The sequence below is a fragment of the Anomaloglossus baeobatrachus genome, chromosome 11, assembly GCF_048569485.1.
Source record: "Anomaloglossus baeobatrachus isolate aAnoBae1 chromosome 11, aAnoBae1.hap1, whole genome shotgun sequence".
Taxonomy (NCBI): domain Eukaryota; kingdom Metazoa; phylum Chordata; class Amphibia; order Anura; family Aromobatidae; genus Anomaloglossus; species Anomaloglossus baeobatrachus.
The window spans coordinates 32,570,857-32,626,561 of NC_134363.1; the positions used below are offsets into that span (position 1 = coordinate 32,570,857).

The 55,705-nt window shown below is 46.5% G+C and overlaps 1 protein-coding gene across 1 annotated transcript; it reads left to right on the top strand.

Moving 5' to 3' along the window:
* Window positions 1-28,426: 28,426 nt before the first annotated feature.
* LOC142257036 (guanylate-binding protein 1-like) lies at window positions 28,427-48,660 on the top strand. The gene is made up of 11 exons (XM_075329091.1): window positions 28,427-28,452; window positions 30,768-31,000; window positions 33,222-33,349; window positions 33,461-33,570; window positions 36,428-36,615; window positions 39,205-39,447; window positions 40,633-40,916; window positions 43,055-43,267; window positions 43,884-43,986; window positions 44,841-45,034; window positions 47,328-48,660. The coding sequence occupies exons 2-11, from the start codon at window positions 30,808-30,810 to the stop codon at window positions 47,442-47,444; spliced, it is 1,773 nt and encodes a 590-aa protein (XP_075185206.1). The 5' UTR covers window positions 28,427-28,452; window positions 30,768-30,807; the 3' UTR covers window positions 47,445-48,660.
* The last annotated feature ends 7,045 nt before the right edge of the window (window positions 48,661-55,705 follow it).

A 55,705-nucleotide genomic window follows, 5' to 3' on the forward strand; every position in this document is an offset into this window, starting at 1 on the left:
GCACCGGACACGTGGGGCCCTGGTGAGAGGTGGGCTGACCGAACCATGTCCCAAAAGGGTAAAGGCCGGATGGCCTGGATGGTGGCTGCCCCCTGGCATATACCCAATGAACCCCCTCTCCAGGCTGAAGGTCAGTGGGCTCCGCAGGAGGCGTAGGTCCTGACAAACCGGGACAGAAGAGTGCCGTCCCAAGGGAGCCCCGTCATAACTATTAGTTATCCCTGTGGGTAGGAGATGGACCCCCGGGTGGACTATATGAATCTGCCCGAAAGTATGAAGATGGGGGAGGGGATGAGGGGCTCTAGGAACAGAGTATCAGTGAAGTGGCCAGCCGGTAAATTGAGAGTAAAGGGGGCTTTACACACAGCGACATCGTTAGCGTTGTCGTTGGTGAAAGCACCCGCCCCCGTGGGTTGTGCGTCACGGGCAAATCGCTGCCTGTGGTGCACAACATCGTTAGGTCCCATCACACTACTTACCTGCCTAGTGACGTTGCTGTGGCCGGCAAACCGCTTCCTTTCTAAGGGGGGCAGTTTGTGCGGCGTCACAGCGACGTCACACGGTAGGTGGCCAATAGAATCGGAGGGGCGGAGAACAGCCACATTAACGGCACTCCCACCTCGTTGCCGGAGGACGCAGGTAAGCTGTTGTCCGTCGTTCACAGGGTGTCACACGTAGCGATGTGAGCTGTCTCGACGAACAACCTACGTCCATAACGACAAATGAGATTTTGAAAATTAACGACATGTCAACGATCAACGATAAGGTGAGTATTTTTGATTGTTCACAGTCGCTCATAGCTGTTACACGCAACGACGTCGCTAACGACGCCGGATGTACGTCACGAATTCCGTGACCCCGACGATATATCGTTAGATATGTCGTTGCGTGTAACGGGGCTTTAACTCCGGTTGCTAATGGTGACCACAGTGAAGAACCGGAGTGGAAGTCCAGAGGACTGTGAAATTTGAAGTGTCTACCCGTTATAACAGAAACGAGATGTGACGATCGCTGGTGAGGTGTGAGACCGTTTATGACCATGTTCAGTAAAGAGAAAGTTTTGGTTCAGAAGAATCTCGTCACTGTGTGGTGTTTGGGAACACGGGGCCTGCTGCAGTCGGGAGCCATGAGACAGCCCTGAAGAAGCTAAAACCAGACTCGTGAGGACGCCCACCTCTTCCTTTTAAGTCTGGTGATTTCCAAGAAACGAAAGTGTCCAGACATCTTTTAAGTTTCATCATACCAAGGATTCTTAACTTTCTGGTTTATGTTCCTGAAAAGCCTGAGAGCAGAGAACAATTTCTTGTTTTCACCCTTGTGTAGATTTATTATTAATATTATTGGTCCAACCCTACACCCAGCACTGACTGACAGCTTTCTGCCTATGCAGCCAATCAGTGATGTGGACGGGTTTATACAGTGTGTCCACCCATATCCTGTCCAACGCCATTAACTTGAGAACGGCGGCAGCTATAGGCATAGAAGTGGTGTCTAGGTATAGTAAAGTAGCCATGCGCTACGCAATGAAACCACCTATAGCACCACCTGGTGGAAAACAATAGAGTTAGCATTTTTATCTCGAAAACGGAACAGGATAGAGAAAAAAAGTGAATTACAAAGTTGTAGGGCATCATCAATTCAATACGAATCCACACCTTGCCTACAGAAATGCTATGATATGAAACCCATGACCCCCCCCCCCAAAACATTGAATGCTGGTCATGCATATGGTGCTCATTTAACTTTGATGCTCAAAGTGGCCCCCGTCAGCTGCAATGCACATCTAGACTCTGGACAACATACTGTATCTTGCTGCACGTTGTGCAATATGGTAGGTGACACGTTTGCACAAGCATCTGTGATACATGGTCGTAGGTCCTGCAATGTTGGTGGAGGGGTCGCATACACCTGCTGTTTGATGTGACCTCACAGAAAGAAGTCCAATGGGGTCAGGTCAGGTATGCGTGGTGGCCACTCCACACAGCCACCATACCCAATGCCTTGTAGGAAGGTCTCCATGAGGTATCGCTTCACGTCCGCAGCCTTGTGAGTTTTACACGTTCTAATCATAGCATTTCTGTATGCAAGGTGTCGATTCGTATTGAATTGATGATGTCCTACAACTTTGTAGTTCACTTTTTTTCTCTATCTCGTTCCGTTTTTGAGATAAAAATGCTAACTCCGTTGTTTTCCACCAGGTGGCGCTATAGGTGGTTTCATTGCGTAGCGCATGGCTACTTTACTATACCTAGACACCACTTCTATGCCTATAGCTGCCGCCGTTCTCAAGTTAATGGCGGTGGACAGGATATGGGTGGACACACTGTATAGGTCTCAGCATTCAAGGAACTGTAAATATGCAGCAGATGAAACTGTGATTTCACCAAACTACAGCAAGCAGCCCAGTAAGTGTCATCACTTGAATCAGGATCACTGTCCCTACATTATGCTGCTCTCAGATGGCGTGACACAAGCTACATGTAAATGTGGCTCTATGGGTTTTTTTTGTAAGCCCAGGCCCCCAGCGCTGCAAGGCTACGAAGCCAACCACTAAAGGTAATGTGTTCAAGCAACTTGCAAACGAAAGTAAACACTTTTCATGAATTCTGAGAAAAATGCTGCAGGTCTTCGTTCTTAGCCCTTGGCCCATATGTCCTAAATATGAGATAAAATAGACTGAATTATTCAGCAGTGTACGTACGTGTAAGACAGGGCACCAGGAGTACGGCGGGCTGCAACTTCTTGAGACATGCAGGATAGGGCTGAGTAGTGGCCAACGCCAAGTCAATAAGATGGTTCTTCAGTTCTGAACATTGCAGTCTTTAATGTTTTGCATGGTCCCTCTCAGATTAAATTTTGGATTCTCGCACTATCACATCAGTTCCTCCAGACCTCTCTTTGGTCTCTTTGTCAGACTTCGAGGGTGTAACGCTCGCCGCCGGAGATGGTACTTCGGCGAGCAAAAGTGTACCGACTGGACCATAGGGAGACCCCAAGCCTACCCTTTTGTGGGGTAAAGACCAAGACTGTGGCAGCTGACCCCCAGGGCAGGGGCGTACATAGGAATAGACAGGGCTGAGTCTCAAGTGTAGACAGGGACCACCAGAGTGGCAGAGTGGCAGAGGCAGATAGCACGGTTGGGACGGACAGGTAGAGTCACTAGCAAGGCTGGGACCAATGGTATGGCTGAGGCGGAAGGCACAGCCAGGGTGGATAGGCACAGTGTCTGCTGTAGCAAGGACCACTAGGGTAACTGAGACTGGAGGCACGGCCTGCGTGGACAGGCACAGTCTCTGGAATAGCAAGGGCCACCTGGATAACTAAGGCTGGAGGCATGGCCGGAGTGGACAGGCACAGTCTCTGGTATAGCAAGGACTACCATGGTAGCTGAGGCTGGAGGCATGGCTTGGTTGGACAGGTACAGTCTCTGGTAAAGCAAAGACTACTGGGGTAGTGGAGGCTGGAGGCATGGCGGCATTGGACAGACACAGTCTGGTGTAGCAAGGACCACCGGGGTAGCTGAGGATGGAGGCACAGCCAGGGTGGACTGGCACAGTCTCTGGTATGGCAAGTGCCACCAAAGTAACTGAGGCTGGTGGCACGGCTAAAGCAGATGGCATAGCCAGGATGGACAGGCAGGGTCACGGGCAAGACTGGGACCACCAGAGTGGCCGAGTCAAATGGCATGGTCAGAATGGGCACAGTCGCTATAACCAACAGAGCAGGACCAACAGATAAGAGGTACCAACAGGACTGGACGAACAAGACAGACAAGGGGACCTGACAACTAGCCGGCAGGACACTAAACTACTGTAGAACATTGAACAGGCACCTACCCAAGTGGGAGCATGCTTTAAATAACCAGTGCCTCTCAGCGATAGGCTGAGAGGTGCTTCTTAGGAATAGTGCGCTGGCCTTTTAAGAGGGGCAGCAGTGCATGCGCACTCCCTAGGAGCGCTCCCGGGGGTCCTGTGATGCGTGCACTGACTTTTGGAGGGGGTAAAGGAAGAGGGACCCACGGGGAGGAGCGCAGAAACGTCGGGCAACATAGAGGGAGCCGACCGCAGCAGTGAGTGACAGCGCCTCCCTGCAGGAGGGGAGAGCAAGGAGTGAAGGACGCAGCATTACAGAAGGGTTGTCTGATAAAAACAAGAGACAAGGTGCCTACTTATTTGTAGACCGCTCTCCGATTGATGGGACCCACATCGATCAGCAGAACAGAAACCTTTTTTTTTCTATGTTGCAGCCCGAATTGCTAAAGTTGGAGGGGCTGCAACATGACATGTATCAGCAAGATGGTTAAGGCGGCATCACACGCTACGATATATTGGGCGATATGTCGTTGGAGTCACGGATTCCGTGATGCACATCCGGCACCGTTCGAGATATCGTAGCGTGTTACAGCTACGAGCGACTGTGAACGAGCAAAAATACTCACCTTATCGTTGCTCGTTGCTCGTTGACACGTCTCTCATTTTCATAAAGTCGGTCACATTCCTGGATGCCGGTTGTTCGACGTTCCTGAGGCAGCACACATCGCTCCGTATGACACCCCGGGAACGACGAACACAGCTTACCTGCGTCCCGCCGGCAATGAGGAAGGAAGGAGGTGGGCGGGATGTTACGTCCCGCTCATCTCCTTCCCTCCGCTTCGATTGGGCGGCCGCTATGTGACGTCGCTGTGACGCCAAACGTCCCTCCCCCTTCAGGAAGAGGTTGTTCGCCGCCCACAGCGAGGTCGTTCGGGAGGTAAGTACGTGTGACGGGGGGTAAACGACTTTGTGCGCCACGGGCAACAAATTGCCCGTGACGCACAAACGACGGGGGCGGGTGCGATCGCTTATGCGATCGCACGATATATCGTCCCGTGTGAAAGGGCCTTTAACAGGAGCAGTCATTAACCCTCTTAAGTAGTTGCCGTGAATTTTTTGGAGACAGTGATTGGTCCTATTTTGTTTGCGAGAGGTGATGGTAATTGGCCAAGGAGTCAGTAGACCAAGTCAACAGTAGATGATTCTTAGGGCGGCTTTGCACGTTGCAACATCGCACGTGCGATGTCGGTGGGGTCAAATCGAAAGTGACGGCGTCACTTTCGACATCGTAGTGTGTAAAGCCTAGATGATACGATTAACGAGCGCAAAAGCGTCGTTATCGTATCATCGGTGCAGGCTCCGACTTTTTCATAATTACGCTGCCGCGACAGGTACGATGTTGTTCCTCGTTCCTGCGGCAGCACACATCGCCGTGTGTGAAGCCACAGGAGCAAGGAACATCACCTTACCTGCCTCCCGGCTGCAATGAGAAGGACGGAGGTGGGCGGGATGTTTACATCCTGCTCATCTCCGCCCCTCCGCTCCTATTGGCCGCCTGCCATGTGACGTCGCTATGACGCCGCACGACCCGCTCCCTTAGTAAGGAGGCGGCTCGCCGGCCAGAGCGACGGTCGCAGGGCAGGTGAGTGCATGTGAAGCTGGCGTAGCGATAATGTTTGCTACGCCAGCTATCACAAGATATCGTACCTGCGACGGGGGCGGGGACTATCGCGTGCGACATCGCAGCATCGGCTTGCGGTGTCGCAACGTGCAAAGCCCGCCTTAATATTTATTATGTATAACACTAAAGAGCTATGTAAGTAACTTATACAATGGGCACAACCTTCAACATGACTTTATATACAATGGATGCCCATTGATTTTGGGTGTACTGGGTTTCCCCAACAAAATAAACCTGGTTATAGACCGGAATGAGGATCTGATTATCTTTTATTGGAAGGATTGAAGTCAATGTGATAAAGCTGTGATATTATACATCTTGTGGATGAACCTTGTGATTCCGAGAAATAACTTGAGGTAGTGGACAACATCCTACAAGGCGCCAAACTACGGACCTGAGGGCTACACTAAAGTCTTTTTTTCTCATAGCGTAGACCAATGGATTTGCAAAGGAATTCATGTGTGAGAAGAGCACAGCCAGGCGGATTAAAGAAATTGGGATTGTGCAAGATTGACACAAGAGTCTTAAACTGTTAATTGTGTTGAGCGGAATCCAACATAAGCAGAAAATTCCTACGAGGAGCAGTAGAGTCCAAGCTGTGTGGGCTTCCCGCTTCTTAGAAGATTTTAGGTGCTCTCGAACCACCCTAAAAATGTCACCGTAAATGGTCAACATGATGAGCAACGGCAGCAGAATACAACCAAAAAACACAAAGTACACCAGGTACTCCGGACTAAACACGGCGGTGAGGGAACAGCAGCCAAGATGGTCACCACGGATGGTATTATTAGTAGTGATCTCTTTGTGGCTGAAATACGCCTTGGAAAGGTCTCTTGGTCGGAAAGATGCCTGATAAATGACGATGGAGCGCTCAAAAGCCATGACAGATTTTTCTGAAGCAGTTTGAGTTTTATTGCTGCCCACATATTGCTGGAACTGGTTCCATCCCATCATCGGAGCGAAGCCAATGAGACAGGAAAGGAATAGGCAAACGAAAACCGCCAGAAGTAATCGCCGATTTGTCACAGTGACCATGTAGCTGTAAGAGAAAAGTCAAGTGTTACTTCAAGAACCTAAATGATGGAGGTCAAGATTATCCCCACCAATTGCTAGAACAACGTAGTGGTAGGAACCCGCTAAGCCACTTTGTTTCTTATCTGCTTTGGTCAGGTTTATCAGAGGGCTACATGGTCTGCAATTGACTATAATAGATCAAGAGGGCAACCTTTAGAAGAAAAGATGGGCTAACACGATAATAGAGGACTTTCTGCCTTACTACCGAAAAAATCTGTCGAACCTGGTGGGTTGACCGCTTGGCCTCCACCAACCTCAAAGGTTGCAATGTCCCCAGCTGGAATGGTTTGGTATTTCATGTGAGTCAAATGCTCCATTGCCTTCCATGAGATTATCAGAGAAAACAAAATCATCAGTCCCTTAGAAGTCAATGGAGTAGTTGGCATGCATTCATATCATAATTCGATTCACACAGGTGAATCGGAAGTTGCCCAGCTGCTAGACCCCAGAGACCATGCATTTATCACCTACCTTGTAGACCACCCCTGTCAGCCAATGTGATCATTTGTTATTGACAGGTAGTAAGTGTAATTGATATTAAAGAGAACCTTTCTGGTCCTCTATGCCTCCTAAACCAACCCCATAACATTACATCAGCCTTTTCCTACACAGACGTTTCCATCTTCTAAAAATCTGCGTTTAATATTTTGCTTGTAATGCTATGGTTAGCCAGGACTAATCTGGCCTCAGATCATGCAGTCAAGCCCACAGGGACATTATGGACATCCCCCCTCAAGCACTGTCAAAACTCTATTGCGCCCTCCTGCCTGGTCATGTGTGTAATGCTGCCTCCCTGGACTCCTTGCTCTTCCCTCCTGCAGGACGCGCTGCTACCTCCATGGCCAGCTCCTCCTCCTTCTTGTTCTCCTCCATGTGGGTTCCTCCTCTCACCTCCCAGAGTCTGTATGCGCATCATAGGAGCTCCGGGACCCCTCCAAGGGAGTGCGCACTCGCGGCTGCCCCTCTCTTAAAGGGCCAGCGTGCCATTTTTAAGAAGTACCTCTCAGCCTATCTCTTAGAGGCACTGGGTATATAACGCATGTCCCGGCTAGGGGAGTTGCCTGCTCAACACCATCAGTTTAGTCAGTTGAGTTCTGTCTAGTTAGTTGTCAGGTCACCCTGTTTGGTCCCGTCCTGTCCCGTTTGTACCTGTTCCTGACTGTACCTGGCTACCAGCCCATCCTGCCTGTTGGCACCTGGTTCCCGTTATGTCCGTGCTCGTACCTGGCTACCAGCCCGTCCTGCCTGTTGGCACCTGGTTCCAGTCCTGTCCTACCCCGTACCTGCTGCTTGTCCGTCCTGCCTTGTTGGTACTAGTGACTGTGCCTGTCCTTCCTGCCATGTTGGTACTAGAGACTCTGCCTGTCCATCCTGCCTTGTTGGTAGTGACTGCGCCTGTGCATCCTGCCCTGTTGGTGCTAGAGACTCTGTCCATCCTGTCTGTGCTGTCTGCCTTGAGCCACCCTGCCTTGAGTCCCTGTCTGCACTTGAGACTTTGTCTGTCTGCTCCTGTGTCCACTCTTGTCCTAGGGGTCAGCTGCCACAGTCCCATTCCTCTACCCCATATTAGGGTAGGCCTAGGGTCTGCCTGTGGTCTAGTAGGTCCACTTCCAGCTTGCTGCAGTACCATCTCTGGCCGGGAGCATTACAATGTGCAATGAAGCCAAGTGCACTTCACCCTGCTTCATAGGCACTGCACATGCGCAGACAGGAAGGGTGTGATTATAGGATCTAGGGGAAGCCCCATCCCACTGGACTAGTCCTGGCTAATTATATTATGTGTAAGAGAATTAAAAGGTTTTTAGAAGATGGAAACATTAGAATGGTGTGTGATGAAAAGGAAGTGACTAAAAGGTGATTTCCGCATTACTGACATTCTCCATACCTGTTTGGAAGCCTGATCTTTAGATGGGCATTAATGGCGATGAGCAGGAGGAGCAGAATAGAGAACTGTGTGGTGACCAGCGGGAAGCAGGTGATGAACATACAAGTGTAGAAACAGAGCATGTACTCCATGCTCAGTACGATGGAGAACGGGATGGCCAGAGCTCCAACGCCGATGTCTGCAGCCGCCAAGCTGACGATCAGAAAGTTGGTCGCCGTCCTAAGCTCCTTATGCAGGTAGACCGTGGCACAAACCAATAGGTTCAAAGTGACAATGCTCAAGGCCAAGGCAATCTCCACAAAGATGAAAGGGAAGTTATCATCCATGGTCTGAAAAATACAAAGTCATAGTCAAAAGGAGCTGATGTCTATTTCACGGTTTACATTTCAGTGGATTTTAAGACCGAAGACCAAGTCCATTGCCCATCACAAGACTCTATTTGCTGCAGTATTCAGTTGTGTCTCTGAGTCCTATGAAAATAGCCTTGTCATCCAGCCCCAAGACTCAAACAAGCGGCTTAAAGGGATTGTCCAGTGAAAAGAAGTAATCACTTACCAACAAGATAGGTGATATCTTTTCGTGAAGATGACCGCTAGGACCCTCACTGATTCCCTACTGAGTGGATCGGCAGGGCATATGCATGGCCACAGCTCCAGTCTCCATTGGACTACCATGGTACAGTACATGCCAGTAGTCCCCATAGAGGCTTAATGGAGCGGCTGACAAGTGTGCACACTGCCGCTCTCTTCTAATGGGCATAAAAGTGACCTTTTCTGATAATCAGTGCCAGAATTTTATTGTAGTAGTTGTGATCGTCGATTGAACTTGATGATATGACTTTTTTCAACAGTATTAACTATGTACCTATGTGATTGCATGAGTGATAGCCCCATGAAACAAGAGCAAATGAATACAATAATATACATACACTAATCTGCATGCAATAAGTATACAACAACACATAAATGTACAAATTTAATGGAAAAAAAGTACAAATATAACAAACACATAAACGCATAAAAGTACAAATATAATAAAAAGGAAAACACAAATGTACAAACATAATAAAAAACACCTAAATGAGAAATATAATAAAAACAATAAATATAATAAATACATAAACAAATAAATATATTAATAAAAAAACCATAAATGTACAAATTTAATTAAAAAAAATAAAAATATAACAAACTAAGATAAGAGTAAAAATTAATAAAAACAAAAAGACATAAATGTACAAATAATAAATAAAAAACAGCTAAATGTAGAAACATAATAAAAACAATAAATACATAAACAAATGCATCTACAGTATAAATACAATAAATGAAAAAAACATAAATGTACAAATGTCGTAAATAATAAAAAAAAACCTTAAAAATGCACAAATCTAATAAATACACAAACTGTAAAAATAAATATGTATGCAGAGTAAAAACTATAAGTAGAAAAACACAAATGTGTGTAAAAACAATCAAAAAATATAATAAAATATAAATACACAAACCCATAAAAATACAATAGAATGAAAAACAAATGTGCAAATATCATAAATAAAAAAAAAAATACAGAAATCTAATAAATACACAAAGTGTAAAAATACATATATGTATAGAATAAAAATTACAAATACATAAATGTATAAATATAAAAACATTAATCCACAAATATAATAAAAGCAATACATATAGTAAATACATCCATAAATACAGTAAATGAAAAAAGCAAATGTACAAATATTGTAAATAAAAACACAAATAATAACAATAAAATCAATACATTTAATAAATATCTATAAATACAATAAATGAGAAAAAAATGTACCAAATATTGTAAATTAAAAAAACCCTCATAAATGCACAAATCCAAAAAACACACAGTGTAAAAATACATCTACCGAATAAGAATTATAAAAAGAAAACCATAAATGAAAATATAAAAACATTAATCCACAAATATAATAAAATCAATAAATATAATAAATATCTATAAATGCAATAAAAAAAGTACAAATATCGTAAATTAAGAAAAAACTTAAACTTAGTGAAAAAATAGATATGTGTACAGAGTAAGAATTATAAATAGAAAAACACATAAATGAAAATATAAAAACATTAATCCACAAATATAATAAAATCAATAAATATAATAAATACATGAACAAATACATCTATAAATACAGTAAATTAAAAAAGTGAATGTATAAATATCACAAATAATAAAACAATACCTCATAAATGCACAAATCTAATAAATACACAAAGTGTAAAAGTACATACATGTACAGAGTACAAATTATAAATAGAAAAACATATATATGTATAAATATAAAAACATGAATCCACAAACTTAATAAAATGTAAATATAATAAATGCATAAACACATGAAAGTACAATAAATCATTACAAAAATCTACAAATATTGTAATAAAAAAACACATATATATATAAATACAAAAAAATACACAAATGTACAGATAAAAGTATACAGGCTCAAAAATGCACAAAGAAATATATAAATACAATAAGAGTGAAAAATACAAACATGTACAGAGTAAAAAAATAAAAACACTTGAATGTAAAAATGTAATAAAATGTAAAACATCTATGTCAAATACAATAAATACACAAATATATAAATGACTGAATACAGGTAAAATGTGTGACCATAAATGTAGAATAGAAACCAGAACAACATTTGTGTAGGGCTCGAATGGTGGAGAAGGCATGACCTGTTGATGATACAACAGGAAAAATACTCAATTTTTGGTATCATATGAAAGTTAAGAGTGTGTTGGATGGCCAGTGGTGGGGAAATCTAGAAAAGTGGAGCAGCACTAGGGAAGTCTTGTAGTGTTACCATCTATATACACTATCTCTCTCTCTCTCTATAATATATATATGCAAATAAGAAAGCCGCGGAGACACCATCACGTTTTTCTCAACGCTGGCAGGAAACTAGCCAGGTCTTTCACCGGGAAGGAACAACCACGGGAAGGGCAGTCTCCAGTCAAGGAGACCACCTATGCCAAACATGGTATCCATCCACAGACAGCCGTTTTGGGGTATTTGCCCCTCATCAGTGTGGAGTAGGAATCTGGCTAGTGGGACATTGCCTAGTAAAAGACTATGTGAGCAAGGATGGTTGACCTTAGGGAGATCAACATCCACCACTGCGGAGACACCATCACATATATATATATATATACACATACAAGTCATTCAGGTCTGCACACACGATAATGGTTTCATCTAACCCAGGGCATGATGGATCTGCTATGGTGACTTTCTCGCTCTCTCGCACTTGCTCTTACCGTTCCTCTCTCGAGCTCTTCTCCGTGTGACTCTACAGAGGAGCTGCCATAAAACACTTATCTGTCCAACCTTTCAGAAACCAATATCTTCTGTACAAACAGATAACCAAGCGTCCAATGCACAGATATTATATCACAATCAATAAATATATATTGACATAGCCTGTGTGTGATATACACTCGATTCCGCCTTTTACTTGTCCTTCATCCCTCTATGAGCCAAAAGCCGAGCTGCAATGGTGGCTGTACACCTTAGATTAATGCTATTGGAGTTTTTTTTAGGGACTGGTTGACCATTTAATGTATATGGGGTCGGGGAACGATTCTTCCCCGATGGCAGAAACAGAGGAATTGGGATTACTAGAGTGCAGCACACAGCCGGTGATGGTTATTGCAATCACAGGAAAATACTAGATGGGAACAATCTTCCCCGATGCATAAACTTGGAGGATTATTATTATTATTATTTATTATTATAGCGCCATTTATTCCATGGCGCTTTACAAGTGAAAGAGGGTATACATACAACAATCATCAACAGTACAAAACAGACCGGTATAGGAGGAGAGAGGACCCTGCCCGCGAGGGCTCACAGTCTACAGGAGGAGAGAGGACCCTGCCCGCGAGGGCTCACAGTCTACAGGAGGAGAGAGGACCCTGCCCGCGAGGGCTCACAGTCTACAGGAGGAGAGAGGACCCTGCCCGCGAGGGCTCACAGTCTGCAGGGAATGGGTGATGGTACAATAGGTGAGGAGGATGAAGGATAGTCATAGAAATTGGCGCCAAAATGTGACAGCATCGAAAATGTATAATCTCTGTTATCAGAACCGTCACATTGTAATCCATATTTTTTGGGTATCCCCAGATGTCCCATACACAACAAGCTGTGGAACGCAGAAACGGCCATCGCTCCATTCAAAAAGGCCACTACAGAGCCCCATTCTTGGGACCAAACCTCCAGTGATCAGCAAGTTATCACCTATCTATAAGTTATTATATATCTAATATAGAATACTATATAAGTTATAGGACTGAATGAGAATCCGGAATTCAATGACTAGTGCCAGTGGTGTAACTTGAAGCTTGTGGGCCCCAAGGCAAAATCTTCAACCGGGCCCGCAACTATCACAGATCATTAAGAGTCGTGAAGGTTCGGTTCTCCGGCTTCAACCGGACTTTTCTAAAGTTCAGTTTAAGACTCGGACTTTTGGACTTGACCTGAACCCCAATGGAATTCATGAGTTGGGCAGTTCGGATCTCCACCCACATACAGCCAGCCATAAACAGATCACTTCCGGGAGCAGGTGAGTGGAGTTTTTCCATTTTTTTTTGCTTGGTGGACACCTCTTCCGATCTTGCTGTTCTTACCCCCTGATGTGAGCCGATCAAACACTCCAAGCGGCTCGCCGAGCTTACCAGAGCGCAGCCATGCTCATGTGAGTGGTTTGCATACTTAAAGCACCCAGTGACTTTAGAGCGCTAGGATATCAAGTCTGGCTGGGTGGTGCGGAGTGGCTCAGGACTATGGGGAAGGATAAAAACATTCAAGATGGAACATGCTGCAAGACTATGTCTGAAGTTACTCCTTAATGAGATTGAAACGTCCGAAAAGCAATGTGCCCAATTCCGGAGTATTGCGTTATCAGTCAAGACTTTATGTTTATAAAGAAGTTGTGGTTTACTCTCTGGAGCGAAGTACCATCTGATCCTGGCCGGCCAAAACCATCGGCAATATGCGGCCTGCGAGGGCGTATCGCTACTGTAGTGCACCACACACCCAGCCAGGACCCCCATTTTCATGCAGCATGCCAGGGTGCGGCAGACAACTACCTTGACCACGACTATCACCCCGAGCCAAGTTATATGGGTTTCCAACCTCCAGGGAACTTAGAATTTATTTTGTAAGTCCCATGAGCTATATTTGCTTTGGGTATATTGTTAAAAAAAACCATACTGTCCTATATCCCATCACTGAGAAAATAAACGTTATATAAATGAGGCTGCAAGTTCCTCATGGGCGGGGCCACTTCCTGGAAGTACATTGATCTTTTACTTTATTCCCTGCCTATTTCCTCCCACCAGGGCGGCCTTCAGCTCTTCTGCTAAGTTCAGCTTATATTAGTGAGTAGTAGGGGGCTGAACAAGTATCAGTCAATCTCTTGAGGGGGCTTGAAGCAGAGAATGAGTCAGGATTAGAGTTGAGCGGATCGCTCATAATCCAGGTCCGGCGGATCAGTGGCGGGTTGACAAAAAAGTCCGGATCCGATCCGGAATCCGGGCACATATAGAGAGAGAGAGAGAGAGAGAAGAAAAAAACAAACAAACCCGGATCGTGCAGCCGGATTCCCGCGTCCGGGTCGGACCCGGATCGGATGCTGAAACCGCGCGGACCGGGATTTTTACAGTTCGGGTCCGCTCAACACTAGTCAGGATGTGTTTAGGATACCCAAGGAGAATGGTAGCTCCCTGTTGTCAATTCATTAATTTTAAAGGAGAAATATCAGAGGAATGGCCATATGCAGCAAAGACACTTGCCATCACTGGGGGCAAGTCAAGTATTGCACCCCCTAGCCCCTTCCACTTAAAACCTGCTCCCTTCAGAAAGTATTATTAAAACCTTAAAAAGCAAAGATGCACCCTCCAAAAGGAATAATGTCTCTACTGCCAACCTGCCGAAAACAAAAAGCTTATAGCCAAATAATCCAAGTAACCAACTTTTGCCACTTCAGATCTTTGAGTCATGGGCACTGGCCCACATTAATTTATCGATCACTGAAAATCCTCTTTGAAAACATGCGATCACACCCAAACATCCATTGTATCAGGCGTCCTTTCCCCTCATCCCCTCTAGCAATGTGATTATTGCATGTTGGTACTGCTGTGATGTCCGGGCCTGTATCTGTGCTTTCTTGAAGACCATGATTAGGTCTTTACAGTAAATTGAACAACAGTTCCTTCTTGAGACTCAAAAACTGAAAATTACAAAAAACAGAATTAAAAAAATAAAAAATTGGGACCACTCCAATTCCCCCCAGTGAAAAATAAAGATATTTAAAAAAAAAATAATAAAATATATATATATATATATATATATATATATACACGCACACACGCACACACACACACACACACACACACACACCACACACACACACACACACACACACACACACACACACACACACACACACATTCAGTATTTTCGTGTTTGTAAAAGTCCAATCTCTCAATATATAAAATTTTTAAAAAAACAAGACAAAAAAAATGCCAAAATTCCCATTCACAAAAAATGCAATAAAAGGTAATCAAAATGTAATACAGTTAGGTCCAGAAATCTTTGGACAGTGACACAATTTTGGCGAGTTGGGCTCTGCATGCCACCACATTGGATTTGAAATGAAACCTCTACAACAGAATTCAAGTGCAGATTTGAAGGTTTGAACAGAAATATCTGATAGAAATTGTAGGAATTGTCACATTTCTTTACAAACACTCCACATTTTAGGAGGTCAAAAGTAATTGGACAAATAAACCAAACCCAAACAAAATATTTTTATTTTCAATATTTTGTTGCGAATCCTTTGGAGGCAATCACTGCCTTAAGTCTGGAACCCATGGACATCACCAAACGCTGGGTTTCCTCCTTCTTAATGCTTTGCCAGGCATTTACAGCCGCAGCCTTCAGGTCTTGCTTGTTTGTGGGTTTTTCCGTCTTAAGTCTGGATTTGAGCAAGTGAAATGCATGCTCAATTGGGTTAAGATCTGGTGATTGACTTGGCCATTGCAGAATGTTCCACTTTTTTGCACTCATGAACTCCTGGGTAGCTTTGGCTGTATGCTTGGGGTCATTGTCCATCTGTACTATGAAGCGCCGTCCGATCAACTTTGCGGCATTTGGCTGAATCTGGGTTGAAAGTATATCCCGGTACACTTCAGAATTCATCCGGCTACTCTTGTCTGCTGTTATGTCATCAATAAACACAAGTGGCCCAGTGCCATTGAAAGCCATGCATGCCCATGCCATCACGTTGCCTCCACCATGTTTTACAGAGGATGTGGTGTGCCTTGGATCATGTGCCGTTCCCTTTCTTCTCCAAACTTTTTTCTTCCCATCATTCTGGTACAGGTTGATCTTTGTCTCATCTGTCCATAGAATACTTTTCCAGAACTGAGCTGGCGTCATGAGGTGTTTTTCAGCAAATGTAACTCTGGCCTGTCTATTTTTGGAATTGATGAATGGTTTGCATCTAGATGTGAATCCTTTGTATTTACTTTCATGGAGTCTTCTCTTTACTGGTGACTTAGAGACAGATACACCTACTTCACTGAGAGTGTTCTGGACTTCAGTTGATGTTGTGAACGGGTTCTTCTTCACCAAAGAAAGTATGCGGCGATCATCCACCACTGTTGTCATCCGTGGACGCCCAGGCCTTTTTGAGTTCCCAAGCTCACCAGTCAATTCCTTTTTTCTCAGAATGTACCCGACTGTTGATTTTGCTACTCCAAGCATGTCTGCTATCTCTCTGATGGATTTTTTCTTTTTTTTCAGCCTCATGATGTTCTGCTTCACCTCAATTGAGAGTTCCTTAGACCGCATGTTGTCTGGTCACAGCAACAGCTTCCAAATGCAAAACCACACACCTGTAATCAACCCCAGACCTTTTAACTACTTCATTGATTACAGGTTAACGAGGGAGACGCCTTCAGAGTTAATTGCAGACCTTAGAGTCCCTTGTCCAATTACTTTTGGTCCCTTGAAAAAGAGGAGGCTATGCATTACAGAGCTATGATTCCTAAACCCTTTCTCCGATTTGGATGTGAAAACTCTCATATTGCAGCTGGGAGTGTGCACTTTCAGCCCATATTATATATAGAATTGTATTTCTGAACATGTTTTTGTAAACAGCTAAAATAACAAAACTTGTGTCACTGTCCAAATATTTCTGGACCTAACTGTATGTACCCAAAAATGGAATCTTGGAAAATGGTATCGCAAATTATTCTTATTTTTTTTTTTGCAAGGTTCAAAATATTGTTTAGGCCACTAAAATAATAAATCGTAATTCTAGTGAATGATGTTTTTTAAAACTGCAATTTGTCCCGCAAAAAAAAATAACAAAACCCCCCGCACGGCTGTGTTGAGAAAGAAGAAAGACAAAAACGATAATAAAAAAAAAAACATGAAAATTGTAGCTGGAAGGGGTTAAAATCTTTCTCTTATCAGTTTTAGAGGAGGCGTTACACTCTTGAGCAGCAGATGGCAGCATCCGATAATAATGATACCTGCGCCTGCTGCAAGGACAGGAGCACCGGGAGATCTGGGGGAAAGTACAGCGCATATTCTTAGCCCCTGTATACAGACCTCACACCAGACCCCCTGTATACAGACCTCACACCAGACCTCCTGTATACAGACCTCACACCAGACCTCCTGTATACAGACCTCACACCAGACCTCCTGTATACAGACCTCACACCAGACCTCCTGTATACAGACCTCACACCAGACCTCCTGTATACAGACCTCACACCAGAACCCCTGTATACAGACCTCACACCAGACCCCCTGTATACAGACCTCACACCAGACCTCCTGTATACAGACCTCACACCAGACCCAATGTATACAGACCTCACACCAGACCTCCTGTATACAGACCTTACACCAGACCCCCTGTATACAGACCTCACACCAGACCCCCTGTATACAGACCTCACACCAGACCTCCTGTATACAGACCTCACACCAGACCTCCTGTATACAGACCTCACACCAGACCCCCTGTATACAGGCCTCACACCAGACCCCCTGTATACAGACCTCACACCAGACCCCCTGTATACAGACCTCACACCAGACCTCCTGTATACAGACCTCACACCAGACCTCCTGTATACAGACCTCACACCAGACCTCCTGTATACAGACCTCACACCAGACCTTCTGTATACAGACCTCACACCAGACCTCCTGTATACAGACCTCACACCAGACCTCCTGTATACAGACCTCACACCAGACCTCCTGTATACAGCCCTCACACCAGACCCCCTGTATACAGACCTCACACCAGACCCCCTGTATACAGACCTCACACCAGACCTCCTGTATACAGACCTCACACCAGACCTCCTGTATACAGACCTCACACCAGACCTCCTGTATACAGACCTCACACCAGACCTCCTGTATACAGACCTCACACCAGACCTCCTGTATACAGATCTCACACCAGACCCCCTGTATACAGACCTCACACCAGACCCCCCTGTATACAGACCTCACACCAGACCTCCTGTATACAGACCTCACACCAGACCTCCTGTATACAGAACTCACACCAGACCTCCTGTATACAGACCTCACACCAGACCTCCTGTATACAGACCTCACACCAGACCTCCTGTATACAGACCTCACACCAGACCCCCTGTATACAGACCTCACACCAGACCTCCTGTATACAGACCTCACACCAGACCCCCTGTATACAGACCTCACACCAGACCCCCTGTATACAGACCTCACACCAGACCCCCTGTATACAGACCTCACACCAGACCTCCTGTATACAGACCTCACACCAGACCCAATGTATACAGACCTCACACCAGACCTCCTGTATACAGACCTTACACCAGACCCCCTGTATACAGACCTCACACCAGACCCCCTGTATACAGACCTCACACCAGACCTCCTGTATACAGACCTCACACCAGACCTCCTGTATACAGACCTCACACCAGACCCCCTGTATACAGGCCTCACACCAGACCCCCTGTATACAGACCTCACACCAGACCTCCTGTATACAGACATCACACCAGACCTCCTGTATACAGACCTCACACCAGACCTCCTGTATACAGACCTCACACCAGACCCCCGGTATACAGACCTCACACCAGAACCCCTGTATACAGACCTCACACCAGACCCCCTGTATACAGACCTCACACCACACCTCCTGTATACAGACCTCACACCAGACCCCCCTGTATACAGACCTCACACCAGACCTCCTGTATACAGACCTCACACCAGACCTCCTGTATACAGACCTCACACCAGACCTCCTGTATACAGACCTCACACCAGACCCCCCTGTATACAGACCTCACACCAGACCTCCTGTATACAGGCCTCACACCAGACCTCCTGTATACAGACCTCACACCACACCTCCTGTATACAGACCTCACACCAGACCTCCTGTATACAGGCCTCACACCAGACCCCCTGTATACAGACCTCACACCAGACCTCCTGTATACAGACCTCACACCAGACCCCCTGTATACAGACCTCACACCAGACCCCCTGTATACAGACCTCACACCAGACCTCCTGTATACAGACCTCACACGAGACCTCCTGTATACAGACCTCACACCAGACCCCCTGTATACAGACCTCACACCAGACCCCCTGTATACAGACCCCACACCAGACCTCCTGTATACAGACCTCACACCAGACCCCCTGTATACAGACCTCACACCAGACCCCCTGTATACAGCCCTCACACCAGACCCCCTGTATACAGACCTCACACCAGACCTCCTGTATACAGACTCCACACCAGACCCCCTGTATACAGACCTCACACCAGACCTCCTGTATACAGACCTCACACCAGACCCCCTGTATACAGACCTCACACCAGACCCCCTGTATACAGACCTCACACCAGACCCCCTGTATACAGCCCTCACACCAGACCCCCTGTATACAGACCTCACACCAGACCTTCTGTATACAGACCTCACACCAGACCCCCCTGTATACAGACCTCACACCAGACCTCCTGTATACAGACCTCACACCAGACCCCACAGACCTCACACCAGACCTTCTGTATACAGACCTCACACCAGACCCCCCTGTATACAGACCTCACACCAGACCTCCTGTATACAGACCTCACACCAGACCTCCTGTATACAGACCTCACACCAGACCTTCTGTATACAGACCTCACACCAGACCCCCCTGTATACAGACCTCACACCAGACCCCCTGTATACAGACCTCACACCAGACCTTCTGTATACAGACCTCACACCAGACCCCCTGTATACAGACCTCACACCAGACCCCCTGTATACAGACCTCACACCAGACCCCCTGTATACAAACCTCACACCAGACCTCCTGTATACAGACCTCACACCAGACCCCCTGTATACAGACCTCACACCAGACCCCCTGTATACAGCCCTCACACCAGACCCCCTGTATACAGACCTCACACCAGACCCCCTGTATACAGACCTCACACTAGACCTCCTGTATACAGACCTCACACCAGACCTCCTGTATACAGACCCCACACCAGACCTTCTGTATACAGCCCTCACACCAGACCTCCTGTATACAGACCTCACACCAGACCTTCTGTATACAGACCTCACACCAGACCCCCTGTATACAGACCTCACACCAGACCCCCTGTATACAGACCTCACACCAGACCTCCTGTATACAGACCTCACACCAGACCTTCTGTATACAGACCTCACACCAGACCCCCTGTATACAGACCTCACACCAGACCCCCTGTATACAGACCTCACACTAGACCTCCTGTATACAGACCTCACACCAGACCTCCTGTATACAGACCTCACACCAGACCTCCTGTATACAGCCCTCACACCAGACCTCCTGTATACAGACCTCACACCAGACCTTCTGTATACAGACCTCACACCAGACCCCCTGTATACAGACCTCACACCAGACCCCCTGTATACAGACCTCACACCAGACCCCCTGTATACAGACCTCACACCAGACCCCCTGTATACAGACCTCACACCAGACCCCCTGTATACAGCCCTCACACCAGACCCCCTGTATACAGACCTCACACCAGACCCCCTGTATACAGACCTCACACCAGACCCCCTGTATACAGACCTCACACCAGACCCCCCTGTATACAGACCTCACACCAGACCCCCTGTATACAGACCTCTCACCAGACCTCCTGTATACAGACCTCACACCAGACCTCCTGTATACAGACCTCACACCAGACCTCCTGTATACAGACCTCACACCAGACCCCCTGTATACAGACCTCACACCAGACCCCCTGTATACAGACCTCACACCAGACCCCCTGTATACAGACCTCACACCAGACCCCCTGTATACAGACCTCACACCAGACCCCCTGTATACAGACCTCACACCAGACCCCCTGTATACAGCCCTCACACCAGACCCCCTGTATACAGACCTCACACCAGACCCCCTGTATACAGACCTCACACCAGACCCCCTGTATACAGACCTCACACCAGACCCCCTGTATACAGACCTCACACCAGACCCCCTGTATACAGACCTCACACCAGACCCCCTGTATACAGACCTCACACCAGACCCCCTGTATACAAACCTCACACCAGACCTCCTGTATACAGACCTCACACCAGACCTCCTGTATACAGACCTCACACCAGACCCCCTGTATACAGACCTCACACCAGACCCCCTGTATACAGCCCTCACACCAGACCCCCTGTATACAGACCTCACACCAGACCCCCTGTATACAGACCTCACACCAGACCCCCTGTATACAGACCTCACACCAGACCCCCTGTATACAGACCTCACACCAGACCCCCTGTATACAGACCTCACACCAGACCCCCTGTATACAAACCTCACACCAGACCTCCTGTATACAGACCTCACACCAGACCTCCTGTATACAGACCTCACACCAGACCCCCTGTATACAGACCTCACACCAGACCCCCTGTATACAGACCTCACACCAGACCCCTGTATACAGACCTCACACCAGACCCCCTGTATACAGACCTCACACCAGACCCCCTGTATACAGACCTCACACCAGACCCCCTGTATACAGACCTCACACCAGACCCCCTGTATACAGACCTCACACCAGACCCCCTGTATACAAACCTCACACCAGACCTCCTGTATACAGACCTCACACCAGACCTCCTGTATACAGACCTCACACCAGACCCCCTGTATACAGACCTCACACCAGACCCCCTGTATACAGACCTCACACCAGACCCCTGTATACAGACCTCACACCAGACCTCCTGTATACAGACCTCACACCAGACCCCCTGTATACAGACCTCACACCAGACCCCCTGTATACAGACCTCACACCAGACCCCCTGTATACAGCCCTCACACCAGACCCCCTGTATACAGACCTCACACCAGACCCGCTGTATACAGACCTCACACCAGACCCGCTGTATACAGACCTCACACCAGACCCGCTGTATACAGCCCTCACACCAGACCCTCCTGTATACAGACCTCACACCAGACCTCCTGTATACAGCCCTCACACCAGACCTCCTGTATACAGACCTCACACCAGACCCCCTGTATACAGACCTCACACCAGACCCGCTGTATACAGACCTCACACCAGACCCCCTGTATACAGACCTCACACCAGACCTCCTGTATACAGACCTCACACCAGACCCCCTGTATACAGACCTCACACCAGACCCCCTGTATACAAACCTCACACCAGACCCCCTGTATACAGACCTCACACCAGACCCCCTGTATACAGCCCTCACACCAGACCCCCTGTATACAGACCTCACACCAGACCCCCTGTATACAAACCTCACACCAGACCTCCTGTATACAGCCCTCACACCAGACCTCCTGTATACAGCCCTCACACCAGACCCCCTGTATACAGACCTCACACCAGACCCCCTGTATACAGACCTCACACCAGACCCCTGTATACAGACCTCACACCAGACCCCCTGTATACAGACCTCACACCAGACCCCCTGTATACAGCCCTCACACCAGACCTCCTGTATACAGACCTCACACCAGACCTCCTGTATACAGACCTCACACCACACCTCCTGTATACAGACCTCACACCAGACCTCCTGTATACAGACCTCACACCACACCTCCTGTATACAGCCCTCACACCAGACCTCCTGTATACAGCCCTCACACCAGACCCCCTGTATACAGACCTCACACCAGACCCCCTGTATACAGACCTCACACCAGACCTCCTGTATACAGACCTCACACCAGACCTCCTGTATACAGACCTCACACCAGACCCCCTGTATACAGACCTCACACCAGACCCCCTGTATACAAACCTCACACCAGACCCCCTGTATACAGACCTCACACCAGACCCCCTGTATACAGCCCTCACACCAGACCCCCTGTATACAGACCTCACACCAGACCCCCTGTATACAAACCTCACACCAGACCTCCTGTATACAGCCCTCACACCAGACCCCCTGTATACAGACCTCACACCAGACCCCCTGTATACAGACCTCACACCAGACCTCCTGTATACAGACCTCACACCAGACCTCCTGTATACAGACCTCACACCACACCTCCTGTATACAGCCCTCACACCAGACCCCCTGTATACAGACCTCTCACCAGACCTCCTGTATACAGACCTCACACCAGACCCCCTGTATACAAACCTCACACCAGACCCCCTGTATACAGACCTCACACCAGACCCCCTGTATACAGACCTCACACCAGACCCCCTGTATACAAACCTCACACCAGACCTCCTGTATACAGCCCTCACACCAGACCCCCTGTATACAGACCTCACACCAGACCCCCTGTATACAGACCTCACACCAGACCCCCTGTATACAAACCTCACACCAGACCTCCTGTATACAGACCTCACACCAGACCCCCTGTATACAGACCTCACACCAGACCCCCTGTATACAGCCCTCACACCAGACCCCCTGTATACAGACCTCACACCAGACCCCCTGTATACAGACCTCACACCAGACCCCCTGTATACAGACCTCACACCAGACCCCCTGTATACAGACCTCACACCAGACCTCCTGTATACAGCCCTCACACTAGACCTCCTGTATACAGACCTCACACCAGACCCCCTGTATACAGACCTCACACCAGACCCCCTGTATACAGACCTCACACCAGACCTCCTGTATACAGACCTCACACCAGACCCGCTGTATACAGACCTCACACCAGACCCCCTGTATACAGACCTCACACCAGACCCCCTGTATACAGCCCTCACACCAGACCCGCTGTATACAGACCTCACACCAGACCCCCTGTATACAGACCTCACACCAGACCCCCTGTATACAGACCTCACACCAGACCTCCTGTATACAGACCTCACACCAGACCCCCTGTATACAGACCTCACACCAGACCTCTTGTATACAGCCCTCACACCAGACCCCTGTATACAGTCTCACACCAGACCCCCTGTATACAGCCCTCACACCAGACCCCCTGTATACAGCCCTCACACCAGACCCCCTGTATACAGACCTCACACCAGACCCCCTGTATACAGACCTCACACCATACCCCCTGTATACAGACCTCACACCAGACCCCCTGTATACAGACCTCACACCAGACCCCCTGTATACAGACCTCACACCAGACCCCTGTATACAGTCTCACACCAGACCCCCTGTATACAGACCTCACACCAGACCCCCTGTATACAGCCCTCACACCAGACCCCTGTATACAGACCTCACACCAGACCCCCTGTATACAGACCTCACACCAGACCCCCTGTATACAGACCTCACACCAGACCCCCTGTATACAGACCTCACACCAGACCCCCTGTATACAGACCTCACACCAGACCCCCTGTATACAGACCTCACACCAGACCCCCTGTATACAGACCTCACACCAGACCCCTGTATACAGTCTCACACCAGACCCCCTGTATACAGACCTCACACCAGACCCCCTGTATACAGCCCTCACACCAGACCCCTGTATACAGACCTCACACCAGACCCCCTGTATACAGACCTCACACCAGACCCCCTGTATACAGACCTCACACCAGACCCCCTGTATACAGACCTCACACCAGACCCCCTGTATACAGACCTCACACCAGACCCCCTGTATACAGACCTCACACCAGACCCCCTGTATACAGACCTCACACCAGACCCCCTGTATACAGACCTCACACCAGACCCCCTGTATACAGACCTCACACCAGACCTCCTGTATACAGACCTCACACCAGACCTCCTGTATACAGACCTCTCACCAGACCCCCTGTATACAGACCTCACACCAGACCCCCTATATACAGACCTCACACCAGACCCCTGTATACAGACCTCACACCAGATCTCCTGTATACAGACCTCACACCAGACCCCCTGTATACAGACCCCAAACCAGACCTCCTGTATATGTGGCGCCCCTGTCCTGGTCAGGCACCACTGAGTACTGCACTCAGGCTGAGTGAGTACAAACAGATAATCCCAAAGGCTGACTAGGGTGTGTATGCACAGACACGTAGTACCCAGGACACACACAGCTTAGGGGGGACCCCTGGGTAGACTCAGGAGGGGGCGTAGCCCTCGCGTCTCAGCTAGTGGTGGATAGTGGGACTGGAAGCTAGAGAGTGTGCAGTGGCAGTCAAAGGAGTAGGAGTGGAGTCTGAAGTGCAGATGCAAGTGAGCGGACACCAGTCAGACCCTGCACCTGTAGTGGCTGCTGGCGGGGGAGTTCAGCCACAGACATTGGAAGGAAAGACGCTGGGGAAATCAGCTAAGTCTGGAGGACCCTGAGGGAACCAGCTGGTCGTGTACAGAGGCTTCTGGAGAGGCTAGGCATGCAGGGGAAACAGGTTCTCGAAGTAGGCTCGAGTTTAACTACCTACTAAACCTGCCGGTGGGGTGGGCAATAAGTCACCCACCAACCAACACAGAACCCGAGCATCAGCAGCAACGAGGGGGCCCATAAGGAGGATTGATCCTGGAGCCATCTTAACCTTGGTCCACGCTGCCAGCAAACGGGTCAGAAAGGGGAGGAAAGCAGCCGCGACTTCCCTGGACGTATCCCATGGTACTCTAAGGCTATGTGCGCACTGGAAAATGAAATTTCCGTGCATACATTCCGCAGGCTCTTAAAGATTACCACACCCGCGGTAAAAAACCGCGGCAAACCGCACCCGAAAACCGCATGCGGTTTGCCGCGGTTTGCTGCGGTTTCACCGCGGTATTGTTCGCGGTATTGCCGCGGTTTTGCCGCGTGCGGGTTGGGATGTGCTTTATTGCATTCAATGCAATAAAGCACATTGAAGAAAAAAAAAAAAAAGTCATTTAATGCTGAGATAGTAGATAGACAGAAGAATAGATAGAGGGATAGATAGATAGACAGATAGAGGGATAGATAGAGGACAGATAGCTGCATTTCCCACGGTCGGCAGTGAGTTCACATTACCGGCCGTGGGAAATGACCGGTAATTACCTCTGCTGTCTGCTGCATTCAATCAGCGCTGTGTCTGTGACACATCGCGGCTGGATGTAAGCAGCGCAGGACCTGTGGATTATGCTGGAGCTGTGGATTACGCCGGAGCTTTGGTGCGGGAGGGGTTAATAAAATGGTGAACGAGGCTTGTTTGTTTTATTTAAAATAAAGGATTTTTCGGTGTCTGTGTTTTATTCACTTTACTTACGGGTTGATCATGTCAGCTGTCACATAGACGCTGCCATGATCAAGCCTGGAGTTAATGGCGGTGATCCACCACCATTAACCCCTTGTATTACCTTGCTGCCACTGCTACACGGCGGCAAGAAGAGTCGAGGACACTCCCGGTGCTGCCGCATAATGTATGCGACAGTGCCGGGGCAGCTGCGGCTGATATTCTCGGCTGCCGGAGGGTGAGTGAGGCGGGGGACATTAACCCTGCCCCTCTCCCTCCCCAGCCTGAGAATACCGGGCCGCCGCTGTGTGCTTACCTCGGCTGGAAGGTAAATATGCAGCGGAGCCCACGTTCTTTTTTTTCTATATTTCCGTTTTCTTTCTATGTGTGTTCTATGTGTCTGTGTTCTATGTGATCTATGTCTGTGTGTCTGTGATGTGTCTGTGTGTGTGTGATCTGTGTGTGTTTACTCTCTGCACGGCTTCCTCTTCCTGTAATGACATCACTTCCCTGCAAAACCGCAGACAAGCGATGTACATTACCGGAGGTAAACCGCGAAATACCGCAGGGAATAACGCAGGAAAACGCAGTGAACCGCACAGAATTTGCTGCCTGCGTTATTCCCTGCGGGATTTCATGATTAACATTGAGTCAATGGAGTGAAATCCCGCAGCGATGTGCGGAAAAGAAGTGACATGCACTTGTTTTTGCTGCGGGATTCCCGCAGCAAAACATGCAGCTGTCAAATTCCGCCCAGTGCGCACAGGATTTTTTTTCTCCATCGGATTTGCTGGTGATTCACTGCAGAGATGTTATGAACATTTTCTGCAGCGAAACATGCAGCAAATCCGCGAAAAATCCGCGGCAAAATCCGGTAAGTGCGCACATAGCCTAAGTCAGGGATTGTCCGAAACAAAAGAAGGGCTAGGAAGGCGAGTCAGCAGTCACCCCTACGTTGGCCTGAAGGATACCTGGTTCCCCTCTTGGTTCATCATAGCATTGCCCGGGTTGCCTCACTCTACCACCAGAAAGTGAGTAAAAACCCTGAAAGACATTGCTGCCTGTGTGTGAGTTCTTCTGCGACCTTTGCGCTACACACTTACACCTGAGCCCTGGGGCCAGCCTCACTCTCAGGAGGCCATAACACCAGACTGCATTTACCATCAGCCCCAGTCGCTCCCCAAATTGCAGTGGCGGTCACCCACTGACCGCAAAACCGAGAGTGGCGTCACGAGTCCTCTTGAAGTTAACCTGACATACCTGTTGCAGGAAGATTTCCAGTCCGTGAAGACCCTGAGGCGACCTGAAGGTGAGGGGCTTCACATCTACAGACCTCAAACCAGACCCACCGTCCACCAATATATCAGGACAAATGCTGTGAAAAAACTGGGAAGTGTTTAAAGGGGTTGTCTAGGCTGGCAGTGTGAGGTCACGTGACCAAACGTATGTGATTTGCGTCATGTGCCAACTAGATAGGTGCAGTTTCAAGCGAATTGAGAGAGGCCGGGATATGTCTAGTTGGAATGTGGCCAGAAGTAAGCAAATCACATACTTGTGGTCACATTACCGCTGGCGCTGGAGATATCTGATAGCGTGCATTGTGCGCACTGTGAGGATTCACAAATCTGCAGTCCCATATAGTGACTGCAAACCTGAACTCCAAAGCCTTGACGATCCCTTTAATAGAAGCCTAGACCAGTGACACTAAAACCTTAAACGGTGTTAACCAGATTATATGACAACCCCCATAAGGCTATGTTCACATTATGTCTTTTTCAGGCGTCTTCATTCCACCTTGATCCGGCCTGAAAAAGCGCCAAAAAAATGAGCATAATTATGCGGAGCAATGTGAGCCGGACATTGTTCACACGTTCAGTCTTTTGTTACTTTTAGTCTCTGTAAAGGGGATATAATTTTGGTTAAAGCCGCGGTGGCCCACACTTTAAGATGATATTTACAGGATGTGTGTCTTTAAATAAATTCTGGAATTTTCCACAATGGTGAAACAATGGAGGATAGTTCAGGTTATTGTCCCGGTGACTTTCACTTTCACTGTGACTCACAGGATTATTTACTTTCAGTTTTGAGTCGTTGCTATAAAAGGAAAATGCAACCAGAGGAAAAGACAGACGAGCGGCGACCGGAGAGAGAGCAGTGCTGTACGGTGAGGACCGGTACTCCGCCATACTGGGCTTTGTCTTGGGCTCTGACCGGTCTGTGGGAAGGAGATGATCACACCCATCATCCTCACATTTACCCTGGAGAGGATGAATACTTCTATATAATCAGGGCAAGATTACAGCATGGGCAAATAAGAGCTTGTACTTCTGTGGGCACTGCTATATAGCTGCTATATGGCGCTGTTATTATGTGGGCAATGCTATATGGCTGCTATATGGCACTGTTATTATGTGGACACTGTTATATGGCTGCTATATGGCACTGTTATTATGTGGGCAATGCTATATAGCTGCTATATGGCGCTGTTATTATGTGGACACTGTTATATGGCTGCTATATGGCGCTGTTATTATGTGGGCAATGCTATATAGCTGCTATATGGCGCTGTTATTATGTGGGCAATGCTATATGGCTGCTATATGGCACTGTTATTATGTGGACACTGTTATATGGCTGCTATATGGCGCTGTTATTATGTGGGCAATGCTATATAGCTGCTATATGGCGCTGTTATTATGTGGACACTGTTATATGGCTGCTATATGGCACTGTTATTATGTGGGCACTGTTAGCTGGCTGCTATATAGCGCTGTTATTATGTGGGCACTGTTATATGGTTGCAAAATTGCACTGTTATGTGGGCACTGTTAGCTGGCTGCTATATGGCACTGTTATTATGTGGGCACTGTTATATGGTTGCTATATAGCGCTGTTATTATGTGGGCACTGTTATATGGTTGCAATATTGCACTGTTATGTGGGCACTGTTAGCTGGCTGCTATATGGCACTGTTATTAGCACTGTTATTATGTGGGCACTGTTATATGGCTGCTATATGGCACTGTTATTATGTGGGCACCATTATCTGGCTTCTATATGGCACTGTTATATGTCTGCTATACAACACCGTTATTATGTGGGCACTGTTATATGGCAGCTATATGGCACTGTTATTATGTGGGCACTGTTATATGGCTGCTATATGACACTGTTATTATGTGGGCACTGTTATATGGCAGCTATATGGCACTGTTATTGTGTGGGCACTATTTGGCTGCTATATGGCACTTTTATTATGTGGGCACTGTTATCTGGCTTCTGTATGGCACTGTTATTATGTGGGCACTGTTATCTCGCTTCTATATGGCACTGTTATTATATGGGCACTGTTATATGTCTGCTATACGACACCGTTATTATGTGGGCACTGTTATATGGCAGCTATATGATACTGTTATTATGTGGGCACTGCTATATGGCTGCTATACGACACTGTTATTATGTGGGCACTGTTATATGGCTTCTATATGGCACTTTTTATATGGGCACTGTTATATGTCTGCTATACAGCACCGTTATTATGTAGGCACTACTATATGTCTGATATATGGCACTGTTATTATGTGGGCACTGTTATATGTCTGCTATACGGCACTGTTATTATGTGGGCACTGTTATATGGCAGCTATATGACACTGTTATTATGTGGGCACTGTTATATGGCTTCTATATGGCACTTTTTTATATGGGCACTGTTATATGGCTGCTATATGGCACTGTTATTATGTGGGCACTGTTATATGGCAGTTATATGGCACTGTTATTATGTGGCCACTGTTATATGGCTGCTATTCGGCACTGTTATTATGTGGGCACTGTTATATAGTTGCTATATGGCAATATTATTATGTGGCCACTGTTATCTGGGTGCTATATGGCACTATTATTATGTGGGCACTGCACATAGCCAGCTTCTGCCCTGTATGGAGCACGCTGGTCCATACACTCGCATGCGCTCCATGATATGTACAGAAGTAACCTGGGTATGGAAGGGGCGAACACTAATTACCATACATTACAGATCCCTTCATTATATACCCCCTTAGATGCTTAGATCAAAAGCATCTGTAGCATGTAAAGCGTTTAAAAGTACTACAAAGTAATTGCCAGTGTCATGAGTATGTCACGGCCTGATGTGATCTCCGGGGGATCAGAAAGTCACAGTGCATTGTGGATTGCAGAGTTGGGGCGTATTTAATTCCATCTGGTACTGAAGGGGTTAAGGTTCATTTCTATCCTGCAGTGATCTAACAGGCAGTTGTAACATTAGCTGCAGTCACTCCCTTTTTCTACAAACATCCGCTCCTCACTCCTCCCTATGCCGGCTATAGCTCATACCTATGCTGTCCATGTTGAAACAGTTTGTCTGTGGTGTTGTTACTGTTGCACTGCAGCCGAGCCGGAGCCACTGATCATTCTAATGTCCTATAATGTCTTTATTCTGTCTTATATAAGAAGAAGAGGAAAAAGAAGAGGAAGAAGAAGGACGCTCCTGACGATGGCTCCGCTCGTCCCGATGCAGCAGCCCATCTGCCTGATAGAAAATGTCGAAGGGAGTAAATTGGTTTTCAATAAAGAAGCCGAGAAAATCCTTCTGGAAATCTCCCAGCCGGTGGTGGTGGTCGCCATCGTAGGAAAATACCGAACAGGAAAGTCTTATCTCATGAACAAACTGGCCGGGAGGAGAACGGGTGAGTTATAATGGTCAGCGCCAAACATGTGAAGAATGTGTGAGCGGCGGGGCACGGGTGCTCATTTTTAAGTGCAGACATTCTTTCTATGGGAGGATTCATAAACATTTACATTTCTGTTCCTTAACGGTGAAAAGAGGAAATGATGCGGCTACTTCCTCTACAGCAGAAGAGCGCTGATTCTCAGAAAGATTGCACAGCAGAATTGTGAGCGCAGCTCTGGGGTATAATACAGGATGTAACTCAGAGTCACTAATATAATGTATGTACACAGTGACTCCACCAGCAGAATAGAGAGCACAGCTCTGGAGTATAATAAGGAGGTAACTCAGGATCAGTACAGGATCAGTAATGTAATGTATATAGTGACTCCACCAGCAGAATAGTGAGTACAGCTCTGGAGGATAATACAAAAGGTAACTCCGGATCAGTAATGTAAACTCCCTGACAGATGTTCTGTCGCTTATCCTTATGTAAATAAAAGCTTATAACCTGGCTTTAATTTCATCCATTGGTTTTATAAATTACTCCCAAATCTGGTTTAGGTTATGAAAATAAAGTTGCTGCAAATCTGAAATATTGATCATTTAATGAACACAGAAAGGTCAGATTTTGGCAAGACAAAAGTTTTGTCGCATTGTCATATAATGCACCCAATCCTAGTTTACATCCTCACCTGTGCTCACTAAATGATCGGTTAATTACTGGGTGTGTATAAAAAGAAACCCAGCACCCCAGACCTTCACTTGAACTGTAACTTGACCTTATGCCAAAAATCCACCCTGCGACCAAAGCCTTGATTATCAAGAGGCTGAAGACCAGATCCACTGCAGAGGTGGCTGCACCTTTAATGTGTCTCAGCGTCAAATACAAAGAATTAAGAAAAGATTTGAAGAGACTGGAGATGTTTTTGACAAGCCCAGGTCCGGCAGACCCTGCAAGACAACTTCTCAGGAGGAACGTTTGTTGATTAGAAAATCCAAAGCCAGCCCCTCTTCCACTGCAGCAGAGCTCCAACAGGCCTGGTCATCTCAAGTCCCTGTGTCAACTAGATCAGTTTGTAGGATTCTGTTTTGAAATGGCCTCCATGGTCGAATCAGAGCCCAGAAGCCGGCACTAAACAAAAGGCAATTAAAAGTCCCACAGCCTGCTAAACAGATGGACGTTGGAAAAGTGGCAGAAGGTGGATTTCTCTGATGAATCTTCAGTTGAATTACACCACAGCCGCCGCAAATATGGCAGGAGACCTACTGGAGCCTGCATGGATCCAAAATACACCCAGAAAACAGTTGAGTTTGGTGGTGGAAAGATCATGGTCTGGGGTTACATTCAGTATGGGGGTGTGCAAAACATTTGCAAGGTGTAAGGCAATATCGATAGCCTAAAATATTAAGAGCTATTAGCTACCTCTTACATTCCCAATCATAAAAGGGGTCAAATTCTGCAGTAGGATGGTGCTCCATCCCATACATCCACCTCTACAACAAAGTTCCTCCTGGCAAAGAAGATCAAGGTGCTCAAGGACTGGCCATCCCAGTCACCAGACATCAGCATCATTGAGCATGTTTGGGGTAGGATGAAAGAGGAAGCTTGGAAGACAAAACCAAAGAATCTAGATGAACTCGGGGAGGCATGTAAGATGCATTATCTGCTATTCCTGATGACTTCATCAATAAATTGTATTAATCATTGTTGAACCGCATGGATGCAGTCCTTCAAGCTCATGGAAGTCACACAAAATATTAAATATGGCTCTAAAAGCACCACAACTTCATTCACCAATGTTATGCAACATATCTTTGTATTAGAAGTTAATTATTTGTTTGCATTTCACATTACTTTCTGTGGGTGACAAAACGTTTGTCTTGCCAAAATCTGACCTTTCTGTGTTCGTTAAATGATCAGTATTTCAGCTTTGCAGCAACTTTATTTTCATAACCTAAACCAAATTTGGGAGGGTTTCAGCTTTCAAAAGAGTAATTTATAAAACCAATGGATGAATTTAAAGTCAGGTTATAAGCTTTTATTTACATAACATGGATAAGCGACAGAACTTCTGTCAGGGAGTGTATGTACACAGTGACCGCACCAGCAGAATAGTGAGTGCATCTCTGGAGTATAATACAGGATGTAACTAATGGTAGGTATAATTGTTGAGATGAGTGATTCTTCTGCTCTTTTATTCTACAAAAATAAATTGTTTTGTTATAAATCTCTCCAGGTTTTGCTTTGGGATCCAGTATCCAGTCTAAGACTAAAGGGATCTGGATGTGGTGTGTTCCGCACCCTGAGAAATCCGGACATACACTTGTTCTTCTGGACACGGAGGGACTGGGAGATGTGGAGAAGGTGAGTTACAGGCACTTTCTTGTCTCCTATCGGTCAGACATGGATCCATCCCCTCCTCTGTCTTCCTCTTCCCTGACCACTGTTGACTTTTCCTTTTTTCTTGTTCTGTAGGGCGACTGTAAGAACGATGCCTGGATCTTCTCCTTGGCGGTCATGTTGAGCAGCTCCTTGGTGTTTAATAGTTTGGGGACCATTGATCAACAGTCTATGGAGCAGCTGCAGTATCCGAAATACACTTGTTTAGGAACATATTTTTATTTACTTTGAAAAATGATCTATCAATTACCAGAAATATGTAATATATGTTTACCTGGTGTAAATGCCGCTGTTCTCCTGAATCCGATGTTGTTTTTCTTTTGCTCCTGCGCCTCTCCATTCCTGAGATATGACCCCTTCTTTTTTTTGTATGTAATGTTAGTCTTTTTAGCCAACTGGGCATAGTTCTGAAGAACACGCCCACAAAGAATAGTGGAGGATCACGCCTACTTGGCTAGAAAAGATTAGATTCTTATAGAAGGAAGGAATGGACATATCTCAGGAACGGAAAGTCGTAGGAGCAAAAGAAAAACAACTCCGGATTCAGGAAAACAAGTAAAAAAAATATATATGGTAAGTGACAGCTTCTTTTTAAAGTGAGGGGAAGTATAAGACGTTGCCTGGGCTCTTACTCCAACACATGTAGGCATCTTGGAGGGTGGGAACAACCAATTGGTCGCCGTCCAATAGAGTCCATGGGCTCTGTCCGGGATTTGAAACCAGGACCTCTCGCATCCCAAGCGAGAAGCCTACTACTAGACCAATGAAGGAAGTGATGTCGCCTGGGGTCTTCCTCCAATGAACATATATAGGCATCTTGGAGGATGGGAATGACCAAATGGTTGCCATCCAACAGAGTCCATGGGCTCTATCCGGCATACGATCCAGGCACCTCTAACATCCCAAGTGAGAAGCCTACCACTATAGACCAATGAGAGGAAGTAAGACGTTGTCTGGGCTTTTCCTCCAATGAACACATGTAGGCATCTTGGAAGAAGGGAACGACCAATTCCCCGTCGTCCAACAGAGTCCATGGGCTCTGTCCAGGATTTGAACCCAGGACCACTTGCATCCCAATCGATAAGCCTACCACTAGATCAATGAGGGAAGTGACGTCGCCTGTGCTCTTCTTCCACCGAACACATGTAGGCATCTTGGAGGATGGGAATGACCAAATGGTTGCCATCCAACAGAGTCCATGGACTCTGTCCGGCATTCGAACCAGGGACCTCTCACCTCCCAAGTGAGAAGCCTACCACTATAGACCAATGAGGTGAAGTAAGACGTTGCCTGGGCTTTTGCTCCAATGGACACATGTAGGCATCTTGGAGGGTGGGAACAACCAATAGGTCGCCATCCAACAGAGTCCATGGGCTCTGTCCGGGATTCGAAACCAGGACCTCTCGCATCCCAAGTGAGAAGCCTACCACTAGACCAATGAGGAAATGACGTCGCCTGGGCTCTTCCACTGAACAAATGTAACAGAGAAAGGTAGAAACCGGGTTCTTCAAAGCCGCGCCAATGATCACCAGCCAAAGGATCAGATCAATGAAGCTTTATTGATTCATTCAAGCATACATCAAATCCTGATTTGATGTATGCTTGTATCTGATGGTCCTGAGGAAGGGAGCAGGGCTCCTGAAACGCGTAGACCGATGCAACAATAAAGCTTCATTGATCTGATTCTTTGGCTGGTGATCATTGGCGCGGCTTTGAAGAACCCGGTTTCTACCTCTCTCTGTTATCTGCCGCTTTGGGTTGCTGCTGCCGTGGTCAAATTTTACGTGCGATTACAGTGGTTGTGACTCTCACAACCACATTTGGTGAGTAGTATTGCTCCCCCATCCTATATCCCTACATACAAGGGTAAGACCCTATTGTGCTTTATTTTTCCACAGCTTCTTATATTACTGAACAAATGTAGGCATCTTGGAGGATGACAACAACCAATTGGTTGCCATCCAACAGAGTTAATGGGCTCTGTCCGGGATTCAAATCCAGGACCTCTCGCATCCCAAGCGAGAAGCCTACCACTAAACCAATGAGAGGAAGTGACGTCGCCTGGACTCTTCCTCCAATGAACACATGTAGGCATCTTGGAGGATGGCAGTGACCAATTGGTCACCGTCCAATAGTGTCCATGGGTTTGTCTGGGATTCGAACCAGTACCTCTCACATCCCAAGTGAGAGCCTACCACTAAACCAATGAGAGGAAGTGACGTCGCCTGGACTCTTCCTCCAATGAACACATGTAGGCATCTTGGAGGATGGCAGTTACCAATTGGTCACCGTCTAGTAGTGTCCATGGGTTTGTACAGGATTCGAACCCAGTACCTCTCACATCCCAAATGAGAAGCCTACCACTAGACCAATGAGGAAGTGACGTCGCCTGGGCTCTTCCTAAAATGAACAAATCCAGGCATCTTGGAGGATGGGAACGACCAATTGGTCGCCATCCAACAGAGTCCATGGGTTCTGTCTGGGATTCGAACCCAAGACCTCTCGCATCCCAAGCGAGAAGCCTACCACTAGACCAATGAGAGGAAGTTTGTTGTAAAGTGGGTTGACTTAAGGCCACGTCACACATAGATGTACATCTTTGGCAGATCTGTGGTTGCAGTGAAATCATGGACATATTGTTCCATTTGTACACAGCCACAAACCTAGCACAGATTGTCCACAATTTCACTGCAACCACAGATCTGCCGCAGATTTATCTGTGTGTGTAAGAGGGCCTTTAGATTTGTAATTATCAGTGTTGCTGTGAATATAGAAAAATTTTGCCTCCATCTTCTACCAGGTGAAAATCCCCTTCCCTTAAATGTTCATGATATCTTAGACACAAATCTAAAAAGACCATTCCATGTGTGTTACTGAGAACCATTCACACATGGCAGGTTTTCTATCATGTTGCAAAATTTGCAAAGGATTTTCATTGCACATGCAAAATCCATGGGAAACAAATTGAGACAAAATTTGCAACATTTCTTACTAAATCTGTTGCCCATCCACAACATTTTTCTTAACCGCACCGTCTCCCAGTTACGTGACTGAACTGACCAAACTGATCAAGCTGAAATCGACTACGACAAAAGAAGACACCGGGGAATATAAGAGATATTTCCCGTCATTTACCTGGTGCGTCCGAGACTTCACTCTGATACTGGAGAAGGATGGAAAAGCAATAACGGAGGATGAATATCTGATGTCTTCTCTGGAGCTCAAGAAAGGTAATGGAGAGAATTTGTAGAACTTGTGTTTTACTGTAGAAGAATAGTGCGTAGGGGAAAGAAAAATGATACTTACCTGTCGGATCAGCACTCCAAGTCACCAGTCAACACTGTGTCCTCCACTGGTCAACAACCGGAGGGGGTTTCACAAACGCTGATTGGCTGCAGCACTGGTTCAGGAGGTGATTATGAATTTGTTTTCCCCCCTTTGGATAAATTAATAAGGGATCATCAACCAGTAGTGATGGGAGAACTTGCAGATATCCGGTATTGGTGGGACTAACCGGACTTAAAAAAAATAAAACGGGTCCGGCCCGGAATTGATCGCGGATACCTGGCCAGACGCCGGTCCCCATATAAGTCTATTGTGACCAGAATCCGACTATTAAAAATTCTGGTAGAAGGGATACGGGGATTGGAGCAAGCGGCTGTAGTTACTGAGGCGACGGAGCGGCTGTACACTGCTCCCGCGGTGGCTCATTCATTTCCAGGGCCTCTCATTTACCTATATGCATATGCACTGCTTTCCCCGCCCACAGGAGTCTGTGATTGGGTGCAGTCAGACACGGCCTCACCCTAAGTGACAGCGTGTCAGCTGCCTGCTTCCAATCACAGTCCTGGTCTGCACGTCTATCATAGTATCAAAATAAATAAATTTAAAAAAGTAGCATAGGGTTCCCCCGTATTTTGATACCCAGCACAAATAAAGCATACCGCTACAGGATGCAGGCCCCAGCCATGCGCTTATCTTGCCTGTGTATCAGAATAATAGGAACTGCATGCTGCTTTTTTTCTAAATTATTTAAATAAATAATTAAAAAACAGTGTGCGGTCTCCCAAATTTGATACCCAGCCACGGTAAAGCCCGACAGCTGGGATCTGATATTCTCAGTTTGGGGAGACCAATGGTTATTGGGCCACCCACAGCCTAAAAATAGCAGCCTGCAGCTACCCAGAATTGTCCCAACCACTAGATGCGGCAGTCCCGGCACTTTAACCGGCTCTTCCTGATTTCCCCGGTGCGGTGGCAATCGGGGTAATAAGGGGTTAGTAACAGCCACAGCTGTCACTAAGCACTAGATTAGTAATGGCAGGCGCCTATGACACTCCCTTTTACTAATCTGTAAGTAAAAGTAAATAAACATAAACACCGAAAAAATTCTTTATTTGAAATAAAATACAAAAACCTACCCTCTTCCGCCCCTTTATAAACCCCAAAGCACCCAGGTCAAAGGTAATCCACAAGAGGACCCATGACGATTCCAGCTCTGCTACATCTGAAGTCACAGAGCGCGATCATAGAACATAGAACCGCCCGCTGTGAGGTTTAGGTAGAGAATGATTGAGCCGCGCAATCAGCGGGGACGTCAGTAAGGTAATTTGCGGACAAGGCAGAAGGTTCCCATGGTCCTTAGCCTGTGAGCGCAGGTAACTTGACCTCAGGTGACCTTAGTAAATTCAGTGACCTCACCTCAGGTGAGACCTGCATCTCCTGGCAGAAAATCACATTTTTTTGCCAAGAGATGCAGATTTGGTGCTGAACTTTTTACACCATATTCCTGCACCCAATCTACACCTCCTGGCAAAACAACCCACATCATTACTGCATCATACCTCATGCGGTTTTGATGTGTTTTTTTTTTTACAGGAGGTTTAGATTGGGTGTATGAATATGGTATAAACATTTCATTACCAAATTTGCATCTCTTTGCCCAAAAATGCAAAAAAAGGTTTTAACGCCGTTTCGATGGCATTTTTCTACCAGGAGGTGCAAATTTGGTGTTGAAATGTCTACACCAAATTTCATCACCAAATTTGCACCTCCTGTCAGAAAAAAACCCACGTTTTTCTGCAATTTTGGGCTAAGATATGGAAATTTGGTGAAATTTTTACATCATATTCAGGCACCCATGCACCCTCCTGGCAAAAAAACCCCAAACGCTTCAAAACCACATGCAGTATGATTTGGTAGTGATGCGTTTTTTTGGGGGCAGAAATATGGTGTGAACATTTCCGCACCAAATCTGCATCTCTTGGCAGAAAAAAGCAGTTTTCTGCTTTCTGTGAGTGTCATGGTGGTATTTGGCGCTGTTCACACCACAGACTCTGACACTCCACACTGTGGCTTCTTAGTGCACAGTCGGGCACGGACATCGACCAGCTGTGTGCTCATTAGTGATCGGGCTGGCAAGGGTTAATCTCTCCTAGCCTACTGGTTACTGCTATGACCACATGATATGAGAAACTGATAAAAGCTTCTCCCCTCCTTTCTAAGATGGTGGAAACTGACTTCCTGTGCCGACTATAGCTTTGTGCGATACCAGTCCATGTGCTATTGTGATCCATTTGCTGGTGAACTACAGAGTGCTGTTTGGTGTGTTGTGGAAATTCTCTTGTTGTCTGTTTATTTCCACCCTGCTCTTTATTTCCTCCTGATCACGTATTGTTTAATACCTCTGTGCATGATTGCTGTGAGATAGAGTTTTGGTTTCCCCGTTTGTCTATTTGTGTTGGTTTAACCGCTCCTGTCTCATCTTCCCTGCCTTCACTTACTCAACTATATCAACACTTGTTATTTATGTCTTTAAGGCTCTGACAAAAAAATCAAGGATTATAATTTACCCCGCGAGTGCATCCTGCACTTTTTCCACGGACACAAATGTTTTGTATTTGACCGTCCGGCCTCAAAGAAAAAACTGCAAATACTAGAAGAATTAGAAGAAAGCGAATTGGAAGAAGAGTTTGTGGAACAGGCAACGAGATTCTACAGTTACATGATACATCACAGCCGCGTGAAATCCCTCGCTGGAGGAGCAGAAGTAACGGGGAGAAGTAAGTAGCATAGTATGGCCTGGATAAGTATGGACACTCTGCTTCGAAAAATCCATCTAAAGTTTTGACAAAAGGTGTCTCTAACTTTGGCCCAAGTTATAGTTGTCATATGCAATCTGTCTGTGGTAGAAGAGATGCCGAGATGGATTGTGAGAAGTGGGGGGGGCTTTACTTTATCTCTCTACAGAAAGAGGGGGGGTCTTTGTCTCAGTACAGGAAGTGGGGGCAGTTATTTGTCTTTGTACAGGAAGTGGGGCAGTTCTTTGTCTTGCTACAGTAAGTGGGGGCAGTTCTTTGTCTCTCTAGAGGAAGTGGGGGCAGGTCTTTGTCTCTACAGGAAGTGGGGCAGTTCTTTGTCTCTACAGGAAGTGGGGGAAGTTCTTTATCTCTACAGGAAGTGGGGGCAGTTCTTTATCTCTACAGGAAGTGGGGGCAGGTCTTTGTCTCTACAGTAAGTGGGGGCAGGTCTTTGTCTCTCTACAGGAAGTGGGGGCAGTTCTTTGTCTCTCTACAGGAAGTGGGGTCAATTCTTTGTCTCTCTACAGGAAGTGGGGGTGGATCTTTGTCTCTGTACAGGAAGTGGGGGTGGTCTTTGTCTCTCTACAGGAAGTGAGGGCAGTTCTTTGTCTCTCTACAGGAAGTGGGGTCAATTCTTTGTCTCTCTACAGGAAGTGGGGGTGGATCTTTGTCTCTCTACAGGAAGTGGGGGCGAGTCTTTGTCTTTACAAGAAGTGAAGGCAGTTCTTTGTCTCTCTACTGGAAGTGGGGGCAATTCTCTGTCTCATTACAGGAAGAGGAGGTGGGTCTTTGTCTCTCTACAGAAAGTGGTGGCGAGTCTTTGTATCTACAGGAAGTGGAGGCAGTTCCTTGTCTTTCTACAGGAAGTGGGGACAGTTTTTTTGTCTTTTTACAGGAAGTGGGGGGGTCTTTGTCTCCCCAGGAAGTAGGGGCAATTCTATCTCTCTACAGGAAGTAGGGGCAGATATTTGTCTTTCTACAGAAAATGCAGGCAGTTCTTTGTGTCTTTACAGGAAGTGGGGGCAGTTCTTTGTCTTTCTACAGGAAGTGAGGGCAGGTCTTTGCCTCTCTACAGAAAGTGGGGCAGGTCTTTTGGTCTTTTGTTCTCTTGATTCTCATCCATGCTCGTATAATATTAAATATATGAATTTTGTTTGTCTGTCCCAGTGTTAGCCGTTCTTGGGTCCTCGTACGTGACGGCAATTCAGAGCGGGACAGTCCCCTGCATGGAGAACGCGGTCCTGGCTCTGGCGGAGATAGAAAACAACGGAGCTTTACAAGATGCAATGTCCAAATATCTATGTGACATGGACAAACAAGTCCAGAAGTTCCCAACCGAGACACAACAAGAGTTCCTGAACATGCACATGGAGTGTGAGAAAGTGGCCATCCAAGTCTTCATGGGACGTTCACTCAATGACAAGGATCAAAAATATCAAAGGAAGCTGAAGGTCAGTTACCAGAATCAGAAAAAAGCCCCCCTCCAATTTTTAGCCTCCATTGCACCGTTATAAATAAGTTCATCCTTGAAAACTGGTGGCTCCAATAAGCAAAAATTCTGTTTCCTCCTGATTTATGAATTTACAGATATCACTATTCTTAAGGGTACTTTACACGCTGCGATATCGGTAACGATATATCGTCGGGGTCACGTCGTTAGTGACACACATCCGGCGCCGTTACCGACATCGCAGCGTGTGACACCAATGAGCGACGATCAACGAGCACAAAATCGTTCAAAAACGGTGATCGTTGACACGTCGCTCATTTCCTTAATATCGTTGCAGCCACCGGTACGATGTTGTTCGTCGTCCCTGCAGCATCACACATCGCTATGTGTGACACCGCAGGAGCGACGAACCTCTCCTTACCTGTGTCCACCGGCAATGCGGAAGGAAGGAGGTGGGCGGGATGTTACGTCCCGCTCATCTCCGCCCCTCTGCTTCTATTGGCCGGCCGCTTAGTGACACTGCAGTGACGTCGCTATAACGCCAAACGCACCTCCCCCTTGAGGGAGGGATTGTTTGGCCGTCACAGCGACGTCGCTGACAAGGTACGTGCGTGTGACGCTGCCGTAGTGATAATGTTCGCTACGGCAGCGATCACCAAATGTCGCACGAGCGACGGGGTGGGTGCTATCGCGCTCGACATCGCTAGCTATAGCTAGCGATGTCGCAGAGTGTAAAATACCCTTTAATCTATTTATTTTAAACTTATTGATCTGTTTATTATAATTTTTGTCATTATCTTTATGTTTTGCTTCACCAATGAGAACAGTTGAATATCAGTATTCAGATGCTGTGTGTCCTTATGTATGGAGGAGGTGGGAGAGATCGCTATCGGCCAACATATATCTAATGTGTATGGGTGTAATGATCACTTTGGAATAGCGGGACTCCTAAGCTGTCCTTAATCTCAGGGATACTCCTGATGGTAGAGAGGTCTGAGTCTGCTTCCTGGCCCTGCTCTTGACCAGTCCTGATATGATTCCTCCACCCCCGAGAAAGGGATGGGACCGAAGTGTGTTGAAATCACAGATAAAGACAGACAAGGGAAAAACAAAACTCTGTCACACCACACGCACATACAAAGGTAAAGACAATAAGAGATTCAGGATTAAAAATGAGCAGGAAGGAAGTACAAAACAACAGGGGTAAACTCAACAACCGCACCAACTAAGCACAAAGTTCAGAGAGAGTTATGGACACCGCACCTCACAGAGCTATGTAGAATAAACTATAGCTGGCATGGGTAGAAGGATTCCACCCACATACATAGGAGGGGAGCAGATGTGATAGGTCTCTCCACAACATGTGATTAAAGGAGCAAGCAAACTGGCAGAGATTATCTCCCAGTAGCCTGCCTATGAATCAGCACATAACAGGTCGACGTCCGAGTCTACCTGTGTTGATCCCACACACCAGAGAAACCATTAGGCGGTGTGTCAGAATCTGAACAAAGTCCAATGCCGCCGTGACAGTCGGGGAAGTTTGTGCAAAATTCCATGTGACAACAGGGCTTTTAGTTTCAGAACACTTCTACAGTTCATCTTTACTCCCCTGGTCTTTGTCTAACTCACACTTTTATATCCCTGATGACACTATGGGATCTGTTCTTTCTCAGTTGTTAACCATTAGTCTGGTCTTCTCGGTCTGTAAAGCTCATGAGCCAAACCCTTATACATATGATTAAAAAGTTAAAACCAACAAACCTAACTCTTAAGCCCCCCCATGCACATTAGATGATTGTTGGCCAAACTCAACAATTTTCACGGGTTCGGCCATCCATCTGATGTGTTTGGGGCCAGGTCAACTCTTCTCTGACAGATTATCTTTTGTGGAGAGAAGGGTCCAGCATTTGGAATTTAAGATGGAGATAGTTTGATTCCAGAAGTATTCGGCAGCTGCTTTCTATTCGGTCGAATCGAGCAAACGTGTATGAGGTCCTCAGGAGAAAGCTGTCTACCAAATCATCAACCATCTTGTGTTTACGCCCTGCTTTACTTTACACCCATGATTTAAAACATTAATAGGGTTTCCTAGATAATTATGGAGAATTTCAATACATCATATCTCTTCTTTTTTAACAGGAGCTACTTGATAATAAAATGAATGACTATTCGACGAAGAATGAAAAGGCTTCAAGAGATTTTTGCAGGAAGCTTCTCCAGGAGCTCAGTGCCAATATGGAGAATGACATATTGGCCGGAAAATATTCCGTACCAGGAGGACACAAACATTATTTAATGCAGAAGCTTAATGTTATGGAAAGTTATAATTCAAGACCTGGAAAAGGTGTAAAGGTGAGTTTTACAAGAAGGAAAAAGGAAAAAAGAAAGTATAACAACTGTTGTATTGTAATTTAATGTGCTGTGTTCTTTGGACAACCCTATGCACATGACAATTCTTTTTTACATCGGCCTTCAGCTTGATCTCAAGCCATGAAGACTTGATGGATGAACGCTCTGTAGGAAGATTGGTCTTTTACATGCCTAGATAGGTTCACCAGGGTCTTCTCCTCCTAGATAGGTCCACCAGGGTCTTCTCCTCCTAGATAGGTCTACCAAGGTTTTCTCCTAGATAGGTCCACCAGGGTCTTCTCTACCTAGATAGGTCACCCGGAGTCTTGTCCGCCAAGGTAGGTCTACCGGGATCTTCAACACCTAGATAGGTCCACCATGATCTTTTCTGCCATTGCTTGGATTGTATCAAGCCATCAGGTTGCTGGCCTTCCTCTTTACCTTGTTCCTTTTATTTTTCTGACCATGATGTCCTTCTCCAGTAATTGCTTTCTTCGTATGATGTGTCCATAGTGGGCAAGTCATGGCTTGGTGATCCTTGCTTACTATGGACAGCTTAGGGCCTTAGGATATTTCACCCTCTCACCCGTCTAACCAATTTCACATTTCACAACCATAGTCTCTTGAAGTGATGCAGGAGTATATCGCCGAGAAGAAGGACATTGAAGCCGCCATTATTAAAGCAGATGAGACCCTGACTGAGAAGGAGAGACAGCTAGCAGGTGAGAGATGGGCAGTCATAGTGACACCTGCGAATGTCATGGACAGTGATGAAATGTTTGAACCACTGATGATTCTAGACGCACAGACTAGTCAAGCTATGACCTTACTGAGCCTCATAGAGCAGATGGTTGTAAGAGTCACTGTAAGGCGGGCTTTGCACGTTGCGACATCGCAAGCCGATGCTGCGATGTCGCACGCGATAGTCCCCGCCCCCGTCGCAGCAGCGATATCTTGTGATTCCTGGCGTAGCGAACATTATCGCTACGCCAGCTTCACATGCACTCACCTGTCCTGCGACGTTGCTCTGGCCGGCGTCCCGCCTTCTTCCTAAGGGGGTGGGTCGTACAACGTCAGAGCGACGTCACACGGCAGGCGGCCAATCAAACCGGAGGGGCGGAGATGAGCAGGATGTAAACATCCCGCCCACCTTCTTTCTTCCGTATAGCCGCCGGCGGTAGGTAAGGTGATGTTCCTCGCTCTTGCGGCTTCATACACAGCGATGTGTGCTGCCGCAGGAACGAGAGACAACATCGTACCTGTCGCGGCAGCGTAATTTTGAAAAGCGTACACCGATGATACGATAACGACGCTTTTGCACTCGTTAATCGTATCATCTAGGATTTACACACTACGATGTCGAAAGTGACGCTGGAAGTGCGTCACTTTCGATTTGACCCCACCGACATCGCACGTGCGGTGCTGCAACGTGCAAAGCCGCCCTAAGGGGCCAAATTGGTAACTTAGTCCTGAAGTTCCTTATTTATTGGGACCGGTTGCATTCCTGGCACCGTGATCTACTGTCTTATATGCACGTGGTAATACTGATTGGTAATTACCAATCTGTTTTTTTTAGAGGAACATGCGAAAGCCGAAAACGAGAAGAGAGAAAAAGAAATTGTGGAACAAAATAATAGAAATCTGCAACAACGCATGGACGATCAACAAAGGAGTTTTGAGCAACATAAATCAATGCTCATGGACAAGATGGAACAAGACAGAAAGATGATGATTCAGCAAAATGAACTGGTCATATCTCAGAAGCTCAAGGTAGAGTATTGTAAAGCTCAGTGGGATTTCCCAAAACTGTCCGTTCTGGTGCATGTAATTCATAAAATGGTAATTATTTTGTATCATCTCTCAGTACTGGTACTCAGAATACTGATTTATTAGAGTTTTATGGAGGTATCAAGTTGCCTCACAAAGTCTTTTTGGTGGTTCTTCATGGTCCTTCTACCAAAAATATCAGCAGTGGCCTTGAAGCTTCCTCTAAAGCAGTGGTCCTCAACCTGTGGCTTGGGAGCCACATATTGTTTGCGGACCTGTGATTTGTTGCTCGCAGCTGTCTTCCAGCTTGGTGCATAAGCAACAAGTCTAGTAAACAGCTATGAAGAGCAGGTCTCCAGGTGGTGACTTTTGTGAGTAGCTCCTCATAAAAGAGCAGATCTGAATGGGAGTAAAGTAAGAACCCCTGCATCTTGGTATACTGCTTTGGTATAATTCTGTGGAACAGTTTTGGCTGTCATCATACCAGTAACGGGGGCTCTGGGTGTCACTACTGTGGGGGGATGGAGGAGCTGGATGTGGCCCACAATCCTCTCTTAGAGCTGCATGTGGCTCATGAGCCTCTCTGAGCTGAATGTGGCTTGCAACCCTCTCTCAGAGCTGAATGTTGCTCACGACCCTCCTCAGAGCTGAATGTGGTTCACGACCCTCCTCAGAGCTGAATGGGGTTCACGACCCTCTCTCAGAGCTGAATGTTGCTCACGACCCTCTTTCAGAGCTGAATGTGGTTCACGACCCTCCTCAGAGCTGAATGTGGTTCACGACCCTCTCTCAGAGCTGAATGTTGCTCACGACCCTCTCTCAGAGCTGAATGTGGTTCACGACCCTCCTCAGAGCTGAATGTGGTTCACGACCCTCCTCAGAGCTGAATGTGGTTCACGACCCTCTCTCAGAGCTGGATGTGGCTCACGACCCTCTTTCAGAGCTGGATGTGGCTCACGACCCTCTCTCAGAGCTGAATGTGGTTCACGACCCTCCTCAGAGCTGAATGTGGCTTGCAACCCTCTCTCAGGGTTAAATGTGGCTTGCGACCCTCTCTCAGAGCTGGATGTGACTCATGACCCTCTCTCAGAGCTGAATAGGGCTCATGACCCTCTTTGAGCTGAATGTGGCTCGTGACCCTCTCTCAGAGCTGAATGTGGCTTGCGACCTTTTCTCAGGGCTGAATGTAGTTCACAACCCTCTCTCAAAGCTGAATATGGTTCGTGACCCTCTCTCAGAGTTGAATGTGGCTCATAACCCTCTGTCAGAGCTGAATGTGGCTCACGACTCTCTCTAAGAGCTGAATGTGGCTCGCGACTCTCTTTTAGACCTGAATGTGGCTTTCAAGGTCAGAAAGGTTGGAATCTCTGCTCTAAAGAGATCCAATCATTTCTACAAGACTATTAGAAAAAATGAGGGCTCCATTACATGTAAAAGTGGGATAATTGGAGTGATCAAAAGCTTTTGTTAGGTATCAGCTCAATTTATCAGCTTTGTTACTGCTTAAACATCTAGGCGGTCCTTCTACTGTTCTGCAGGGATGTCCTAAAATGTCACGTATACTGTAGCTGCAGGAGTCAGAGACATTCAGAGTCCCCATAGAAATGGCAGAGATGGTTTATTACCGTACTGTCTGTGTCTTCTGTATCTGAGCACTAAACAAGTTCTATATATGAAGTAATATAAAGCGCCTTCTCCATACACAGTGGTCATTTGTTTGCTGTGTATAGTGAAGGCGCAGGAGCTGGACAGACAGCTCTCATATACAGCCAGGAGGCTGGATGTCCCTTGTAACTGGGGCTAATATACCAGCCCCAGTTACAGAGGAAAAAAAGATAAAAATAAAAAATATTGAAATATTTAAATGTTCTCCCCAAAAATCTTTTATGGGGGGCACAATGTGTAAAATAAATGAAAAAAAAAAACATGATTAACAAACAAATACATAAATAATGAAGTAAAAATGCCACTGTCAATCCAAAGTACTGTTACTAGGAACTGTAAAAAAAAAAAGTCAAATCTATAAAAATAGTTTTTACAGAATTTGGAACAAATTTTTGAATGTATTTTGGTGTTGATAAAAAAAAATAAAATAATGAGAAAAATGGACATTAATGTCCCTTATTTATTCACCAATATAACCAGATATAAAAAAAAGAGAGAATATGACAGTCAAGACTTGGAGGGGATGTAAATATCCAGGTCCTGAACTGGTTAAGTAGTCATGTTTTTTAATTTTTTTTGTGTTCATAATTTTCTTTGCCTCGTCTTACTTTTGCTTTTGTGTCGACTTTAGGAGCAAGAAATGATGATGAATCAAGGATTTAATAACAGAATGTCAGACCTGCAGAAGGAAATTGACAGATTACGGGAGGCGAACAAACCAAAACCCAGAAGATGTAGTGTAATGTAATATTATATAAAAAAAAATAAGGAAAGCTGCCACCAGGTTTTCCTAACATAAGTTAAAGCCATCCCCCTTCTCTGCTCTATTACCGCAGTCCATCAACCTGTGTCGACGGCCATGCTGGACTCATTGTGCCTGACCTCGTCAGATTGAGGCCTGGAAAGTACCAGTGTGGGAGATTGGCTGGGAATCCCCGGTTCCGTCGACTCAGTTGACGGCCATGCTGAACCTGTGTATAAGTCCAAGACTGCATATGCCAAAAAAATATCTTATAGACAGTACTTCTGGCATACGGCGCCGTCCAGCGAGATGGGAGTCTTCCTTTTTTTCTCGGGTCCTCCTCAATCCCTGCAGCCGCCATCCTCCTGGCTTGATTCATGTGGATAACGTCATCAATATATCGCCGCCAGTCTTGTACCTGCGCAGTTGAAGCACAGGCGCTCTATTCTCTACCTTACTAAGGACAGTGCAAAGTTCTGTCCTGCGCATGCGCCATCACCGACTTCACAAGGTTAATTGGTGCCGGCACATTATTGGAATTTGGTCTGCCCTTTTGGCTTCAACTGCCCAAGTATTCATAGTGATAATGGATGACGAAGGACATTAATCAAGCCAGGAGGACAGCATCAGGGATTGAGGAAAAAACAAAAGAGAGTATACAGACAGGGCAGCTGCTGCTTTATGTGTGGTCCTGTCTGTACACTCTTTTGTGTCCTCCCCGGCCCAGTAGATGTAGTATGATCAGACCATGTTCCTGTATGGTCAGACACAGCCATTACACAGTACACAGCAGGGACACATATATAAGATTATCTCAGCACAGGGACGTTTTTGTTAAACTCATCCAATTGTAGAGATTATTATCATTCCAAGATCTATTACTTTGTTTAATCATGGTGTGTTTAGTTTACATTGGGAAAACCAGGTGACACGTTCCTTTTAAAGTCCTCTAAAGCTCTTTGTACAGTGGAGGTCCTCTACCCTGGACCCCATTGAACTGTAACTTTTGGTGCTTCAACATTGAAGGAGACTGGTCCCTCATTCTACCACGGTAGAAGATCAGAGCATTGTCCGCATGTTCCTGCCAGGTCAAATATTGATGCATGGACATTATCTATAGCGTAAAATAACACATTTTTCATGTACTAAGATTGTAAAAAAAATGAATAAAAGTAAACTATTAGAAATAAAAAAGAATAAATGATAAAAAAAATGCCTGGTGACTAGAGATGAGGACAGTGGTGTGCACTACCCTGGTTTGATATTCACTTTTGTTGCCATGTGGATTTCACTGCCTGGCACTCAGATGCTGATATCTTGGGCTTCTCTGGTAAACACTAGAGTAGAAGGCAAATGGTGAGCATTCAATGGTCATAGTTGTGGTGCTCAGTGGTAGAAAATGTGAACATTTTCAAAAAAATACCATGACATCACATGGAGGCTGGCCACCAGGGACTACATAAGATCATGATGCCGTGGGAGCATAGTTTTCACAAGAGACGCCCAGTATGCCGGCATTCAGGTATCAAGAAAATCAGGAAATGAGCTGGGTCTTATTTCAACTCAATAGAGTCCAGAAAGAGAACTTTTCAGGATCTGACCAAGAGAGAAACACATTCCTACTGTATGACAGTGCACGACATGTTGTTTTGTGTTACGGGCTGGAAAATATTCTGTTGCATACGTCTAAAGGTATCCAGAGTAGAGATGAGCGAACCCAAGGTTCATTGTTCATACCGAACTGACTTTACTAAAAAAACCAACAGATTTTGGGTGCTTTACGTATGATAATTACTCGCGTGAGTATGGCTGTGCTGCGGTACACTCAACGCTCATCCCAGTGCGAGCTGCTTGCAGTGTTGGATTGGCTCGCACTGGGGGTAACCGATTGGATCACCCAAAAACAAAATGGAAAAACCCTGCCTACCCGGCCCCGGAAGTGATCTTTTTATGGCTGGTGGTATGAGGGCTGAGACCCGAAATACCCTGTGACGCCCTGACAAAATCAGGTTGCCACAGCAGACTGCATCCATCTTCCAGATGCAGGACTCTCTCCTCCTTGCCTTCCAACACAACCCCACACAGGTATATACACCAACCACAAAAGCCTAGTCACCCCCCCAGGACTATAGAGACACACCAGTGGGCGGGGCCAGGCAGATGGTGACGCCCACCTAGGGATTCTGAGGTGTCAACGGGAGGGAACAACAGTTAAACAGTGTGCAGTTGAGTGGAGGAGTTGAGTGGAGACAGTGGAAGTGGGAGGAGTGAAGTAGTCGGGAGTTGTAGCTCCCGGACTACCTGAGCTGACTAGGTGGCAGACGGCAGAGGAGGGCCACAGGCAATGGAGATCCAGTGACGGGAGACCTTAAGTGGGCCGGGGCAGGGTTGTTTCCCACCGGTGCCGACAGTGGGAATCCGGTCCGGAGGCCATGCACAGTCGGGGTACCTAGACCCTAGGGCGAGGACAGCTGCAAGCCCCTCTCCAATTAACCAGCAGTGGACAAGATTCCAAGTCTTGTCCCACTAACAGCCCAGATAGAGCGAGATGGAAACCCAACGTGGGGGATAGGGCGTCTGCAAGTGCCTGCAAAAATCCCATGGGTCAGCTCTCACGGGCCACAGCTCCCACGGAAAAGTCATCGGGAGCGGACTTACCCCGTTTTATGCGAACTAGTCAACACACAAGACAACAATACCAAAGTGCAGGAGGAAGGGCCCCTGTTCTATCCACCGGTGTGCGGGACCCGAGCACACCCCTCCGGAGGCTACCGGTATCCGGCAGTTGGTTTACTATCTGGACTCTGTGTGATTTTATTCAAAACAGTGAGTACACCGGTATCATCCGGTCCAGCCTGCAGACTGCGTCCCAGCACTCCACCTACACCTGGGCCCCGGAACAACACCTCCCCTACCCGTGGAGGGGATACCATCCTGCTGCCCCGCTCCATCAGCCCCGGGTGCCCCAGACCAAGGCAGCGGCTGTGTCACTGACAAACTCTCCCCTGTAAATAACCCCTTTTTTTTCACTTGTGGGCGATGGACGGCTGCCCGAGCATCAGAATTTCATTTGTGTACTGACCATGATTAATTGCAATAAATAAAAGATATTTTTCAGATTTTTCTTTTTTAATCTTGAAAAATAAAACTGACAAACAGATGAAACAATGAAGAAACTCAGATCCAAAACAATGATGAATAACGCTATGCTAAAAATCTCGGAAGTAAGAATGAGACCAAACGGATGAAAATCCATTTTGAGGCTTTCGCATTGGGGACAGGGAAATTGGGGCACATTTACTGAGACAATTTTTGGAACAAGTTGCACCAAGAAAACAGTTCACAATATAGTCCTTCAGATTTATTTTGAAGATTAGAAACTTTTTTTCACCTAGCTAAACAGTTTTCTTGAGTGTCCAGAAATAATAGTGCCACCAAATTCGCCAGATTGATGAAGGGTGCCAGCATTTTGTTTTGAAAAACAAACAAATTGTGCTTTACTCATCACCCCTCCAAAAAATAGTGCTTTCCTCACCATCCCCCGGTCCACCGCTCAATTTCCTCCGCTGTTCCCATTGTCTGCTATTGGCTGCAGCGCTGACGTCATGTCAACAGCGAGTTTAGCAGCTATGAGAGACCCATTCTGTCTACACAAGCACTTCAGGCCCTCATGCCCTCAGCACCCGTTACATGATTGAACAGTCCCTTCCTGAACCAACACTCCAGGGCCTCGTCCTCACAGCAACACTTGCACAACCAGATGGTAACTGTGATGACTGTCACAAGGTGGCGCTAGACGCTACTGTACGCAGTAAATAGAGTGGTAGTCAGACAGGCCAGGATCATAAACCAGAAGGACACGACAGTACATGGGGGGACAGACAGAGATGAGGTTGAGGTACAAGCCGAAGGTCAGGATTCCAGGAGAGTACATACAAGATACAGGGAGCAGGCGAAGGACACGGTCAGGAGGAAGTCCGAGGTAAGAAGCTGGGAAGTCACAACAGAAACAGGGGAGGACAGTCAGAGATGGGTAAACTGCAGTCCGGAGGTAATAAACCAAGGAACACTGAGCACCATGGCAGCCATCAGCACTACTGTAACCAGGAAGTACGACTGGCGGTGTCCTGAGCTAACACACTCCCTAATGAAGCAATCACCAGGAACGAGAAGCATCTGAGAAAGCACCTCCCAGGACCAGCGTGAAACCCAGTGCTGTGAAACAACCAGCATAGCATTTGTGGCGCCCCTGAGGCTTCAGTCGCCACAGGGTACTGCGCCTCACTTAAGATACAGTATTCATCCTGGGTAAGGAGGAGATCATTTACCGGTGTACATCACAATTCATCATACACAGCCAGCTAGTGAGTTTCATAAAAATAGTGAGTCTGCCAGTTTCACTGACACACAGCTTAGTGGGGGGTTGGCTGTCATGGGAACGGGACTTTCCCAATCACTAGTTCAGCACCTGGGGGGTGGAGCTGGACACTGGGGAGTAAGGTTACACACACACACACACACTCAGACAGAACAGTTTCTCTCCTCAGTACACGGTCGCTGAGGGGAGAGCTTGATTGCTCCATCAGGACCGGCGCAGACAGGGTGCGGAGCCCTATGGTCGTGAAAACTTCAAGTCTCACCATCATAATCCGCAGGGCAGGGGGATTGCATGTCCCTTTGCCCATCTTAAGATCCCGGGGCACAGCAGCAGATAGAGCCAGGAGTCAGGATCATGGTTCAGCCCAACAGGGGACTCGCGCTGCCTGCTATACGGGACGGGAACTAAATTCATGACAGTAGTTTCTGAAGGACTACAGGTCACAGGGACTCATTTTACACAAGGCACAAGAAGGAAGGGCTCACTGTCCACAACACTGCGGTATTGGCCTCTGAACTATCCGGGATCGACTGCAACCCATCACGGTGGAAATCAGCACTCCAAAGGTGATGACATAAAAGTGAGTAAAGAGAACTTGACCGCAGCCTCTGTGTTGTCCCCATCATTGCCGGCGCCCCACGCCATAGACTACTACGTCCATCATCCTCCCTGGGGCCAAGCTCTACCTGTGGAGAGCTGAAACACCTGAGCTGCATTACCATCCTCTCCAGAAGAGCGAGAACCTTCACAGTGGCGGCTTTCCCCATGGCCGCATACCACAGGTGGCGCTACAAAACAAGTACTCCCAACATCCCCAACCCCTTCATCGTTTATTGACACCGATGGGACCACAGAACTGGGCCAGGCTGCCGTGACATCCCTCTCCCACACCGGCTCGGTGATGAGTATATCCCAGGCCCCGTGGGCACGTCACAGTCGTCCTGCAAAATGTTCTGCATCATAGGCAACATATACCAGCTCTGCAGGAAAGCATAGCAGAACAATACAAAATGTTCTGCACAACAGAATTGTGATAGTAACCTAACCACCAAGACCACGAGTCTCTTCCACCTTTCTTTGGCCCAATGGCTGCATCAGGAGCATCTACAGCCTTGGCTGAAAATGTTGGGACCCTTGAAATTGTTCCAGAAAATGAAGTATTTCTCCTAGAAAATTATTACAATTACCCATCTTTTGTTATACTGTACACATTTATTTCCTTTGTGTATAAATGTTGAGGTTCTGCGCAGGCGCACTTTGATCTTCCCTGTGCAGGGCAGATCAAAGTATTGTAGTGCGCCTGCGCAGGACCTCAATGCCGGCTACTGTGGATGACATCGGACGCGTCATGCACACAGGCTTCAGAAGAAGGAGGACAAAGATGTCCGAAAGAGGAGGCGCTGGTACCAGAGAACGGAGCCACCCATCCAACCAGCCTGCACCGTACCGCCCGTTAGGTGAGTATTATAAAGTGATTTTTATGTTCAATGGGCTCTTATATACAGGATGTTAGAATGCTGTATATAAGAGCCCACTGGTGGTGGCCGCTGCTTATAGTCACCAAATCTGGTGACAAGTTCCCTTTAAGGTCATGGAGGGAGCGTGTCTGGGAGCTGGACCCAATGTGGATGCATAGAGCCTCTGCTCCTGAATCTGCGGTGTTATAGAGAGGATTATAAGCTACAGTGCCTACAAGTAGTCTTCAACCCCCTGCAGATTTAGCAGGTTTGATAAGATGCAAATAAGTTAGAGCCTGCAAACTTCAAACAAGAGCAGGATTTATTAACAGATGCATAAATCTTACAAACCAACAAGTTATGTTGCTCAGTTAAATTTTATTAAATTTTCAACATAAAAGTGTGGGTCAATTATTATTCAGCCCCTAGGTTTAATATTTTGTGGAATAACCCTTGTTTGCAATTACAGCTAATAATCGTCTTTTATAAGACCTGATCAGGCCGGCACAGGTCTCTGGAGTTATCTTGGCCCACTCCTCCATGCAGATCTTCTCCAAGTTATCTAGGTTCTTTGGGTGTCTCATGTGGACTTTAATCTTGAGCTCCTTCCACAAGTTTTCAATTGGGTTAAGGTCAGGAGACTGACTAGGCCACTGCAACACCTTGATTTTTTCCCTCTTGAACCAGGCCTTGGTTTTCTTGGCTGTGTGCTTTGGGTCGTTGTCTTGTTTGAAGATGAAATGACGACCCATCTTAAGATCCTTGATGGAGCTGTGGAAAAAGAAGCGCAGATAGGGTATTACCCCAATAATATGGGGTAATTTTTTCATGTGATTTTGTACACAGTGTTCATTATTTTGTATATGCAAATGCTTGTAAGACGTCATGGTTTAATGCAACGTGTTCTTCCCGCTCGTTTTTTTCATGAGGGATGGTCCCTATGACGTCAATGGGGCTATTTAATGTATGTTAGTAGACACCATTTTAGATTTGATGTCTCTTGGTTCTTCACGGTCCTGAGGAAGGGAGCGGAGCTCCTGAAACGCGTAGACCTATGCCAATAAAGATACGTTAATCTTATGGTTCCAGGAGTGATCTTTGGCGCGGCATTATCACCTATTTCTATTACTCTCTGTTATCTGCCATCGGGTGGCTGCAGCCTGGATCATTACATTACATGCGATTAAAGGGGTTGTGACTTGCACAACTATATCTGGTGAGTATTTACTCCCCCTTCCTCACCCCATATTATTGGGGTAATACCCTATCTGCGCTTCTTTTTCCACAGCTCTGTACATTGGTTTATTGGATCTGGCTGGACCTGATTCCTTTTATCGGTGGATTAGCTGCAGGGGGTGATTTCCTTCAGGACATGGATTATTTTAACAATCGGCTCTCATCGAGGGAGAAACTTATTCTACAAACTGTAGGTACTCCTGATACTCAGGACTTTGACTATGATTTGCCTAATATCTACTCGGAGGAGGACACCAGCACCATGAAAAGACTTTTTTTACGGTTGGAAGATCTGTTGAAAGAGGAACTACGATTTGGGCTTGATGCCCGGTTCCTACAGATCTATATGGAAGAAAAACTTTGTCCTAGAGGTCTTAGGATCAAACATGATTCTCCTTTCCCTGCAGATCCTATTTTCTCTAGTGAATGGAATGACATTTTATCCAGATGCATGCAGGAGATGTTACAGTGTTTATATAGAAAGCGAAACACTATTGCTACTATTACGTCCAATAATATTACTGAACTCTATAAGGAATTAAACAGGTTTGATCTACATCCAGAATATAAAATCCTGAACTCAGACGTTAATACGAAATTAATCCAGTTGGAGCAGGATATGATTTTTCGTAAATCAAAGAAACTCCAACGTGACAGATCGGATATGATCCCTAATAGGATTCTGGAGCCAGTTGTTACTGATCCGCCCAGAAACCCTCGCAATCAGCGACCTAGATCTCGTGGTAGTCATAGGAGTTTTGTGAACACTAAGTTTCACAAAAAGCACATTGGCCCCTCATTAAGAGGTGATGATACGAGGGATCCTCCCAAAGATACTCCTGCTATCCAGCCGCAGGTGATCTCTCCATCCCTACCCCCATCTGCGGTGAACACTACAGATGAGGTGTTTAGTGAAATTCCAGCTCCGTCTACGGCTTGTCTGATGGAGATTTTGTCTAGTGAACAGACCCCTCTACCTCTGGTCTCCAAGAAACCCTCATTGGATTTTGAGGAAACCAGGAAGCAATTAGAGGCTCTGAAATCTCAGATTGAAAAAATACGCAGGAATAGAGATTCTCAGTTGACACTTGAAACATACAACACTCCCACTACCACTAATGATCTTCCTGATGATGATTTTATCGATCTCATGGGAATTTCAGTACATGAGGAATATATACCTCTACCTGGTTCAT

Excerpts from the sequence above, each read along its gene's own strand:
- LOC142257036 (XM_075329091.1), top strand. The coding sequence starts at position 30,808 with ATGGCTCCGCTCGTCCCGATGCAGCAGCCCATCTGCCTGATAGAAAAT. Across the intron at positions 39,448-40,632 it reads AGCAGAAGTAACGGGGAGAA|TGTTAGCCGTTCTTGGGTCC; the intron begins GTAAGTAGCATA and ends TGTCTGTCCCAG. Across the intron at positions 40,917-43,054 it reads AATATCAAAGGAAGCTGAAG|GAGCTACTTGATAATAAAAT; the intron begins GTCAGTTACCAG and ends CTTTTTTAACAG.